The 62,687-nt window shown below is 42.6% G+C and overlaps 2 protein-coding genes and 1 pseudogene across 2 annotated transcripts; 1 reads left to right on the top strand and 2 right to left on the bottom strand.

Moving 5' to 3' along the window:
* Positions 1-12,270: 12,270 nt before the first annotated feature.
* LOC122625469 lies at positions 12,271-19,720 on the bottom strand (annotated as a pseudogene).
* Positions 19,721-22,777: 3,057 nt separating this feature from the next.
* Positions 22,778-23,338, top strand: LOC122625468. Its single transcript, XM_043805551.1, has one exon. It carries the CDS (start codon positions 22,778-22,780, stop codon positions 23,336-23,338), a length of 561 nt encoding a protein of 186 aa, XP_043661486.1.
* Positions 23,339-31,778: 8,440 nt separating this feature from the next.
* On the bottom strand, positions 31,779-35,177 carry LOC122625466. Its single transcript, XM_043805550.1, has 4 exons — positions 35,064-35,177; positions 33,749-35,001; positions 32,418-33,688; positions 31,779-31,816 (listed from the first exon to the last, which is right to left on the bottom strand). Exons 1-4 carry the CDS (start codon positions 35,175-35,177, stop codon positions 31,779-31,781), a joined length of 2,676 nt encoding a protein of 891 aa, XP_043661485.1.
* Between the last annotated feature and the right edge of the window lie 27,510 nt (positions 35,178-62,687).

The following is a 62,687-nucleotide window of genomic DNA, read 5'->3' as shown; positions in this document are numbered from 1 at the left end:
TTTACTTTTGTTGGAATTGGATACGAATCTATGGCTTTAACTTTTAGAGGGTTTGGTTTTATACCGTTAGGTGTAACGATATGACCAAGAAAATTAGCTTCTTTTTTTAAAAATTCGCATTTATCTAATTGCAATTTTAAATTGGCTTCAGCAAGTTTTGAAAAAACTAATTGTATTGAATTTAAATGCTCGGTAAGAGATGTTGAAAAAATTATAATATCATCCAGATACACTAAGCAGTGTTTGTTAAGCAACGGTCGAAGGATGTTATTCATGCACCTTTGAAAAGTAGCGGGTGCATTTCTAAGGCCAAATGGCATTCGAAGGTATTCGTAATGACCGCTTTTGGTGGAAAATGCAGTTTTAGATATTGATTCTGGGTCCATTTCGATTTGATGAAACCCTTTTGCCAAATCTATAGTTGTAAAATATTGACATTTTCCTAATTTACCAAGGATTTCGTCCATGTTCGGTATTGGGTATCTGTCGGGAATAGTTATTTCATTGATTTTTCTGTAATCAATTACTACTCTATATTTAATTTTGCCAGAAGCATCCGTTTTTTTTGGTACTACCCAGGTAGGACTATTGTATGGTGAACTACTTTCTCTAATTAAACCCTGATTAAGCATTTCCTGTACTTGGGTTTCGACTTCAATTTCGTGGGTTTGAGCAAGTGGGTATTGTTTTGAATAAATTGGGGAGTTGTGTGTTGTGTTTAATACGTGTTTAATGGTATTTGTAAATGTTAGCTTGTCTCCTTCTTTATATTGAAGACTTTTAAATTTATTTAATAAACCTTTCAACTTTAAGGTTTCCTCTTGATTTAAATGGTCTAATCGAAACAGTGAAAAATCTATTTTATTGATTGATTCCTGACCTGAATTTTTAATTGGTTCTGGTGTCTTTTGAATGTAAAAATTTTGGTTTCTTCCTGATTCTGAAGTAATTAATTTGTATGTTTTATCGAAAAGGGTAACTGTAGCATTTTTGTAATTTATAAATGATTGCGCATTTTTCAACAATTTTCTGCCAATTAACATATCGTAATTATTAGAAAAATTGTGTACATAAAATGGTTCATTTGTTTTAAAAATACTATTTTTGGGTAACATAACCAAATTGTTCAACGTAATTGAGCCATTTGATGTTACAACTTCACATCTAGTATTTTGAATAGGAAGACAAAATATATTTCTATTGATCATATTTATTGTGGATCCTGTATCTATAAGGCATTTGTAGGTGCAACCTTTGTATGCTATTTCTATGTATTCGTGTTGTCCGGGGCTGTTAACCGAAAATTTTCGTTTGGATTTTGTTCGTCAATAATTTGAACGGGTTGTACATATTTTTGGTCTTCATTAACGAACCCATGGTATTGATTGAGGTCATAATACTGCTGTTCATAATAATTTGGTTGAAACTGTTCGTATTCGTGTGCGTCTTGAAATCTCGATTTGTCAATCGACATTTTGGTTTGTTCGCTGTCCGATGGTCTTAGTCGTTTGGTAATTGGATAGTAAGTATTTTTAGATGTGGAGGGTTGTTGTAGTTGAGGGTTTGTGTTTCCTCTAAAATTTGCTGTTTGAGGATTTTGGGTTTTATTGGAATGTTTTGAAAAAGGGGTTTTGTGAATAATTGGTTGTGGGTTCATGTATGGGTTCGGTCCAAAATAATTAGGTGCGTGCCACATAGGTTGGTTGTTGGGTATCTGCTGGGTATAGGTGGGTCTAAATTGTTGCATGTATTGATTAAAATTAGGTTGGAAGGGTTGAGGATATTGTGGATGCCTTGGTCGATATTGAGTTTGGGTATTATTAGTATTAAATTTGTGTGTTTTAGAATTCTGATTAGGATTTGAGTTTTTATTTCGATTTTCAGGATTTTTATTCAGTTCAAAATTAATATGTTCTTCATAAATTCCCTCATTTTGTGCAATAGTAATTAAAGATCTTAAGTCTGCAATATCATGATGAACCAAAATAGTAAATAATTGTATTGGTAGTTTTCTTATTAGTATTTTGATAGAGTCTCTAATAGCCTGAACATAAATTAAAAAATCCGAATGGTTACCTTCTAGGTGTAATTTCGAAATCAGCAATTGACGTCGTCTTTCTGCTTCTTCGCAGAATGCTCTTAGGTTTCCTCTGTAAGGTGTCTCCCGGAAGTTCTCCAGTAGTTTGTAGTTCGGTGTTTGGGGTTTAAATTCTGCGATGAGTCTAGATTTGAGGGTGGGCCAATCTTCGATGTTCGGAAGCCCCAAAGATCTTGTTACTTGGCCGTCCAAGTTCCTTTCGATGGCTCCAAGTAGGATCCTCTGTTGTCGCACATCACTAGTTGGGTAGAGTGAAATTACGTAGTCCACTCTGCTGACAAAGGACTAGAGGGTTTCTGGATCTCCTTTGAATGGCATGACATCTTTTAGTTGCCGACGGGCTTCGGCAAGGTTGTTATCGCTTAGTACCACGATTTGGGGTGCGGCAATATTTGGTTGCGACATTGTTATTGTAAATTTTAATTTTGTTTAAGTACACAACAAAAAAAATATTTATTGGGTTTTATTTATTTTTTGTTTTGTTTTTACTTATTGAAGAGTAAAAGGTTGTATAAATTAAATTTAAATTTGTTTGTTGTAACTTTTTAAGTTTGTTTCAGTACACAAAAATAATATTTATTTGGTTTATTTTTATTTTTATTATTTTTGTTATTAATTATTTAAGAGTCAAAGTTTGTTTAAATTAAATTTATATTTGTTTGTTGTAACTTTTTAAGTTTGTTTCAGTACACAAAAATAATATTTATTTGGTTTATTTTTATTTTTATTGTTTTTGTTTTTAATTATTTAAGAGTCAAAGTTTGTTTAAATTAAATTTAAATTTGTTTATTGTATTGGTTTTAACTTCTAGTTGCCTTTGGACTTAATGGTTTTGTTTAGTTTTTGTTTCACTTCCACTTTGTTTTTTGGACAACCGAATTGGAATTATAATCCAAGTTGAAGAGATTTTGCGTATCGCGTTGGGATATTTTTCGAAAACCGGATTATAAAATTTAATTTATTTTCCAATCGAGGTTCTTTTTTTCGGATACTTTTTGTATCCTACCGACTGCGCCAGTAAAATGTTTTTAATTACACTGAGTCGAATTAATGTCTCGTCCCGCTGACTAAAGACAACGCTAAGAATATTAAATTAAAAGATCGAAGAAAAGTATTTTTCAAGACTTTATTTATTAGCTCTCAGCTTAAGACTGATTCAGGTGGTACAAAATATTTCTTATTAGGCCCTTAATTTACATTTATTCGGGATGGGAGCGAGCTCTCCCGCTTGTGGTAGTATGTGTTTGTATGTAGGGAGAGCGGCATCGCTTACTCCGGGTGCAGGTGTTTATATCGTGGGATCTGCATATTCAGCATATTCACATGTACTGGTTATGTGAATATGTCACTATATTAAATTGGGAATTCGTGGGATCTAATATTCAGCATATTCTTAAATGCTGGCTATGTGAATATGTCACTATATATAAGCAGAATATACTGGATTAAATTTTTTAGAGTAGAACCCTCTCGTTACCATATTTTCAATCTAAAGCAGGTAATGGAGAGATGATTAAAATTCTGATAGACACCGGATCCAATAAAAACTATATCCAACCTAGACTAGTAAAAAAACCAATTAAAAACAACCAACCCTTTGTCGTTAACTCTGTGGTCGGACAAGTTCTTATAACGCACCACACAATCGCCAATCCCTTCGACCTAAAAGATACTTTTATAAAATTTTATATGTTACCATTCTTAAAGACCTTCGATGCCATTATCGGAAATGATACACTGCGCGAAGTAAAAGCACAAATTAATATGCAAAAGGGATATATTTCAATACAGAATAAAAAAAGAATTAAAATAAAGCAGAAAAGCTCACGCGAAGTCAACAAACTAGATGTCCAAATAGAACACGCTACAGAAACTCAAAAGAAACATTTAAGAACTATTTGCTCTAAATTTAAAAATCTTTTTGGAGACCCGGACGAAAAACTGACATACACGACAAGAGTAGAAGCTACTATAAGAGGTAGACACTACCCGTACCCGGAGGCTCTCAGACCAGAAGTAGAAAAACAAATACAAGAGCTTCTGAATAATGGAGTTATTAGACCTTCACGATCTCCATACAATTCTCCATTATGGATTGTACCGAAAAAAATGGACGCTTCAGGAAAAAAAAAGCACAGAATGGTAAATGATTTCAGAAAATTAAACGCAGTTACCGTAGCGGACAGATACCCCATACCAGACATCAATAACGTACTTGCACAGCTAGGACAGAACAAACTTTTTTCAGTAATAGACCTTAAAAGCGGGTTCCACCAGATTCCACTTAGAGAATCTGATATCGAAAAAACGGCATTCTCAGTAAATCAGGGTAAATACGAATACACCAGACTACCATTTGGACTTAAAAATGCTCCTGCTATTTTTCAAAGAGCACTAGATGACATCCTTAGAGAGCATATAGGAATTAGGTGTTTCGTATACATTGACGATATTATAATTTTCAGTAAAAATGAAGAAAACCACCTGAGAGACATTGAGTTAATATTTAATGTTCTTGAAGAGGCAAACATGCGAATTCAGCTAGATAAGTGTGAATTTTTCAAAACAGAAAAAGAATTCTTAGGATTTTTAGTAGCCGACACTGGAATAAAAAAGAATCCCGAAAAAGTTAGAGCCTTCGTCGAATTTCCCGAGCCGCAAACTCTTAAAGATCTTCGTTCCTTCATTAAAGATTATGCGAAACTTGCAAAGCCCCTAACAGCCCTTTTAAGAGGGGAAGAGGGCCGAGGCCGTATTTCAAAAAACGCATCCAGCAGAACGCTAATCCAACTCGACGAAAACGCTAGGGAAGCATTCAATAAATTAAAACAAACTCTTGCCTCCGAAGAAGTCATGCTGGCTTATCCAGACTATAGTAAAGAATTTCAGTTGACCACCGATGCTTCGGATTATGCCATAGGAGCCGTATTAGCCCAGGAAGACAAACCAATAATGTTCATTTCTAGAACTTTGAGTAAGGCGGAAGAAAGTTATGCACAAAATAAAAAAGATTTGCTGGCCATAATTTGGTCAATTCAAACTCTTCGAAATTTGTTGTATGACCCAACCAAAATAAAAATATTCACAGACCACGAATCTCTTACACATCCAACTAACCCAAAAAGCCGTAACGACCAAATGAAAAGATGGAAAGCAATTTTAGAAGAATACAATCACGAACTTTTGCACAAACCTGGCAAGGCAAACGTGGTTGCCGATGCGTTGAGTAGACCTCCCTTGCAAACGCATGGAGAACTTAATGCAATGACAGAAACCGTGCACAGTAGTTTCAGCTCTCCCGAAAAATTAATACCTATGGCAGAAGAACCAATAAATGTGTTCAAAAATCAAATACTGCTATTCTTGGGAGAAAAATCCTACAAATTCGAAATTGTTTTCCCTACATACCACAGACACACTATTAAAGAACCAATTCAATTCTGAAAATTTGCTAAAAATTCTAAAAGAAAGACTAAACCCTTCCGTTATAAATGGAATCTATACCGACGAAGAAACCTTAGGCAAACTTCAAGAAGTGTACCCACTTTTTAATAATTTCAAGACCAAATACTCTAATAAAATAGTTACAGACCTGACAGATGAAAATGACCAAGAAAATGCAATTTTACTAGAACATAAGAGAGCACACCGCAATAGCAACGAGAACAAACAGCAATGGTTAGAAAAAGTATACTTTCCGCAAATGAAGGCTAAAATCATTAAAATAACAAAAGAATGTCAGACTTGCAAGGAACAGAAATACGAAAGGCACCCGAATAAGCACGAGCTACAAAACACACCAATTCCACAATACCCAGGGCAAATTATCCACGTCGACTTTTACCTCACTTGTAAACAAGTAGTCCTCACAGCAATAGATAAGTTTTCCAAATTCGCACAGGCGAAAATAGTCAATTAAATAGACATTAAACAACCCCTGAAAGAAACTTTAATGAATTTCGGTATCCCAGAAATAGTGATAATAGACAATGAAAAGTCCCTTGGATCAGGTCCCATAATGCGAATGCTGCAAGACCAGTTCAATATAAAGGTCTATAAAGCCCCACCCTACCACAGTTCAGCCAACGGTCAGATCGAACGCTTTCACTCAACTCTTTCAGAAATTATCAGATGCCAAAAACCTGAAAAATTACACAATTCATTAAACGACCTCATAGAAAGATCTGCTGTGAAATATATCATTTATCATGTCATCATGTCATATCATGTCATCATGTCATATCATGTCATAATATATTATTGACATAGAAGAATATGAAATGACCATTGATAAAATCAATCACACGGCATTAATGAAATTAAAAACTTACGACCCAATTCTACCATTCATAACAGAAGAAATCAGGATTGCAAAAAATTCAATTAATAGCTTAAAAGTTAGGAATATAAGGAAAAGACATATAGATTTAATAGGCAGTGCTTGGAAATGGCTGGCTGGATCACCGGATAGCAGAGATTTTGAAATAATTCAGGAAAAAATAAATCAGCTTTAACTAATAACAATAACCAGGTTATCCTTAATAGGCTTATCATTGATAAAATAAATAAAATTACCCTGGCCAATAGAAATCTAATAAACAGCTTAAAATACGAAGGAGACGCCCAAAGAGATACTAGCACCACTTTAATGTTTCAAATTCAGATGCTAAAAGAGGAAATTCTTAATCTTAATCAGGCCATACAGTGGGCAAAAGCAGACATTAGCAACCCCCAAATACTAGGAGATCAAGAGATCAATGAAGTCAAAAGAATTTTAGAACCAATTACCCTACACAAATTTTGAGGAAGCCATTCAAAGAGCACTAGATGACATCCTTAGAGAGCATATAGGAATTAGGTGTTTCGTATACATTGACGATATTATAATTTTCAGTAAAAATGAAGAAAACCACCTGAGAGACATTGAGTTAATATTTAATGTTCTTGAAGAGGCAAACATGCGAATTCAGCTAGATAAGTGTGAATTTTTCAAAACAGAAAAAGAATTCTTAGGATTTTTAGTAGCCGACACTGGAATAAAAAAGAATCCCGAAAAAGTTAGAGCCTTCGTCGAATTTCCCGAGCCGCAAACTCTTAAAGATCTTCGTTCCTTCATTAAAGATTATGCGAAACTTGCAAAGCCCCTAACAGCCCTTTTAAGAGGGGAAGAGGGCCGAGGCCGTATTTCAAAAAACGCATCCAGCAGAACGCTAATCCAACTCGACGAAAACGCTAGGGAAGCATTCAATAAATTAAAACAAACTCTTGCCTCCGAAGAAGTCATGCTGGCTTATCCAGACTATAGTAAAGAATTTCAGTTGACCACCGATGCTTCGGATTATGCCATAGGAGCCGTATTAGCCCAGGAAGACAAACCAATAATGTTCATTTCTAGAACTTTGAGTAAGGCGGAAGAAAGTTATGCACAAAATAAAAAAGATTTGCTGGCCATAATTTGGTCAATTCAAACTCTTCGAAATTTGTTGTATGACCCAACCAAAATAAAAATATTCACAGACCACGAATCTCTTACACATCCAACTAACCCAAAAAGCCGTAACGACCAAATGAAAAGATGGAAAGCAATTTTAGAAGAATACAATCACGAACTTTTGCACAAACCTGGCAAGGCAAACGTGGTTGCCGATGCGTTGAGTAGACCTCCCTTGCAAACGCATGGAGAACTTAATGCAATGACAGAAACCGTGCACAGTAGTTTCAGCTCTCCCGAAAAATTAATACCTATGGCAGAAGAACCAATAAATGTGTTCAAAAATCAAATACTGCTATTCTTGGGAGAAAAATCCTACAAATTCGAAATTGTTTTCCCTACATACCACAGACACACTATTAAAGAACCAACATTCAATTCTGAAAATTTGCTAAAAATTCTAAAAGAAAGACTAAACCCTTCCGTTATAAATGGAATCTATACCGACGAAGAAACCTTAGGCAAACTTCAAGAAGTGTACCCACTTTTTAATAATTTCAAGACCAAATACTCTAATAAAATAGTTACAGACCTGACAGATGAAAATGACCAAGAAAATGCAATTTTACTAGAACATAAGAGAGCACACCGCAATAGCAACGAGAACAAACAGCAATGGTTAGAAAAAGTATACTTTCCGCAAATGAAGGCTAAAATCATTAAAATAACAAAAGAATGTCAGACTTGCAAGGAACAGAAATACGAAAGGCACCCGAATAAGCACGAGCTACAAAACACACCAATTCCACAATACCCAGGGCAAATTATCCACGTCGACTTTTACCTCACTTGTAAACAAGTAGTCCTCACAGCAATAGATAAGTTTTCCAAATTCGCACAGGCGAAAATAGTCAATTAAATAGACATTAAACAACCCCTGAAAGAAACTTTAATGAATTTCGGTATCCCAGAAATAGTGATAATAGACAATGAAAAGTCCCTTGGATCAGGTCCCATAATGCGAATGCTGCAAGACCAGTTCAATATAAAGGTCTATAAAGCCCCACCCTACCACAGTTCAGCCAACGGTCAGATCGAACGCTTTCACTCAACTCTTTCAGAAATTATCAGATGCCAAAAACCTGAAAAATTACACAATTCATTAAACGACCTCATAGAAAGATCTGCTGTGAAATATATCATTTATCATGTCATCATGTCATATCATGTCATCATGTCATATCATGTCATAATATATTATTGACATAGAAGAATATGAAATGACCATTGATAAAATCAATCACACGGCATTAATGAAATTAAAAACTTACGACCCAATTCTACCATTCATAACAGAAGAAATCAGGATTGCAAAAAATTCAATTAATAGCTTAAAAGTTAGGAATATAAGGAAAAGACATATAGATTTAATAGGCAGTGCTTGGAAATGGCTGGCTGGATCACCGGATAGCAGAGATTTTGAAATAATTCAGGAAAAAATAAATCACCTTTAACTAATAACAATAACCAGGTTATCCTTAATAGGCTTATCATTGATAAAATAAATAAAATTACCCTGGCCAATAGAAATCTAATAAACAGCTTAAAATACGAAGGAGACGCCCAAAGAGATACTAGCACCACTTTAATGTTTCAAATTCAGATGCTAAAAGAGGAAATTCTTAATCTTAATCAGGCCATACAGTGGGCAAAAGCAGACATTAGCAACCCCCAAATACTAGGAGATCAAGAGATCAATGAAGTCAAAAGAATTTTAGAACCAATTACCCTACACAAATTTTGAGGAAGCCATGCACATAGCAGAGGTAAACATAGCAAGTCACGGACCAATGTTAATCTATATTGTAAAAATCCCTGTAACCGATACCAAGGTTTGTGAAAATATTTTAATTAAACCAATAAAAATTGGTCAATTTATCAACAAAATAGAAACCGAAAATGTAATTAGGTGTAAGGAAAAATTATTCGCAAAAATTGCAAAATGTAATAACTACAATGAAATAACGATTTGTAAACATAAAAAAATGATAGACATTAGTAACTCTTCATGCCTTCCAAACCTCCTAAAAAGTTGCCCTGCCACCTGCACTAGAATCAACAATCAACACATCCCTACCATCGATGAAATTGCACCCGGAGTTATACTACTAAATAAATTCAGCGGCGAGATATCAGTCTATGGAAAACGTCAACGCTTAATGGGTCATTTGTCATTAATTTCAGCAATACAACAATAGAAATTGATGACCAAGTCTTCACGAATAGGTACTCAGTACACCACCAACCTATGCCGGCAATTCTCCAAACTATAATGACCATTAAAAATCTGGAAGAGAAACTATCTCTAGAATTGGTCAAGGAGCTTAATGTCAACAATACCAAAACCTTGGAGCTGCTAAAAACAACCTCCCACACAGCCGATATATTGATGGGCTGTGTCATAATCACCGGAGTCGTTCTAATAACGATCCGCGTCTTGATTAGGAGGGTCGCAAAATTCCGTGTCAACCCAAACGCCGAAGACGAACAGATCAACGACCGCAACGAGTGGGGACACTCGATTTTAAAGGTGGAAGAGTTAACACCAGAGGAATTTAAAACCACAAGTAGCCAAAGCTTGCACGCGCATCCGGCCATGCAGCTGCAATAACAGAAAATTGCAAGATCAGCGTCTGGAGCGCTTCCCGCTGACGGCAACGAAAAGCACCGACGCGGGCAGAGGCAGCGACGGAGTTGACACCGACGCAGGCAGAGGCAGCGACGGAGTTGGCGGCATAAATATCACCAAAAATTGTAAACCCACTTCAGTTCTAATTTTTGTTCAAATAAAACCGGACCTCGAGTCCGAATTACCTTCTTGTGAAATAATAAAATAATGTTTTATTTAACTTATATTCCCCACCTCCCAAAATGTTGTGAGTAGTTTTTCCAGTGAATTATCGTACGCGTGGGAGATCTGCGTCAAAAAGGAGGAAATTCTGCTTTGTGCTGAGGCTGACACTGGCCCAGTTAGTACCCAGCCAAAAATGGTCTCTTGCCCCAAGGTAGAGCCACAGATGCTGGTGTTTGCTTCACTCAGAAGCACCGAAGGCAGAATGTCGGCTCCGATAAGGACATCTATTTGTGCGCTCTCATAGAATTTTGGATCCGCCAGTGGAAAATTGGGAAGATCCCAAAGGAAATTTTGCGGAATTGGGTAGGAAGGCAGATTTCCGGCTAGTTGAGGGAGGACATAGGCCGTCGTCTCCAACTGCAACGCGGGCCTAGTCGGATATCGGATGGTGAAACTGCAGAGCTTCTTGGACTGAGCGGATACCGTTTGGTTTAAGCCTGAGACTTGGGCTTGAACCACCTAGAATGGCAATCTGATTAGATTGAAAAGTCGCTCGGTTTTGAATGTTGCCTCTGATCCGGAGTCGATCAGGACGCGTGCCTTAAAGTTAGTGCCAAGATGGGAAATATTGATTACGGCAGTGCCAAGAAGGATAGCCCGTGGCGAAATAATTTTGAACACCGGCTTGCTCATTTGGAACGAAATTGGCCTGATTAGCAGAAATTGGCCTTGCAGGATTTGAAGGACTTGAATTGCTGGAAAAGGGGTTGTTTCGGTGCAACAACGTGTGATGCCGGCCACGGCAAGTAAAACAATTGTGCGTGCTTTTGCACTCACGAAGCTGATGTCCCTTTGCAAAGCAGTTTAAGCATAACTGCTTCCGTTTAATGTAGGCTGACCGGTCGTCAACCGACATTTGGAGAAAACATACACGGACAGGATGGTTTTCCTTGTTGCACAAGTCGCAACTTTTTGATTTTGGAGCCCCTTTCGTCTCATAGGAATTTAGTTTTCTAGAGGGCCCCGGTTTGAGACGCGACCGCGACGACGAGCTAACCTGCTCGTGCATGTGGAGCAGCGTGTGGTGGGATCGGTCGCACTTCTTGCAACGATCACCACTTCGGCAGTCTCCCGTGGAATGCTCGTGAGCGAGGCAATTGGCGCAGTATTTGTTAATGAGGACTGCTCGCAGACGCTTTTCAGCGCTGAGCTTTAGGAACCTAGCGCACTTCCGAAGAGGATGGATACCGCGGCAGACTCGGCAACGGTAGGATTGAGTACCTCGGGTACGTCTGCTCTCCAAGGCACGAGCACTGCGTTCGTTTCGTTGACGAGGGGCCATGCTGCGGGTAGTTGAATGGCGAAAGGAGATCGAAAACGAAATGAAAAAAATGGATGATTAGTGATGGTGAACTACAACTAAGGACGAGAGGCGCGCCTTTTTATTGTGGAGATTCGGAAGACTCCGTCGGCAAGAGCACCACTTTTGCCACTGGACGTTTACCAACTCCACGTGCAGTACGGATATTTACTACACGGACGTTGCCGTCGGCTCCTGGGAAGACAGACTCAATTCTGCCGAGCCGCCACTCATTAGAGGGTAAGTTGTCGTCCTTGATGACGACCATGTCATCGATGCGGAGATTTTTGGACTGGGCCTGCCATTTAGTGCGCTTGTGGAGTTCTTTGAGGTACTCTTCTTTCCACCGCACACGGAACTGCTGATGGAGAGCCTTCAAATGCGGCCACCGATTAAGAATGGAATTCGTTTCTCCCTTTACTTCGGGTTCCACCGTGGACATAAAGGGTCCCCCGACAAGGAAATCACCTGGCGTCAGAGCCAGCAAATCTGTAGGATCCTCAGACATAGGAGAGAGCGGCCTGGAGTTAAGGCACGCTTCTATTTTTGCAAGAGCGTGGAGAGCTCTTCGAATGTGTACTTTTGTGTGGCAGTGCATTTGTAAAATAGCGTCTTAAAACTTTTTACGCCTGCTTCCCAAAGGCCTCCCATATGGGGTGCCCCCGGAGGAATAAATTGCCATTGCATCTCTTGATGACTATAGGCATTCGTCACTGACTATTTTACGGCTTGAAGGAAATCGCGGGAAAGCAGGGTGGCAGCGCCAACAAAGGTTTTGCCATTGCCTGACTGGACTTGACGTGGACACCCTCTTCTGGATACAAAACGAGGGAAAGCGGCAAGAAACTTATCGGTCGTTAAGTCAGATGTAGGCTCTAAATGGATGGCCTTGGTGGAGAAACAAACAAAAACTAACACATACCCCTTTGTGATAGGACATGCTCTTCCCTTATAGTTCTTTATATCGAACGGACCGGCGTAATCCATGCCAGTATACGTGAATGGTCGGGAGAACGATGCTCTTTCTTTGGGCAGGACAACCATCAGTTAACTTTGCAACCGCTTTTTGTGGATCACACATACCTTGCACGAATTTACTACTGCTTTTATCAGGTTCTTAATTCTCGGAATCCAGTATTTCGACCGGATGAGGCGCACCATTAACTGGTTACCACCATGGAGAGTTATGCGATGTGTGAAATTCGCAAGGAGGCGAGAAAGCAGGCCGTTATACGGAAGAATCACTGGATGCCGTTCATTGTATTGAAGGCTTTCGGAAGCCGCCACACGGCCGCACGCCCCGATCAGTCCTTGCGGATCTAGAAACGGGTTCATGCTTAGGATGGAACTTGAACTTGGCACTGGACGCTTTTCACTTAGGCAGTGATATTCCACAGGGAATTCTCTGCGCTGAGTGTTCGAAAATAAGAACCGCTCAGCGGCGGCGATTTCAGTGGCCAGCAAATGCACATCAGATGGAGATGTCTGCTTCCTGCACCGCTGTATGAAGCGATGAACATAAGCAAGGACCCGTAGGGCTTTCTCAAGCTTGGAAAAACGTGCCAACAACCCTTCAGAAAGAGCTTTTGCGAGATGGACTTTAAGAGCACGCTTCTCCAGGTCGGTCACCGGAGCGTTGTCGACCTGAGTTGGCCATTGGTTGCGTGGATTTTGCAACCAAGTCGGCCCGTGCCACCATAACTGGCTATCGGCTAGATCTTGGAGGGAAACTCCTCTACTTGCCAGGTCTGCTGGATTATGCTCAGATTAAACATGAGACCAATTCTCTGTTTTTGTGGCCTGGGCGATCTTCGTCACCCTATTGGCTACAAATGTGGTCCACTGGCACGCTGGCTTGCTTAACCATGCAAGCACTATTGTGGAGTCCGTCCAGCAGTAAAGTTCGGAGTTGATCGTAGGCATCTGCGGAATGATGGCTGCAGCCATTTCGGAAAGCAATAACGCTCCGCACAGCTCCAGTCTTGGGAGCGAAACCGATTTGACTGGTGCTACCCGGGTTTTCGCGGTTAGGAGTTGCACCATAATGGTGCTGCCCACTTCTACGCGGACATTTATTGCCGCCCCATAAGCCTTTTGCGATGCATCGCAAAAGCCATGATGCTCGACCTTGAAATCTGGATGAAACGAGAGCCAGCGTGGAATGCGTATCTGCTCTAAAACCGAATAACTTAGGAGAAAATTAAGCCATCGCTGAGAAAGCTCATTTGGAATGTTTTCGTCCCGCCCAAGCTCCTGTAGCCAAATCTCCTGCAGGAAAATTTTAGCTCGAACGATAAACGGCGCTAACCAGCCCGCAGGGTCGAACAATTTGGCAATTTGGGACAGGACTTGGCGTTTTGTAAAGGACGTTTCAATAGCCAACTCTGGTGGAACGAAGAAGAATTCGTCGGAGGTTGCCATCCAGTGCATTCTGCATCGATCTCGAGAAAATAAGTATTTAATAGATGGTCGCTCTGAATGGCCGCTAAAACTTCCTTTTGGTTGGAGGTCCATTTCCTCAATGGAAATCCGGCGGAATTCAGAGCGTCTCGGAGCTCTTGCACCTTGAGCTGAGCTTCTTCCGTGGAGTCCGCTCCGGCTAGAACATCATCCACATACATGAAATTTCGAATGATATTGCTAGCTTTGGGATGGCTGAGTTCTACGTCAGCTGCTAGCTGCTGCAGTACTCGGATGGCCAGGAAAGGCGCGCAATTGACTCCAAAGGTTATTGTTTTCAATTCGAAATCTCTGAGTTCCCCTCTATTGTTTCGGAAAAGTATTCGTTGGAATGGAGTGTGCTTCGGATCTACCCAGATCTGCCGATACATTTTTTCGATATCGGCGCTAAACACGTATCGGAAATAGCGCCACTTCAGAATTTGAATGGTCAAGTCGGACTGTAAGACAGGGCCAGCATGAAGGATATCATTTAAACTGGTACCATTCGATGAAGGGCTTGAGGCATTGAATACTACACGGAGTTTAGTAGTTTCGCTCTCCGGTTTTAAGACGGCGTGATGTGGCATATAATAGGCGTTGCAATCATGGGTAGGAAGAACTTGTCGCAGGTGCTCTAAGTCGAGATATTCCTGGATCACCGAATCGTCTCGCGAGGCCTTAAAACCTCATCTCTTTTTAGACGCTGCTCATTTCTTAAAAACTGAGCCAACGCGAAAGACCTGGAATGCCCTAGCCCGGAACCGATATGTTCTGGGTCGCGAAAAGGCAGAGTAACGACATATTTGCCGCACTCGTTTCTCGTGGTCGTTTGAAGGAAATTCTTCTCGCACATGGAGTCGGACTGTTTTACCAACTTTGTTGGTATATTCTCCACCTCCCAAAATGTTGTGAGTAGTTTTTCCAGTGAATTATCGTACGCGTGGGAGATCTGCGTCAAAAAGGAGGAAATTCTGCTTTGTGCTGAGGCTGACACTTGCCCAGTTAGTACCCAGCCAAAAATGGTCTCTTGCCCCAAGAGAGAGCCACAGATGTTGGTTTCTGCTTCACTCAGAAGCACCGAAGGCAGAATGTCGGCTCCGATAAAGACATCTATACACAAATTCCGCCAGTGGAAAATCGGGAAGATCCCGAAGGATATTTTGCGGAATTGGGTAGGAAGGCAGAGGACATAGGCCGTCGTCTCCAACTGCAACGCGGGCCTAGTCGGAGATCGGATTGTGAAACTGCAGAGCTTCTTGGACTGACCTGCTACTGTTTGGTTTAAGCCTGAGACTTGGGCTTGAGCCACCTGGAATGACAATCTAATTAGATTGAACAGTCGCTCGGTTATGAATGTTGCCTCTGATCCGGATTCGATCAGAAAACGGAGACATACACGGACAGGATGGTTTTCCTTGTTGCACAAGTCGAAACTTTTCGATTTTGGAGCCCCTTTCGTCTCATAGGAATTTAGTTTTCTAGAGGGCCCACTTGAGTTCATCGCTTTGGAGAGCGACTGACTTGGTACGGACGGTCTCACATCATCGATGGCCCTTAGGGTTCGATGACGTTCTGTTAGGAAGGTGTTCAGCTCTATTCATGTCGGGATGTCGGCTTTCATATGGAGCGACTGCTCCCATAAGGAGAGAGTTATCTTCGGGAGCTTGGATAAACACAGATATACCAGCAGGCAGTCCCAGTTCTCAATGTTGATGCCTGACATTTCTAAGGCAGTCAAGAAACCTTGAACAATACTTACAGTACCTTCAAGGCCGCCCCAGATTCCTGTGGTATCGACTGCACATTAAAAAGGATTTTTAATTGACTGTATACCAACAATCGTTTATTTTCGAAACGTTCTGTTAGGTTGTCCCACGCAGAGCGGAGACCCTCGTTGGTGAGAGGCGAAATCGAAACGATGGCATGCGCGTCGCCACTTGTTTTGGCATTTAAATGGAATAACTTTTCAACCGGAGTCAGCCGTGGATTATTGATATAAATGGCTCTGAAAAGATCCCGGAAAGTTGGCCAGCGAAGATAGTCGCCTGCGAAAACTTCTGTATCGCATAGCAATAACTGTATTTAGCCCTGAGAATAGGCATGTTGCCTGCTGCCGCTTCGCCTGCTGACACAAGGCACTCTGAGCAAATGTCTAATTCCTTTTCAACCTTGTCCCATAGAGTTCGGACTTGGTCGCGACGGACGCTAAGCATCGTGACGGTTGGAGCTGCGGATTCCCGAGTGTTAATCTGAGCCTCAAATTCGCTAAAGCGGTCAGAACCCGAAATGAATTTGGCTAGCGCTTTTTCGGAGGCAGCCATATTTTTCGCTGTGCGCTGTACTGTGGCTTTGGATGGAGTAGCACAGTCGTCGGAAATCTGCGCAGGCGTTTTCACCGAAATGCTTGGAAATCTTGGACTCTTGGGCCCTTGTGGTAAAAAAATAGACCTGGGTTTGTCAGCGGACAATTTCTTCTTATCGTCCCGATGGGCATAATCGAAGAAATGCGAAATGGAAAGTAAGCGGTTTTGGAGCACGGTCACACTTTTGAAAATGTGGACAGATTCCTTAGACTGCACTTAATAAATTTAAGCTTGCCGCCGTGAACGGTATAAAGCAGCGGAAAAAGACCGTATAGGATGTAACGGTTGAGAAAGTGGTGTAAAATTTACGAAGTGGAAACGCCGTAGTTTCGACTAATTGGACAGCTGACTCGGAGTGAACAGCGAATTGTATAAATGACCGGTGATTTATGGTAATTAGGTCCACCTGAACCTGTTGGAACACTTGGAATTTGGAACACGGTGAAAAAAAATGGTTATTAGAACGTAGAAAATTTGATTTTATTGTTTACCACTGGAAACGCAGAAATTGGAATGGTGGAATTGGAATCTTTTCTCCGCGTTGTAAGTACTTCTAAAAACAAACACAAAATAATATCCAAGCAATACAGAAAAAACAAGAGAGAACGCTTTAGTCGAGTTCCCCGACTATCTGATACCCGTTACTCAGCTATTCAAAGTGCGAAGGAGAGTCTTCAGCACATACAGTTTTGGGCGGTTTTGTGGGCGTTAGAGTGGGCGTGGCAAAAAGTTTTTTGGCAAATCGATAGAAATTTACAAGACTAATACAAAAATGAAAAAATATCAAAACATTTTTCAAAAGTGTGCGCGTGGCATTAGAGTGGGCGTGGCTGCGTCTATGTCCCTGGAGTCTGTATGCTTAGTCTCAACTTTCTAGCTTTTGTAGTTCCTGAGATCTCGACGTTCATACGGACGGACAGACGGACATGGCCAAATCGACTCGGCTACTGATCCTGATCAAGAATATATATACTTTACATGGTCGGAAAAGCTTCCTTCTGCCTGTTACATACTTTTCAACGAATCTAGTATACCCTTTTACTCTACGAGTAACGGGTATAAATATTTGTCGGGTGAACGACTTATATTTGGCGGTCGTATTATTTATCTATGGATAAAAAAATTATTGTCTTGTAGTTTTTAAAATTTTTTTTGAAAATTTAAAAAAATAATTAAATAAATATTAAAAATTTATTTGTTAAAAAAGAAAAAGCCGCTTTTAATTTATTGCTCGGAAATTGATTTGGAAATTTATGGGAAAAGTTGATGGAAAACAAAACGCCTTTTCCGCGTCGGCACTTGGAAAAAATTTTATTTGTGGTTTGGATTTGCCGACGGGAAACAATTTACACTTTTGTATATGCTTAAAAGGAATGCAGATAATATGCGCAATGTCGGTAATATATGTGGATGTAATATATGCAATGTATATGTGATATATGTGGATGTAATATATGTAATGTATGTGGATGTTGCATATGTTGATGTTATTATACCCGTTACTCGTAGAGTAAAAGGGTATACTAGATTCGTTGAAAAGTATGTAACAGGCAGAAGGAAGCGTTTCCGACCATATAAAGTATATATATTCTTGATCAGGATCAGTAGCTGAGTCGATCTGGCCATGTCCGTCTGTCCGTCCGTCTGTCCGTCCGTCTGTCCGTCCGTCTGTCCGTCTGTCCGTCCGTCTGTCCGTATGAACGTCGAGATCTCAGGAACTACGAAAGCTAGAAAGTTGAGATAAAACATACGGACTCCAGGGACATAGACGCAGCGCAAGTTTGTCGATTAATGTTGCCACGCCCACTCTAACGACCACAAACCGCCCAAAACTGCCACGTCCACACTTTTGAAAATTGTTTTGATATTTTTTCATTTTTGTATTAGTGTTGTAAATTTCTAACGATTTGCCAAAAAACTTTTTGCCACGCCCACTATAACGCCCACAAACCGCCCAAAGCTGCCACACCCACACTTTTGAAAAATGTTTCGATATTTTTTCATTTTTGTATTAGTCTTGTAAATTTCTAACGATTTGCCAAAAAACTTTTTGCCACGCCCACTGTAACGCCCACAAACCGCCCAAAGCTGCCAAGCCCACACTTTTGAAAAATGTTTTGATATTTTTTCATTTTTGTATTAGTCTTGTAATATTCTATCGATTTGCCAAAAAACTTTTTGCCACGCCCACTCTAACGCCCTCAAACCGAAAAAAACTGTCAGTGTTGAAGATTCTCCTTCGCACTTCCACTAGCTGAGTAACGGGTATCAGATAGTCGGGGAACTCGACTATAGCGTTCTCTCTTGTTTATGTATGTAACTGCGGTAATGTTTAATTATTTTATTTGAATGCAGGGTATGTGTTTTTTTTTTTTGTATTCTTCGATAGCAATTGTATTAGTGGACTGCGGAGTTAAAGAAAAATGTGTTGCGAAAGAATTGCTTGGTTGACACAGTGAACGAACAGAATTTTTGCCACTTTTGGCAGAGCTTTGGACTTAGAAATGTTCACTGAACTTGGCACAAATTATTTTCACTTTTTCACATTTGGAATTTTGCACTTTTCGGACTGGATGAATATTTAAATATTATATATTCGGAAATTTGGACTTAGAAATTTTCACGAATGAGGGTGAAAGGAGTTCGGTGGGTAATATGGCGGCGCCCGTAGAAATGAATAAGTACTTTTCTTTAATTGCCTTTTGTCGGAGAAATCCGTTAGATTTGACAATATATCTTACAGCAAATTGAACGAAATTGGATTTTCGAACCTTTTGCTGCAGACCGGCAATTAAATGGAATGGAAATTTTGTACTTATCTTGTAATTTGTTCGCTGGTGGACAAACTTGAAAATCCAGGTGATCTGGCTCGAATGGATCAAAATGTTGGGTGTGATGGGGGTTGCTGTCCTGGAATTTTCCAAATCGGCTGAAATAGAAAACACTCGAAAGGGCGAAGGGCCTTATGACACTTACAGAGCACAATTCAAAGCTGTTTGACAGCCTTGAAGACTCCACGACTCCTCGACTCCAGTCGAGGCTTGGGATTGCCTCTTGGTGTTTATGATGTCCGCAAAGCTTCCCAAAACCACACTATTCTTGTGGGAGCAATCACAACAAGGCCGAATTTCCAACTTGGAATGAGATGGATGCGTTCCTAACCGAGCGCCATCGCACTCTGGAGGCCGTCGACGAAGTCCGGCCTAGCGTTTCGGGGCAATTTCCGCCGAGATCGGCAACTGCGAGCGCCCCACTGCGCAGGCTCAACTCATATGAGACCAGTGTGGCTTCCGCTCCCAAGGGGTGTGATCTCTGTTCCAGGGATAACCACTCTATTCGCTTATGTCCACGGTTCCTCGAAATGGATGTGAATCGCTCTGACTACATCAAAGGAAGGCAGATCTGCCTAAAGTGTTTCGCACGAGGGCACCAGCAACGGGATTGCACTAGTGCCCACAGCTGCTTCACATGCCACAGCCGGCATCACACCCTCCTGCACCCCTGTAAACCATTTGCGACCGCTCCAAGTTCGTGTGCGACAGCCAGGACTCGGGCCGCACCTATTCCACAAGGCAAGGGCGCCTCAGAGGATACCTCAGATGTGCAAGTATGCTTCGCTTCCGGTTCAAGAGCCGTTCTACTGGGCACTGCCCTTATCAACGTGTGCCATCCGGGGTGCAACTTCCAAGCGCGAGCCCTGATTGACCCTGAGTCCGAAGCAACCTTCATTACAGAACGGCTGTTCAACTTAATCAGGCTTCCTTTCAAGACTATCCAAGCCCAATTGTCTGGCCTAAACCAAACCCTGACCGGTAACCTCACTAAGGTGTGTAATTTTTCGATTCGATCGCCTTCCAGACCTGGGGTACAGTTAGAGACCTCAGCCTATGTTCTTTCGCACCTGTCCGGAAATCTGCCCTCGGTTCAAATCCCACAAGATCTTCTTAAGGATCTTCCGGACATCCCCCTTGCGGACCCTAAGTTCTTTGAGAGCTCCCAGATTGATGTCTTGATAGGAGCAGACATTCTTCCGTCTATTCTCCTCGGCAACTGCAAAATAAACTTTTTTGGATCTCTTTGCGGCCAGGAAACCATTTTTGGTTGGGTGTTGACAGGCCCAGTCTATTTGGAAGACCCCGGAGGGTGTCCGCCTTCTCCACGCGAGTTACCTGCGCCCTCGAGGACTCGCTGGACCAGCTCCTCACCAAATTCTGGGAGGTGGAGGAAGTGTCCATACAGACTGTCTCCAAGTCTGATTCGTTTTGCGAACATAATTTCGTAATTTCGTTCGTGGCAAGTATGTTGTGACGCTCCCCTTGCGCGACCCCGCGCACAAGGGTTCCGAGCTAGCATCTTCACGATCCTTTGCTCTGGCTCAGTTCCTTCGCAACGAGCAGCGGCTGAAAAGGGATCCCTTACTCAAAGCCCAGTATGACGCTGTGATCCAAGAATACCTTGACTTACGTCACATGGCCGAGGTTTCTACGACGTGCCGTTCCGCCACGTACTATCTTCCACATCATGCAGTTCTCAAACCCGAAAATACAACCACTAAAGTGCGGGTAGTTTTCAATGCTTCTAGCCCTTCCGCAAACGGACCTGTCTTAATGACATCCTTTACGCGGGTCCGGTCTTACAGTCCGACCAAACTATTCAAATCCTAAAGTGGTGATACTTTAAGTTCGTCTTTAATGCCGACATCGAGAAGATGTACCGGCAGATGGGTAGACCCCAAGCATACTCCTGTCCAGCGCATTCTGTTTCGCAATTCCGATGGGGAAATCGGCGACTACGAACTAAAGGCGGTCACCTTTGGGATCAATTGTGCTCCATTCCTGGCGATACGGGTCCTACAACAGCTCGCCGACGACGAAGAGTCGAGGTATCCGAAGGCGAGTCAGATTATCCGACATTTCATGTACGTCGACGACGTGCTCGCTGGTGCAGACTCAAAAACGGATGCGGAAGCAGCCATCCGAGAGTTTCAGGGTTCCTGGGCCCTGGGTTCAGCAGGGTTCCTACTTAGGAAGTAGACGTCCAATAGCAAGGCGATTTTGGCAGACATAAGTTTTTCTTCACTCCCTCAGAATTGACCTCGGGGTCGTCGTTCTCGAAGCGTCAAGTCCTTTCCCAAATTGCCAAGTTATTCGATCCAGCCTGCTGGCTAGCCCCCTTCATTGTTCTAGCAAAGATGTTTATGCAGGACATTTGGCTCCAGGATCTAGGCTGGGACGATGTCCTCCCTCAAGAATTCGGCGCTCGATCAGATCCGCATTCCCCGCTGGGTCGCATTCCGACCACACTTGAAGATAGAACATCATGGGTTCCATTTATGCCATTTATGTCCGAGTTGAGGTCGGGTCCACGGTAGCGGTGAACTTGCTTGTTGGACGGATACCACCATTGTTCTCGCCTGGTTGCACAGGCCAGCGTGACATTGGACAACATTCGTGGCTAATCGGGTCACAGGAATCACTCAGTTCACGGAGGTGGAGAAATGGGCAGATGGGAGAAATATCCGCTCCGAGCATAATCCGGCTGATCTCGCTAGCCAGGGTGTAGGGCTTCAATACCTCGCGGACAGTCGGCTGTGGTGGCATGGTCCTGCCTGGTTGCAAGGGCCGCGTTGCGAGTGGCCCACTCAAGGCAATGTCTCCCCCGAGACAGAACTCGAGAAGCGAGCAATCAAGGTCCATGTTGCGAAGGCCCCCCCCGGAAGATATTCTTGAGCGTTTTTTTCCTTCAACTAGGCGTTGCGAGTCCTCGCATACGTTCGTCGTTTTATACAGCGCGCGCGAAAGATTAAGGCTTCGTTTGAGAACCACTTGACGTCTACTGAGATAGCGTCAGCCGAACGTCTCCTAATTTCCGTCAGCAACGCAGGCATTTCACCCTTGAGATTGGCTGCTTAAGCCAATGCATCCAGTCCTCTTCAAAACTTGAACCCGTTTCTCGATTCTCAAGAGCTTACCCGGCTTGCTGCCGGGTTACAGCCTCCGACCTTCTCCAATATGACGAACGGCATCCGGTAATCCTTCCGTAAAGCTGCCATCTGTCTTGACTCCTCGTCCATTAAACTCATCGCATAACGCTGCACGGCGGTAATCAATTGATGATCCGTCTGCTCCGTTCCGAATTTTGAATTCCGAAGGTGAGGAATTTGGTCAAGTCCGTTATCAATTCGTGCAAGGTATGCGTCATTCACAAAAAGAAGTTGCAAACTCAACTCATGGGAAGGTTACCCAAGGAACGGACGTCCTTCTCGCGTCCCTTCACCCATACCGGTATGGACTATGCCGGACCCTTCGACATCAAAAACTACACCGGACGAGCCTGCATTATTACAAAGGGGTATGTGTTGGTGTTTGTGTGCTTCACCACTAAGGCCCGTTTTGTATTCCGAAGAGGATGCCCCCGTCAAGTTCAGTCGAACAATGGAAAGACATTTGTGGGTGCGGCGGCCCAACTCTCCCGCGATTTTGTCCAAGCACACAAAAGGCCTGTGACGGGTGCCTTTAGTCACCAGCCGCTGCTTTGGGAATTCATTCCTCCGGGGGACCCCCACATGGGAGGCTTGTGGGAGGCCGGCGTCAAGAGTTTCAAGACTCTGTTTTACAAGACTACGGCCACGCGTAAATACACATTCGAAGAGTTGTCCACGCTTTTGGCAAGGATCGAAGCGTGCTTGAATTCGCGTCCACTCGCGCCAATGTCCGAAGATTCCGCGGAACTGTTGGTACTTACGCCTGGACACTTTCTTGTTGGAAGGCCCCTTTCTCACAATGGTTGAACCCGAGATAAAGGGGGGGCAACACCTGAAGGCTCTCCTTCAGCAATTTCGTCTGCGATGGAAGGAAGAGTACATTAAAGAACTCCATAAGAGAAACAAGTGGCGAATCCCTACTAGAGTCCTCAGTGTCGGGGCTATGGTGGTTGTCAAGGAAGACAACCTTCCGTCCAATGAGTGGCGATTAGGCCGAATTGTCGCGGTGTTTCCAGGATCCGACGGCCATGTTCGTGTGTTCGACATCCGCACTGCGAGGGGGCTCATCAAACGTCCCATAGCAAAGGTCGTCCTTCTTCCGATGGAAGCAGCCGGCTGCCCTCAATAATCAGGAGCCTGTATACTCCAATGTTCCTCGTCACTGTGCTGTTTTGTAGATTGTTCCAATCCGTAGTTTTACCAGTACTGATTTCCGCTTCTCTCTCCGTCCTATTCCTCCAGTCATATTAAGCACGATGTCTCCACGTCCGCGCAGCGCCACCGCATTGGAAAGCAGATGTGCTCAAGGTACCATCTACGTTGGTAGTCTGCAGTGGGATCCATCCGTAACGGAAATGGCGCCGATTTATTCGCTGAAACGTGCGGGCAGGATCACCACACGCTGCTGCACCTCTTCGAACGCCAGACGCGTCAGAAGGCGCGCCGGTCGCAGAACCACAGCCCGCGGAGCTCTTCGCCTCTCGTCCGCCACTCCACGGTGGCCCCCGGCCGCTCCTCGACTCTCGTCCGCCGCTCCTCGTCGTTCTTCAGCCGCTCGTCGGCGTACGCCCGGCGCTATTCGTCGACTTTCAGCCACTCATCGGCCCCCGTCCGCCACACCACGGCGTTCCTCAGCCTCTCACGAGGATGCGTCCGTTGCGCCTAGGCAGTTCTCCGGACTCCCGTCGGAGTAGCGCGGCCTCCGCTCCGTCGCTGTCGTCCCGGTTGCAGCTACACAGTGTCAAACTGCTATCGACTGCTCTGGTGGGGATTAATACCGGAACTCAGGTCTTCGACACGGCGGCACTCATCGCGACGCGTCGCTGGCGACAGCGTTCAGACTGCCAACTATCAGAGCACTGTTTTTGGATGGGTCGTGTCCGGAGCCTGCCACCAGCCATAGCAAGGACCATGTTGCAACCCGGTTGATTGCAAGGGGGGGCGGAATGTTAATGTGAGGGGCCACTGTGCGCACAGAGCTTTCGCTCTCGTCCGCGCTCGCCCCTCTTGTCCGCGCTGACGCTCTCGCTCTCATCCGAGCACGCACTCTCCAAACTCCGCGGTCGGCCGCCGTCGATCACCCGAGCCCGCTTTAGCGAAGTAAAGTGGGTAAGATCGCCGCTCTAGTTTTAAGCTCGAACTTTAGTCTCATGAATGCAGCTGAATAAAGCAGAACTTATACCCACGACGCCCCCGCTTCTTTATTCTTCCTCTTCGACCCCTGGGTGATGTTTTTCGACTTCAGATCTGCGCCGAGGGATATATCGCCAACAGCCTGCCGCTTATTCTTGGAGGACGGATCGGCCCCCTACAATCATATATATGTCGGGTTATTGATGCCAGAAGCCTCGTCGTCCTTCCGTCCGTTCATATCGGCGTCACTCATAATGATTTTCAATAGTCAATTGGTAAAGCTACGCGCGTTTAACGAGTCCACTTGCGTCTACTTTGGCTTCTCAACGGTTAATGTGTCGTTTCGTACAGACTGCTTTTTGTCTTCTCAATTTTTTGACATTCCCTTTTCATTATGTCTCTTTCTCACTCTAATTCAAGTAGCGCAAGTGGCCACGTTCAGCAACAGCTTTATCGCTCTCATTCTAGGAGAGTCCCGTTTATAGATAATTCATCTACTCATCCTTACACATTGACAATGAATAGGAACACGCATAACAGCAGAAGGAACATGGAGAAGATGTAAATAGCGACTAAGCGCATACACATTATTTTCCCCCCGACACGGCCATTCTGACATTTACACGTCCTCGTGTAAGCTTTTGATACCGAGATACCAGGGTACCAAGATCACATCATCATCCCTTCTCAATACTATTCAATTTCAATTTTGAGTTTATTACATTTTATTACATTTCATTGTTGCTGAGATAACTTATTCTATTTTCAAATTCAGTTTCATCGATCAGTAATACATTAGTTTACAACTTATCTGAGCATTATCATTTACCGCTTACTAGTATCGATCTTCCGCCAGTTTACACACACTTGATTATTGATTCAATGCCAACTCATCGTCTCTCCTGGACGGATCTCGCTTGTTACAGATATCTCTTCGTCTCGCTAGACGGATAACTCTTTATTACTTATTCATCGTCTCACCTAGACGGAAAACTCACAATTCATCGTCTCACATAGACGGATAACTCGCAATTCTTCGTCTCACCTAGACGGATATCTCTCGTTCACAAAAGAACTCATTGGCGAGATTTTCTCTTCATTCAACTATTTCTTTATATTCTCGTTTAACTCATTAGGCATTTCCGTATCCGGCATTTTTCGTAAATCTTCATGACAATACTTGAACGATCGGTTACTCGTCAACGACTTTAGCGTATACCTGTCACCCTCTAATACTTCAGTTACCAAAAACGGACCTTTGAATTTCGGATCTAACTTGGTTTGGTGCCTTTCTTCATTTTTTAATAGCACATAGTCACCTACGTGGTATTTGTCAACGGCTGCCTTACTGCTATCAAATCTGGATTTGTCGTAAGACGCTAAGGAATTCATATTTTCTGTCGCCTGCGCTCTAACAGTTGCTAAATCTATTTCACATTCGGTCTCACATGAGGGAACTAACCCAAGGGGTCGAGCCTGTTTACCAATCAACATCTCCAACGGACTTGCCTCAGTGGCACGAGAAATTGTACAATTCAGTGCAAGCTGGACTTCGCCAAGTGCATCCTGCCACGATCGTTGACTTGATTCTACCACTGACAGCAAATTTTTCAGTACACTCATGACCCGTTCCACTTGCCCATTTGCGCGGCTCATTCCCGTAGCAATCAAGTGAAGTTGAACTTTCTGCGATGCGCAAAACTCTGAAAACTTGGAGCTAGCGAAACATCTGCCCTGGTCAGCGATAACGCGATCTGGTACTCCGAATAAGGATACGGAAGATTTCATAGCGTTGACACAGCTTTCGGCATCTATCTTTAAGGTGTGATATAGATAAACAAACTTTGTATAGGCATCGATCTGAACAATAAGATATTCCTTCATATCGCTCTTGCCACTTAATTTTCCCGTTATATCTATATGAATGGTGTGCCACGGTATACTTGTCTTCGGAATAGACTGAAGTTCCGCCTGAACCTTCCCAGACGATGATTTCACGGACCGACAAGTAATACAGTTTGAAACAAATTTCCGGACATACTTGTTCATTTTAGCGAACCAATAATACTGGTACACTTTATCGAGTGTCTTTTGCCATCCCAAATGCATTATTGACTCATGTACCTGGTTAATTACTGACCATTTGAAAGTTCCTCAGCCTCTCACGAGGATGCGTCCGTTGCGCCTAGGCAGTTCTCCGGACTCCCGTCCGAGTAGCGCGGCCTCCGCTCCGTCGCTGTCGTCCCGGTTGCAGCTACACAGTGTCAAACTGCTATCGACTGCTCTGGTGGGGATTAATACCGGAACTCAGGTCTTCGACACGGCGGCACTCATCGCGACGCGTCGCTGGCGACAGCGTTCAGACTGCCAACTATCAGAGCACTGTTTTTGGATGGGTCGTGTCCGGAGCCTGCCACCAGCCATAGCAAGGACCATGTTGCAACCCGGTTGATTGCAAGGGGGGGCGGAATGTTAATGTGAGGGGCCACTGTGCGCACAGAGCTTTCGCTCTCGTCCGCGCTCGCCCCTCTTGTCCGCGCTGACGCTCTCGCTCTCATCCGAGCACGCACTCTCCAAACTCCGCGGTCGGCCGCCGTCGATCACCCGAGCCCGCTTTAGCGAAGTAAAGTGGGTAAGATCGCCGCTCTAGTTTTAAGCTCGAACTTTAGTCTCATGAATGCAGCTGAATAAAGCAGAACTTATACCCACGACGCCCCCGCTTCTTTATTCTTCCTCTTCGACCCCTGGGTGATGTTTTTCGACTTCAGATCTGCGCCGAGGGATATATCGCCAACAGCCTGCCGCTTATTCTTGGAGGACGGATCGGCCCCCTACAATCATATATATGTCGGGTTATTGATGCCAGAAGCCTCGTCGTCCTTCCGTCCGTTCATATCGGCGTCACTCATAATGATTTTCAATAGTCAATTGGTAAAGCTGCGCGCGTTTAACGAGTCCACTTGCGTCTACTTTGGCTTCTCAACGGTTAATGTGTCGTTTCGTACAGACTGCTTTTTGTCTTCTCAATTTTTTGACATTCCCTTTTCATTATGTCTCTTTCTCACTCTAATTCAAGTAGCGCAAGTGGCCACGTTCAGCAACAGCTTTATCGCTCTCATTCTAGGAGAGTCCCGTTTATAGGTAATTCATCTACTCATCCTTACACATTGACAATGAATAGGAACACGCATAACAGCAGAAGGAACATGGAGAAGATGTAAATAGCGACTAAGCGCATACACATTATTTTCCCCCCGACACGGCCATTCTGACATTTACACGTCCTCGTGTAAGCTTTTGATACCGAGATACCAGGGTACCAAGATCACATCATCATCCCTTCTCAATACTATTCAATTTCAATTTTGAGTTTATTACATTTTATTACATTTCATTGTTGCTGAGATAACTTATTCTATTTTCAAATTCAGTTTCATCGATCAGTAATACATTAGTTTACAACTTATCTGAGCATTATCATTTACCGATTACTAGTATCGATCTTCCGCCAGTTTACACACACTTGAAAACTTGGAGCTAGCGAAACATCTGCCCTTGTCAGCGATAACGCGATCTGGTACTCCGAATAAGGATACGGAAGATTTCATAGCGTTGACACAGCTTTCGGCATCTATCTTTAAGGTGTGATATAGATAAACAAACTTTGTATAGGCATCGATCTGAACAATAAGATATTCCTTCATATCGCTCTTGCCACTTAATTTTCCCGTTATATCTATATGAATGGTGTGCCACGGTATACTTGTCTTCGGAATAGACTGAAGTTCCGCCTGAACCTTCCCAGACGATGATTTCACGGACCGACAAGTAATACAGTTTGAAACAAATTTCCGGACATACTTGTTCATTTTAGCGAACCAATAATACTGGTACACTTTATCGAGTGTCTTTTGCCATCCCAAATGCATTATTGACTCATGTACCTGGTTAATTACTGACCATTTGAAAGCTCTGGGTACAACTGGTAAATAACTTGTTCTACCTAGTCTTTGGATATAATACGCCTTTTCGCAGATCATACGTTTTGGCTAGGTTTTCGGCCAACTCATCTGACTCCAACTTGTCTAATCGTTGCTCAGCAAGAAGCCAAGTACTTGAAATTTCGGACAGATTTACTCGTTTTTCAGGAATCTTGTTCATTGACAGAATGTGTTCGGATGGTAAAGGATTTCTTGATAGGAAATCGACGTGAGCCATACGCTTACCCTCTCTATATTGAATTTCAAAATTAAACGATTGTAAGTAGGCCCACCAGCGGTGAACTCTGGGTGTTAAATCTACTTTTGTGCGAGAAGCTTTTAACGAATTGCAGTCGGTATAGACAACGAACTCACGACCAATTAGGTAATGGCGAAAATGTTTAACGGCTTTTACTACTGCCAAGGTTTCAAGCTCGTAAGAGTGATAAATAGATTCAACAGAGGTAGTTGTTTTGTTGAAGTACTCGATTACATGGGGTTTACCTTCTATACGGTGTAAAAGTATCGCTCCATATCCACAGGCACTTGCATCAGTGTGCAACTCTATAGGATATTGCGGGTCGAAAATTACCAGAACAGGCTCATTTGTGAGGATCGTCACAACTTTGAGTCTGATCTCTTCTAGCTCAGCACTCCACGTAATCTTGCCGTTACCGGACGAAAGTGAATACAAAGGTTTCATAAGTTGAGAGAATCCAGGAACGAATTTGCGAAAGTACGATGAATTGTCTAACGCCAGAGACAGTTTGAGGAGGAGGCAAAGAGCTTAATGATGCTATCTTTCGCACATTCGGGCGAATCTCCCCAGCTCGCACTTCATAACCCAAATACTGGACCATTGTTTTAAGAAAACTACATTTACCAAGATTAAAGGTAAAACCAGCCTTTGTAAGAACATCCAAAACAGTTGTAAGCCTTTCCAAAGCCAATTCCTTGGTTGGCGATACTACCATTATATCGTCCATGTAAACTATTACAAAAGAATTAGCAAGGTCACCAAGTGCATTTATGACTGCGCGCTGGAAAACAAATGGCGCATTTTTGAGGCCAAAAGGCATTGTAAGAAATTCAAATTGACCATCTGGGGTCACAAATGCAGTATATTCCACGGATTCAGGGTGAATCGGGATTTGGTGGAAGCCACTCGCCATATCTAAGCATGTGAAATATTTTGCTCCGCGAAGTCTAGCAATTTGATCGCTAATAAGCGGTAAGGGGTATTTATCCGAAATCGTGTTTGAATTCAGCTCTCTAAAATCGACGCCATTCTTCTTTTTGACGAGCAACATGGGGCTAGCAAAGGGAGAACAACTTGGGCGAACAATATTACACCTTATCAATTCGCTCACTTGCATACGCACTACTTCTCTTTCTTCGGGACTAAGTCTGTAAGGTCGGCGCTGGACAGTTTTAGTTGGATCAATTAAACGGATTTTCATTTCACCTGTATTTACTCGGGTATGAGGTATCCCATTGGTAAATGAAGTCGAGTGTTTTTCAAGTAGTTCGATTAATTTAGCTTTCTCATTGTCGACTAATTCGGTGTAGATATCGAACAAGGTAAACGATCGCTCAGCAACGGAACAATTATTAACAGTTTTTGATTTTACTACTTTAAAATTATCGGATGTCAAAATTACATAAAAGCCTTGTTTGAGTATCTCTCGCCCTATCAGAATATCACTCCTCAATTGCTCATTCGGGACTACATGAAATAATATTTCCATAATGTTTTCGTTTATAATAACCTCACTCAAGATTTGCAATGTACTGCATACACTACCACCACCAATACCTTTTATCATTACAATATTGTTTATACGTTTACCAGATAACTTATTACTAATGTCGTCTTTAATAAGGGAGCACTCTGCACCGGAATCGAAGCAAATTGGGTAGATCTCACCTCGTTGATGCAAATTTCCCTTTGGTTCAGCCACACAACATTGGTTAACAGTCTTCTGTTGAGTAACATCTTGCTTGACTGCACTTCCGTTTTTCGGGCACTGGTTGGAGAAATGTCCCAATTGGCCGCACCGATTGCACGTGACATTTGATTTTTCACGCTGCGGTTTCGTCTCTCTATCTTGTCGCATTTTACTTCGGCATTCAGCAATTCGATGTCCCGGCTTTGAACAGAAGTGACATACAACTGGCGATGCCTTATGGTTCTTCTGGTTAGGTCCAAGGTTGTCATCTCGAGCATGTCGCTTCTTGTCGAACGTAAACGCACATTTACGTGCGCACATTGGATGTGAAGAGAACGCGTTGCAAACGACTGTCAATGTTTGCCATATGCGCCAGAACAGTTGTAAAGGCAATTTCTTCTATTCCCATATTTCCCCACTTCGTAGTCAGCGTCGTCACCAACCGACTCCCATATACCGCGTAACATTCGGCGCCACTCGGGCGGCTGTTGAGTAAATTCAAAAACGTAGCGGCCGGCGTCTCTTCGGTTTCAAAGCGCTGCAGAAATAATTCCTGAAACTCTCGCCAAGTCATACCATGGTACGATATTTGTGTGAGCCACTGAGATGCACTTCCTTCCATACAGTCGCTAAGTGCCATGATCAATTTACTTCCTTGAAGGGGTTGCTCAGACAGAATTATATCGGTTGTTGAACACCACTTTGCTGCCTCAACGCATGCAGCTTCAGGGTTAAATTTGGGTAGCTTAACTTCATAGCTAGGTTGCCGGCGTCACTTGCATGATTTTTACGAGTTCAGCCAAATTCCGATTTTGCATTTCGACCACTGCACGCCACTGCTCCTCAGAAAATGCAGGATGGGGCACAGATCCCACTTCTAATGTCGGGTTATTGATGCCAGAAGCCTCGTCGTCCTTCCGTCCGTTCATATCGGCGTCACTCATAATGATTTTCAATAGTCAATTGGTAAAGCTGCGCGCGTTTAACGAGTCCACTTGCGTCTACTTTGGCTTCTCAACGGTTAATGTGTCGTTTCGTACAGACTGCTTTTTGTCTTCTCAATTTTTTTACATTCCCTTTTCATTATGTCTCTTTCTCACTCTAATTCAAGTAGCGCAAGTGGCCACGTTCAGCAACAGCTTTATCGCTCTCATTCTAGGAGAGTCCCGTTTATAGATAATTCATCTACTCATCCTCACACATTGACAATGAATAGGAACACACTTAACAGCAGAAGGAACATGGAGAAGATGTAAATAGCGACTAAGCGCATACACATTATTTTCCCCCCGACATATATATATTACCTCCACAAATCCACATTCACTTATATTGTCCGCCGCTAAACTGCTGTTTTTTTGTTTCCCTTCAGAATTTCCAAATTATTGAGTTATATAAATTATAAACAGCATAAATTTCATGTGCAGAAACTGCACCTATTAAAATAACTAAATATACATTGTTCATAAATAAACCCGCCAGTGTTACTGTTTAATTTGATTTATTGGTTAATTTCAGACACTTAATATTAATTGGTTCGACACCGATGCGTACGTTTTCTTGCAGATCAAAAATGTGACTAACTTAAGCTTTGGCTGTACTCACGCCATACGATTAAACTAGCATAAGACGTAAACAAGTTACAGTTAGAAGGGAGTCAGAAGTTTGGAAAAGTACTGGGCAAGCTCGCGGACAATTACAGCGGTGCGATGCTTACATTGATTCCGCTGATAAGCTCCGCTGAAGCTGCAGACAAATGATAATGTAAACAAAGATAAAGGGTGACTTGTTCGCGCATACAGGGTGTCTCGTTCCCAAACATACCGGCCCCCCTGAACGGTTGTTCATTGGCAAAGAATCCTGCTAGTTCCTCATCTTTGGCTTGTTGAATGGCCAGACGTCTCATGTCATCCAAAGTTTGCTTGCCTCCATGAAATGTAGTTCCGTTGTCCGAATACAGGTCAGTAGGCTTCGCTCGGCGGGCAATGAATCGTTGAAAGGCTGCGATGAAAGCCTGTGTAGTTAGCTCACTAACAATCTCGATGTGAAGTGCCTTTGTAGTGAGGCACACGAAAATAGAAAACCATGCCTTTCCGATGCGTGGAGTTCTTCCTTTTGATTCCTTGATTGCGATCGGTCCAGCGTAGTCCAGCCCTGTGTGTTGAAAGCAGCGGCTAGCTTGAACTCGAGGAATTGGTAGCTCTCCCATGATCTGGTTGCTTGTGCCCTTTCGTTGAAGAAAACAGGACTTGCATTGGAAGACTGCCTTTCTGACGAGATTGCGGGCTCCCAGAATCCAGTACTGTTGACAAAGATTGGTGAACGTTGCATCAACTCCAGTGTGCAGATAGGAGACATGAAAATGTCGAACCAGCAGTCCAGCTAGTGGTGTATCTTTAGGTATCAGAATCGGGTGCTTGGCGTTGTAGTTGAGTGTAGATTGCTCGATTCTCCCACCGACTCGCATTACTCCATAATCATCCAGAAACGGAGAAAACCGGATAAGATGCGATTTAGCGTTAAGCTGGCGTCGATTCTCTAGCTGCGCATATTCTCTGGCAAAGGATTTTTGTTGCACATGTCGAATAAGTCGGCGCTGTGCGTCCAGCAACTCTTCAGACGTAAGAAATGGTGCCGAATTCCTATGATGAGATCGAAGAGTGTGAATAAATCGATGACAGTAGCTAGATACCCTTATAAGACGCGTCCAGGTTGAGAATTTGTGGATGAGTAACTCGTGTATACTTTCATCAGGAAAGTTATGTAGAGTCGTGGGCTTTATGGCTCGTTCTTCGGTGTTGACATCGAAACTTGAAGATACGCTGAACTTGCTAGTAGAAGGTGGCCACTCGGAGGTAGGTGAGGCCAGCCAGGACGGACCTTTCCACCACAGTCTATGCTCCAGAAGCTTTGACGGATGAAGTCCTCGGGAAGCACAATCAGCAGGATTGTCTTCCGTGCGAACATGGTTCCAGCAGCTACGGGGAAAGTCGCTCAATATCTCAGAAGTTCGGTTGCAGACGTAGGTGTTCCACCGTCGAGGGGGAGCTGAAAGCCAGTGTAGCACAATTTCTGAATCTGTCCAGCAGCTCGTGCTGAAAAGAGGAATTGTTAGTGATGTTTTGACAATAGAAAGCAATCGAGATAGAAGTAACGCAGCGTTTAGCTTCAAACGTGGAATTGATACGGGCTTGATCGGGGCCACCCGTGTTTTGGCGGCAACCAGAGTTACTTGAAAGCTGCATCCAACTGCAACTCGAGCGTAAACTACCGCACCGAAGGCGTGCGAGGATGCGTCGGCGAATCCGTGTAGTTGAACATCTCGAAATGGTGACGCAATATACCGTGGTACTTGGCATTGCGTAAGTGCTGGCAAATCCTCTACTAAGGCTCTCCAGCGCGTACGTAGACTTTCAGGAATGGGGTCGTCCCACTGCAGGACACTTGTCCAGCTTTCTTTAAAGATTAGCTTGAGTAGAACTGTGACCGGCGCTACCAGTCCAAGCGGATCATAAATTCTTGATAGCTGAGACAAGAGTTCTCTTTTCGTCGGAGAAATGGTCGCATCGCATCCCTTTAGGTTGAGATACAGAACGTCCTTCCCAGGGTTCCATTGGATACCAAGAACTTTGACAGGTGAATCCGCAGCTGATTTGTTGAGGAGCTGGATAGGTTCAAAACATCTATCTTCCTCTGGTAATGATTTCAGAAGACGCCAACTATTAGAACTCCATTTGCGTAGCTTGAATTTTCCCTTATCCAAGAGGGCTATAAGCTCGTCCTTGAGAATCATAAGCTCCTCGAATGTGTTGGCGCCTGTAGGGATATCGTCCACATAGGCATCGTGCAAAAGAGCGTGAGCTGCTGCAGGGTATTCATGGCCATGGTCGTCGGCAAGTTGCTTTAGAACTCGAACAGCCAGAAATGGTGACGGTGCCAATCCGTAGGTAACCGTCAGCAGGCGAAAATGAAGCGGAGGTTCATTCTCAGTCTGGCGCCAAACAATGCGCTGAAAATTGGTGTGTGGCTTAAAGATTTTAATGCCTCGAAACATCTTTTCGACATCTGCGCATAAAACATATCGGTGCTGCCGGAAGCGTAGACAAACGCCAAGAAGATTGCGTTGAATCGGTGGACCAATATGTAGTCTGTCATTGAGCGATACTCCAGAGCTGTCCTTTCCTGATCCATCAAAAACTACACGACATTTGGTAGTCAGACTGTCCAGTTTGATGACAGCGTGGTGCGGCAAATAGAAGCAGGTGTCTGGGGACTCCTCAACCTGACCCGAGGTCAGTTGTTCCATATGTGCACGTTGCAAGTAGTCGTCCAGGGAAGCTTCGTACTGCTGCTTCAATTCTGGATACCGACGAAATTTGCGTTCCAGCGAGAAGAAGCGATTGATGGCCTGTGCAAGGTCGAATCAATAGGCGGTGCCTTCTCCTTGGAGGGATACTCGACGACGTACACCCCGTCCGTCGAGCGCTTGTGTGTGGCAGCAAAATGACGCTCTGTGGGATCGCTGGCGTCCAGGAGAGCCTGGTTAGGCTGAATGCTGTCCATCTCCATGAATGAACGAACCATCGTGTCTAGATCCGCGTGATGAGTAACCGCAGAAGTAGGGTGATCATCGAATGCAGAGTAAGAGCCTGCAAGAATCCAACCAAATACAGTATTGAGAGCGATAGGAAAGTCGTTACCAAAGTGTTTCCGATCTCCTGTGTATAGAGACCGAAGTTGATCCGATCCAACAATGACATCGATTGCTCCAGGTGTGCAGAACGTTGGGTCTGCCAAAGGAAGCTCGCAGATTTGCCTCCACGTAGAGGATGAGGTGTCAATAACTTAGGCAGGAAGTGATGAAGTCAGCGAGTTGAGAATGAACGAGACCAATTCGACAGTTTGGCCCGAATGACGAGAGCGCAGCTTGATATGTGCGCGTCCTCGGGTAACGCCCGCGCTGTTGGCGGCGAGACCGAGAATAGAAATCCGTGCGTGCGTTCGACGCACGCCTATTCGCTGAACAAATGATTCCGATGCCAAAGTTATTGTAGATCCAGTGTCCAGGAGCAGCCTGCAGGTTGTAGTGTTTCCCCAGGCGTCGATGACGTCAGCAAGGATGGTTGGCAACAGAGTCTGAGAACCAGCCGCCGGAATATTCTCCAGAGTATGATGCGTTAAGTTGTTTTCCGCGGGAGTCTCGCTTCCCAAGCGATGACTCTCTCGAGCTAGCGGTTGATTGTGGCCAATTGTAGATCCCGCATGTGAGACTGCTGGTCGATCGCGGCTGTCAACACTTGCTGTGTCAATGTTGTTGCCATTTTGAATTGGCTGCGACGAGCCATGAACCAAAGTATGATGCTTGCGGCGGCAGATCCGACAAGTATGCCTCGATGTACAGTTGCCCACCATATGAGCCGGGCTGAGGCAATTGAAACAGAGCTTTCTTGATTTGAGGAAGTCTCGGCGAGATGCAATGTGGACACTTAAACAGTTGGTGATTCTGCTGGCACGATGTGCACTTTGGCTTTTCCCGTCTTGGATGCGTGTCTGCGTGGTGCGTTGTAGCTGCGCGTCGAGCTTGGGTTGATCGAGTTAAGTTAAAAGCCTCCAACGTATCGCAGCGTGATGTGAGAAATTTCAGGAATCGGTTGATGGTCACACCTTTTTCTTCGGATTCTGCGCACTGAGCCCAGGCTTGGCGGGTATCGCTATCTAATTTTGAAAGTAAAATGAAAATTAGCCAGGGATCCCTCTCTTCGCAATTATGAGCTCGTAGACCACGAATAACTTCGTCTGCACCATCGGCAATTTTCCGCACTGTGCCGATATTTGAATTTATAGCACTCGGAAGGCTCATGAAACTGTTTAAGAACGATCGAATAATTAGCGATTGTTTGTTATATCGCTGTTCCAGCCGATCCCATGCTTCCCGATAGTTGTCATTAGTAACTGGAATATGTTTAACTAATGCAAGCGCGTCTCCGGCAAGGTACGATTTTAAATAATGAAATCGTTGGCAATCCGTCAAGCTCGAATTGGAAGCAATCGATCCAATAAACATGTCCGAAAAATGTTTCCAGTCCTCATAATTTCCAGAAAAAGTCGGAAGTTTAATTCGCTCGAACTGAAAATCGACATGACTTCTCTGGGATGTGTCTGCGGCTTGAACTGTGGCATCAACACTGTTTGAGGTGACATCCCGTCTCAACTCCTCCAAAGTATTGCTGAGAATAGCGTGTGTAGCATAATGTTTGTGCTCATATGCGTCAAAATCCTCGTCAGGGTTCTCCCAATCGGCTTCCGATTTAAATGCATACAGCTCTTCCGAGAGCCGTACGAACCGCAACTAATTTTCCTGCAGTTGCGCCAGGCGGACAACTATTGTTTGCACTGAATGAATGTCATCAACAAATTTTAAGGCATTATTATGCGCACGAGTAATTTGGCTTTTGCAGAAGCCCCGTTGTTGAATCACACTCCGCATGGTGGTCGAAAGAAGGGAACGATTATACGATGTAGGAATCTATAGATCACCGTTTGCCAAAAGGCCAATAATCAAAATCAAATGCCCGAAAGAAACGCAGTTCCGATATCCTTGCAGATCAAAAATGTGACTAACTTAAGCTTTGGCTGTACTCACGCCATACGATTAAACTAGCATAAGACGTAAACAAGTTACCGTTAGAAGGGAGTTAGAAGTTTGGAAAAGTACTGGGCAAGCTCGCGGACAATTACAGCGGTGCGATGCTTACATTGATTCCGCTGATAAGCTCCGCTGAAGCTGCAGACAAATGATAATGTAAACAAAGATAAAGGGTGACTTGTTCGCGCATACAGGGTGTCTCGTTCCCAAACATACATAATACAATACACAAATTATATTAAATTTATATAAATAAAAGTTAATTTTCCAATTCCGATTTTTGCACGATTTCCACCGGGTCTATTGTCCATGCAGTGTTTGGTCTTTCTTGTTCTCTTCCATTTTTTTTTTGGGCGCGCAGGCCACTTAGCCTTAGAACCCTAACTAAATCCACACTCTCCGCTAACCCCTCGCGCTAAGCCAGCAGCCAAGTCTGCTAGTCCAAAAGGCAGAGCCGCGATATCCACTCCGAAAGGAAGGAACCTTCCACGGAGCAGTTCGAAGACAACTCCAAGAGTCATCATTTCCCGACCATTGACGAACGCGTCATGCAAGTTTTCACTAGCGAAAAAATACTTCTGCAGTTGGGACTGAATTCCTAAGGGTAACTCGATCTAGCACCAAAAAGAAGGAATCCTCAAAACAGGCATCGGCCGTAGGCGCAGCGTTACACAAATTCATTGCCGTCAGCGATAGCATACTCCTTTTCGAAGCCAAGATCAACACTTTATATCAATCCTCTCCGTCCCTAAATACTTTGCAAGTCCGTCTGCGACAAGTGCGCGCCCTATGGGACAAAGTGGAAAGAGCGTACGAAACATGCTCGGACCTCATTGCCCTGGAAAGATTCATCGACACATTGCCTCTTCCCCAGGCCAAATATGACTACTGCTACTCAGAATACGAGTCATGCGCAGCACAAATTTGCAAAACTATTGACAGAGCAACGCCTCAAGCCGCGCAAGAACCCCCCAGCCACTAATTTCGTCCAGTTGCCGCTTGCCTCCTTGCGATACGGAAGTCTTCGAAGGCGATTACCTCCGATGGCCCACTTTTCAGGACCTATTCACGGCAGTTTATATAAACAACCCCAAGCTGACACCGGTCTAGAAGCTGTTTTATCTCCTCACAAAAATAAGCGGCGATCGTATCGAAATCGTATTACTACGTATTACTAAACGTATTACTACGTAAGAAGCGCTTAAAGATCGCAGCTCTGTCTAAATTGTTACGCGAGAGGCCATCAGCTACGTGACTGCACCATACGTTGCTGCATCGCAGCCCCCCAAATGCAAGTTCCTCAACCTCATCGCCCCCTACACAGCAATCTCGTCCTTCGAGACCCTCCAGCAGAAATGCATCGGCAAGCACTTCAGAGGTGCAAACCAATTTCACTTCCAGCACTTCAGCCGTTCTACTGAGCACGGCAATCATTGCCTGGTCTCCGCTGGGCAGAGCCTACAATTTTTGAGTCATTTTGGTCAAGAAACTCTTTTCGGGTGCGTGCTAACGAGGCCGATTTCCACTGGTAATCCAAAACGGGTCGCATCCTTCATGACTCAGGTGCACTAGATAGGCGACCCTGATTCGCTCGACAAGCTTCACAGAAAGTTCTGGAAGGTAGAGGATCTACCAGTCAAGATGGTAAAAGAGTCTGATTCATATTGCGAAAAGAACTTCATCCAAAATAGAACAAAAGACGCAAGCGGGAGGTACGTGTGACCCTCCCCTTCTGTGACGACGAGAATTCCGGACCCAATTTAGGATATTCGAGGTCCATTGCGTTAGCTTAGTTTCTTAGAAACGAGAATCGTTTAAAAAGAGACCTTCCCCTAAAAGAGCAATATGCTCCAGGAGTATCTGGCTCTGGGTCATATGAAAAAAGTTCCGTCGACTCATAATTCTCCGACTTATTATGTTCCTCATCATGCGGTAGTTAAGCCCGAAAGCACCGATATAAAGCTTGGCGTTGTATTTAACGCTTTAATATTCTTGATATCCTTCATGCCGGTCCAGTCCTATACTCCGATCTAACGATCCAGATCCTGAAGTGACGGTATTTTCAATACGACTTCAGTGCGGACATTACAAAAATGTTTCGTCAGATCTGGGTCGACCCAAAGCAGGGTCGAATTCAAAGAATTCTGTTCCGAAATAAGGAAAAATATATACGAGACTTGCCAACAGTGAACTTCGGGGTCAACGGCGCCCCTTTCCTTGCCATTCGAGTACTGCAACAGCTGGCAGAGGACGTCCAAGTGCCATTTCGAAAAGCCAGCACATGTACGTCGACGACGTTCTGGCAAAAATGTTCATGCACGAGATTTGGTTGCAGGACCTAGAGCATCACGGATTCTGTGACGGCTATCTACATCCGCGTCGAGGCATATGTTCGACGATTCCTTGAGCGCTGCCGCAAGGGCTGGATCCCGCCCAATTCACGGCCCACTAGGGACGAAATCCGAGGCAGAAAGAACTCGGATCTACATTGCGCAGCACTAAGCATACGGCCAAGAGCAGAAGCATACAGTGTCCAGTCCGTTACTGAATCTGTTTCCATTTATGGACCAACACGTCCTTTTAATGGCATGCGGCCGCCTCCCAATAAATTGCAATTTCCGACCAGGAATTTCCAAGTCGACTTCCAAGGCGGCTCCGCAGAATCGTTTCTGCCTTCCCTGGAGCCGATGACCGCATTCAAGTCGCACATACGTACGTCTCGCGGCACAATAACGCGCCCTGTCCACAAGGTCATTCTCCTACTTGCGAAGGACAAAGAGTCCTCCGTTCCTAGAAATTAGGGATGTTCCCCCATTCTGGGGTCCCAGGTGTAGTCTGCCCATACTAACCCTATCAAACGCTAAGCGACGGCGTAAGGGCCAAAGTCGACGATATTCGTCTCGCGGACGACCGCTTTCACCGGCCTGCATCCATCTCCCTCGTGTTGGGGTTACACGTCTATGCGAAGCATATCCAACCGGGGTTCCTAACACTCGAGGATGGGTTGCCCGTCGCTCTGCATACGGTGTTCGGATGGACCGTCTCTGGAGCATGCCTGGAGTGCGGACCCTGATCCTGCTACCGATCCGGGCGATGATACCTTTGCCTACGTCTTCTTCCAGTCGGCAAATTCCCCACTTCGCGGTCCCGCGGCACTCTTTTGTTTAATTTAAGATTAGTATTAATCCGACCATTGAAGTAAAATAAAGTGAAGTGTATAAACGACGCGACGTCGACAGCGACCAGCGCACCCTGCATAGTCGACCTTATCCGCCCACTCCAGTTCACCCGTTACTCGTAGAGTAGAAGGGTATACTAGATTCGTTGAAAATTATGTAACATGCAGAAGGAAGCGTTTCCGAACATATAAAGTATATATATTCTTTATCAGGATCAATAGCCGAGTCGATTTGAGATTAAGCATGCAGACTCCATAGACTAAGACGAAGCGCAAGTTTGTTGACCCATGTTGCCAGAAACTGCCACGGCCACACTTCTGAAAAATTCTTTGCTATTTTTTAAATTTTTTATTAGTTTTGTAAACTTTTATCGATTTTTAAAAAAAGTTTTTACCAAGCCCAATCTAACGCCCACAAACACCTCAAAACTGCAACGCCCAAACTTTTAAAAATGTTTTGATATTTTTTCACATATTTGTTAGTATTGTAAATTTGTCTCGTTTTGCCAAAAAACTTGTTGCCCCGCCTACCATACCGCCCACAAACCGCTAAAAACTGTCAATGTTGAAATTTCTCCTGCGCCTTTCCACTAGCTAAGTAACGGGTATCAGATAGTCGCGCAATTATGTTTGAACATCCTGATAGTATGCTCCTGATAGATAAACTATAAGAGGCTTAAGCATAGTTTTTGTCGTCTAATTAAGGGTCTTATTAAATGCAGTATTAGTCATCGTAGATATACTAAACGAGATGCAAATCTTGATCAGCTGCACTAGGGAAGATTTGGGAAAAATTAGTTATCGCATATGAGGTGATTTTCAGCTGATCATAATTTCCGATTTCCGATTTCCGATGGCCTAGACCCAGGATCGAGTTTCCGTTCTAGTTTTTTTCCAATCGAACCGTCGTAGCGGCAGGTCGTAAACATATCGTCTCCGAGCTAGAATTTTTTTTTAATGAAATTTTTAGCCTGCGGGCGTGGAAAAAAAATACGAAAATAAAGAAAGCAAGTGAGTTTTCCCCATCGCTATAACGATTCGCGGTTTAAATTATTTCCCAGGCGGAAATAATATTTGAAAATCTTTTCCTGGCGCAGTCATCGAGCAGCAGCGCCACCCTCCCAGTCCCCAAGGGTCGACCGGGGTATGCTAAAGTTAGTAAATTTTGGGGAAAAGTGATTAGCTTAGCTTACGCAAAGGCTCTAACTTTTAAACGTTTTTTAAACGTTTATATTGTTGTACGCTCATCTTCGTGTCCACGACTTTCTGTCTAGGGCCTCGGTGTTCGGTTATGTTTTCACAAAGTTTTTGTGTTCTGCGAGCGTCCCGATCAATGTTATCCTCGGCGCCGTTGAAAGTACGCCAATTTCTGCTCTCGTTGTTGTAGAGTCTTATGTGATGGGTAAATCTGCTTGAGCTTCAGGACATTTACGGGTATGACGAGTTCTCGGTCTGGCCTGGCGGACTCCGTGGAAAACCCGTGTGTTTATCATCGTTACCTGAATTCCGTCAAATACGACAAGTAACCTTATGGAATCGAGACGTGCATGGATTCTTGTGCGCAGGGTGTTGGCGGTACAAATCCATTCCGTATGCACACACATAGCAAACGATATCGTGCAAAGAGTTTCTGAACCCAGGCGATATTCAGTTGGACTCTCTGCTGTCTCCCGGCTGAAGCACTCATTATACCCTTGTTTTCTCTCCATCAATTCTGTGACCTTCATTAAGTCACTCTCAGTTGTGGAAAAACCACGTTTGATTTCCCTGGTGAGCGAATAGTAATCAAAATCGTAATCTTCAGCTCGATCCTCCATTAGTTGCCAATATCATTTGCTTGCTGCGCCGACCAGCAGACTATGAATTTCTCTGAAAACTTGCTGTCGACTTATTTCATATAATTCTGGTAACCTTTCCATACAGAATAAAAGACTTTCAACGGTCATACCGCGGTCGGTTCCTTCGAATTTTAAATTCCATTTATCTAACCGAACCCCCTTTGGTACTGGAGGTTGAAATGTTAGACTTCGATCTAATTCGGGGTGAAATTGGTGACTGGTCTCCGCTGCTACGCATAGTTGAGGTATCTGCTGTGGAGTGGCCCTTCGTCTGGGCTCCCGCAATCGATGCATCTGGCTGTTAAACCACTCTTGCGACACTTGTTCTGGTGTCGGATCTTGATGCCTCAGAAAGCTAGTACTTTCGGACTTCACAACCTGCTGCTATTTGACCGATAAGTTTGGAACCCCTAACAGTTTTCTCATTTCCCTGGACCCGAGCCTCACAAACGACCTGGCTACTTGGCCTAGTACGTCGGCAGCGTCGACCAAAGAAACTAAAATCGTCCCCCGCCCAAAATTAGTCATGGAAAGCCGTAAAGACTCCAGCCTCTTAAACGACCTGGCTCCTCAGCCTAGTACTTTGGCACCGTCGACTTTACGTTTTGCCGCACCCTCTCTAGTGCTGGATCGACAAACAAACGATATATCCGCACCGCACCGCTAAATGTGTTACCATTATATCTGCGATCTCTCTTTGGACTCGAAAAACCTGGCTAATTGGCCTAATACGTTAAAAACGCGGGCCAAAAGCACACACAAATTATATTTACGTTAATTAAAAAAAAGGTCAATCGGCACCTAGTTGGTTGATACTATAACAAGGAAATCTCCCACATTTTTGATTTATGGAATTTTAAAAATTAATTTTTCTAATGGCAAAACAAAGGACCTACGATTTACATACCTCCATTCTGAGCCATTTACGCGCGTTCTCGGTTGCAAAAGTCGAAGACTTTATTTTAGGCTAAGTTACAAACGAATTAATAAGCATGCTCTGATTCCCCTTAAGTCTAATATTCTATAAATAGTCAAACACTATTCCATAATAAATACGAAAAATCCTTTCGTTGGGCGGGATAAGGATTAGGGATAAGGATTAGGGCCGAGGGAGGGGCATCCGATGTTCAGGTACCAGGTTGCCAGCGTAAGCCTCTCACACGTCCAACATAACGAGAATAAATATTTGCAGTGCCTTTAAAAAATAATTACATTCGTTCGTCAGTCAGCAGTCCTCACTACCCCACAAGCTTAGCTGTCGCCACATTCCCTCTCCTTCACGGGCCCGTATGCTAAATGGATCGTCGCGAGCCGCGCAGTACGTTCCGCTTTTGTCAAGGCTGTCCGTCATACGTTATGTCATCATTTCTGACCTACTCTACTTCTTGCGTCAGCACCCATTTTAAAAATGTTTACCTACTCATTTTGTTGTAGTTAAATTATTAGCAATAAAGGCATAGATATTGATTAATATGTTGTTTGCTAGTGCCATGTGTAATACAAAAATTAAAAACTATGAGAAGTTGACTACAATTATTTAGCGGGGAGTATCGAAATCACCACCGGACAACGGTGCACACGTCAACAAAAATTGTTGGCTATTTACGACTACAAACGTCGCTCTGGGGGCTCATTTCTTTGCATATCAAAAACAAGGCGGATACTAGCCGCAGAAAAGTTATTATACCCGTTACTCGTAGAGTAAAAGGGTATACTAGACTCGTTGAAAAGTATGTAACAGGCAGTATAAAGTACATATATATATATACCTGATACCCTTCGGTTACCATTATTACCCACATATATCTCGGGTTAACGTTGTCGTTTTCGTTATTATACCCGTTACTCGTAGAGTAAAAGGGTATACTAGATTCGTTGAAAAGTATGTAACAGGCAGAAGGAAGCGTTTCCGACCATATAAAGTATATATATTCTTGATCAATAGCCGAATCGATCTGGCCATGTCCGTCTGTCCGTCCGTCTGTCCGTCCGTATGAACGTCGAGATTTCAGGAACTACAAAAGCTAGAAAGTTCAGATTAAGCATACAGACTCCAGAGACATAGAAGCAGCGCAAGTTTGTCGATTCATGTTGCCACGCCCACTCTAACGCCCACAAACCGCCCAAAACTGTCACGCCCACATTTTTTAAAAATGTGTTGATATTTTTTCATTTTTGTATTAGTCTTGTAAATTTCTATCGATTTGCCAAAAAACTTTTTGCCACGCCCACTTTAACGCCCACAAACCGCACAAAGCTGCCACGCCCACATTTTTAAAAAATGTTTTGATATTTTTTCATTTATTAATTAGTCTTGAAAATTTCTATTGATTTGCCAAAAAACTTTTTGCCACGCCCACTCTAACGCCCACAAACCGCCAACAACTGTCAGTGCTGAAATTTCTCCTTCGCACTTCCACTAGCTGAGTAACGGGTATCAGATAGTCGGGGAACTCGACTATAGCGTTCTCTCTTGTTATACCCGTTACTCGTAGAGTAAAAGGGTATACTAGATTCGTTGAAAAGTATGTAACAGGCAGAAGGAAGCGTTTCCGACTATGTAAAGTATATATATTCTTGATCAGGATCAGTAGCCGAGTCGATCTGGCCATGTCCGTCTGTCCGTCCGTCTGTCCGTCTGTCCGTCTGTCCGTCCGTCTGTCCGTCTGTCCGTATGAACGTCGAGATCTCAGGAACTACGAAAGCTAGAAAGTTGAGATTAAACATACGGACTCCAGGGACATAGACGCAGCGCAAGTTTGTCGATTCATGTTGCCACGCCCACTCTAACGCCCGCAAACCGCCCAAAACTGCCACGTCCACACTTTTGAAAATTGTTTTGATATTTTTTCATTTTTGTATTAGTGTTGTAAATTTCTAACGGATTGCCAAAAAAACTTTTTGCCACGCCCACTCTAACGCCCACAAACCGCCCAAAGCTTCCACGCCCACACTTTTAAAAAATGTTTCGATATTTTTTCATTTTTGTATTAGTCTTGTAAATTTCTATCGATTTGCCAAAAAACTTTTTGCCACGCCCACTTTAACGCCCACAAACCGCACAAAGCTGCTACGCCCACATTTTTAAAAAATGTTTTGATATTTTTTCATTTATTATTTAGTCTTGAAATTTTCTATTGATTTGCCAAAAAACTTTTTGCCACGCCCACTCTAACGCCCACAAACCGCCAACAACTGTCAGTGCTGAAATTTCTCCTTCGCACTTCCACTAGCTGAGTAACGGGTATCAGATAGTCGGGGAACTCGACTATAGCGTTCTCTCTTGTTATACCCGTTACTCGTAGAGTAAAAGGGTATACTAGATTCGTTGAAAAGTATGTAACAGGCAGAAGGAAGCGTTTCCGACTATGTAAAGTATATATATTCTTGATCAGGATCAGTAGCCGAGTCGATCTGGCCATGTCCGTCTGTCCGTCCGTCTGTCCGTCTGTCCGTATGAACGTCGAGATCTCAGGAACTACGAAAGCTAGAAAGTTGAGATTAAACATACGGACTCCAGGGACATAGACGCAGCGCAAGTTTGTCGATTCATGTTGCCACGCCCACTCTAACGCCCACAAACCGCCCAAAACTGCCACGTCCACACTTTTGAAAATTGTTTTGATATTTTTTCATTTTTGTATTAGTGTTGTAAATTTCTAACGGATTGCCAAAAAAACTTTTTGCCACGCCCACTCTAACGCCCACAAACCGCCCAAAGCTGCCACGCCCACACTTTTAAAAAATGTTTCGATATTTTTTCATTTTTGTATTAGTCTTGTAAATTTCTAACGATTTGCCAAAAAACTTTTTGCCACGCCCACTGTAACGCCCACAAACCGCCCAAAGCTGCCACGCCCACACTTTTGAAAAATGTTTCGATATTTTTTCATTTTTATATTAGTCTTGTAAATTTCTAACGATTTGCCAAAAAACTTTTTGCCACGCCCTCTGTAACGCCCACAAACCGCTCAAAGCTGCCACGCCCACACTTTTGAAAAATGTTTTGATATTTTTTCATTTTTGTATTAGTTTTGTAATATTCTATCGATTTGCCAAAAAACTTTTTGCCACGCCCACTCTAACGCCCTCAAACCGACAAAAACTGTCAGTGTTGAAGATTCTCCTTCGCACTTCCACTAGCTGAGTAACGGGTATCAGATAGTCGGGGAATTCGACTAAGGCGTTCTCTCTTGTTTTTAATTATTTTCTAGATTTTAACTACTAACGTTGAAAAACCTCTATGATGATTGTAAATGGCGAATATTAACGTTTGCACTGTTCAGCCGTTCGTCTCAGACTCCCCGTTCGTAAGTCTATTTGACAGGCTTTTCCTTTCACTTTCTCGCAGTGCGCACGAATACACGCACGACAATCGTAAATTCTAGAACCCCATAGGCAACTCTACCTATTAACGACAACCCTATTAACGATTGTGCGGGTATTTCAAATAAACCATTTAATCTCCGACACGGCCATTCTGACAAATTACACGTCCTCGTGTAACATAATTACAATTTAAATTATATTTGATTCAATATCCTAACAGAACAAACTAATTTCTTAAGATTTATCGTAATTTTTACAATTTTTAGTATGCTGGTTACATATCTTCGTCAGTTATTAACACTTTTTCATAATGTTCAACCTCATGTTCTTTTTTATATGTCAGCTATAATAAGAGCTTTAGGGCCAGGGCCATTAACAATCGACTACAGAATATCACAACACCTTCCGCCAACTACTATCTCACTACAGTATACAAGCTATCAAGCTGCTCTTCCGTCTATATCAACGAATTCGCTTTGCGGCTTAACCTCGATCTTCAGCTAATTTGATACACCTGCCCATATAGCATTATTTTGAAACTATCGTTACATTAGGTCCTCTTGATTTAAGCATGGTTCCGTCAGGAGCCCCACACGCCATGTGACAACCATAATTGTCCACTTGTGCTTGCTCAATGACGCAGGTATCTTAAGTCTCAAAACCATATCGCCAAACACCAAATAATACAGACGCTTTGCATCAGCCAGGTTATTTCCACTTCAACTCCCAAACAACACCTGCTGTGTTCTTCCGCTATTCTCATCCTGACACAGCATATCGCACAGATATCTTGCCACAATCTTAACAAGAATCAAGCGGATTTTCAACTCATTCGGAACATAACCATCTGGCATCCGTCGTAAATCCTCACGGCAATATTTATATGATCGGTTATTATGCAATGATTTCCATGTATACCGATCTTCATCTAAAACTTCACTGATCCTAAATGGTCCCTTAATCTTCGGATTTAATTTAGTTTGATGACGTTCTTCATTTTTTAATAAAACAAAATCTCAAATTTTATGTCTTACAACTGCTGCCTTATTTTTGTCAAATCTATATTTATCATTACTAGCCTGAATATTTATATTCACTACTGCCCTGTCTCTAACATTTTCTTTAGCTACCTCTATCTCCGTGCCGTACGGTGGCACCAAGCCCAGGGGACGGGTCTTTTTACCAATCAGCATTTCTAGAGGGCTTGCGTTGGTGGCACTTAGTCTTATCGAGAATCTTTTTCCAACCTAAATGCATCGAAATGTATGAGGCACTACTGGCAGACAACGAGTCCTTCCATTCCTCTGTATCTTACGAAACAAGACCCCTTTTCTAAGCTCATAAGTCTGGGCAATATCATCTGTGAAATCTTTTCTTTTCAGTTTATTAACAATATCAGAAATTTCAGAATCCTGACGTTGCTCAGCTGCGAGCCAATCACTTGAGATTTCTGCTAAGGTTACACCTTTTTCTAGGATTTTAGTCTTTTGAACTGGTGTTGCATCAGGCACGGGATTCCTGGATAAAAAGTCGACATGCGCCATGCGCTTTCCTTCCCTTCTGGCGGGGCCCCTTGATCGCGGGGCCCGGGCAGATTTAAAATTGCGGCTGCCGGTGTCTCCTTCACTTCAAAGCGTTGTAAAAACAACTCACGGAACTGTTCCCAAGTAATGCCAGTGTAGCAGATTTGGGTCAGCCATGACGAAGTACTTCCCTGCATGCAGTTACTTAGCTCTTCTTTGTTTGTTCTTTCATAACGATATTTGCAGTTGCGCACCATTGAGTTGCATCAGCGCCAGCCACATGCGGATTAAATTTCGGAAGCACCACTTGATTTTGCGGACGCGCCGAAGACTGCATGACTTTGCACATCTCCAAAAATTTCGATTTTGCATTTCCAAGGCAATACGCAATTGGTCAGCAGAAAGTGAAGCAGTTGGCACAGATCCCACTTCTGATGTCGGGTTAACGTTGCCGTTTTCGTTATTGTTCATTATTTTTTCGATTTTAGATGGCGTATATTCATGTTTGCATTGTTCAGCCGTTCATAAGTCTATTTGACAGGCATTCGGCTTTTCCTTTCAATTTCTCGCAGTGCGCACGAGTACACGCACGACAATCGTAAATTCTATAACTGTAACTTTTACCCCATAGGCAACTCTACCTATTAACGACCACCCTATTAACGATTGTGCGGGTATTTTAAATAAATCATTTTATCTCCGACATATACATATATTTACAGAACGTATGAAACACAAAATACGGGAACGGTGTTACGTCAAACTTACTTCACTTTAATCCTGAGCAATAAGATCTCGACGCGTTGGATTCTGGGTGCTGATGGAATTACACATATGTCGGAAAGGGAAATGTTATTTTGAAATGGTCATCTGCCTAAGAGACTTATCGAAAGGACGGGTTGTATTTGATTGTTATATCTTGATACACATTGAGATCGTGTGTGGCCCAGGTAAAGTTGCGGTGTAAGCAATCGAAAAGCGAATATACAAGAACTTACACAGGCTGCGTCAATAACTGAGAAAGTAAATCAGGGACTCGCTTAATAATCAAAGCAATAATCTGGTAGTCGCCGATATCAGAAGTGGGATAGCACTTTCACCTAGTAAACATGGAAAATCAACTGCGCATCTTGATAGAACAACGAACCCAAAGTTTCCTGGAGTTGGCAAAAACATTGCAAGTGTCGGCACAAAATGGCGTCGTCACGTTGCCAAAATTTAACGCCGACATTCCAGGCGCTGACGCTACTCAATGGTGTGCTACAGCACCAACTAATTTAACTAATTTAATTTTGGCACTAACTAAATCGCTGGAAGTAAGCGCTTCCCTATGGCTTTCTGAAGTGTGATATGCAGGCGTGTCGTGGTTGGAATTCAAACAGATATTGCAACAACGCTATGCAAAATCTGAGACGCTAGCCGCCATGCTTTTGCAGCTACTAAACAGTTGCCCCAACCACAGTGAATGCCTTGCGGTATATGCTAGTCGCATGGTGACGTCACTCGTCAACAAGTGGAAGGGATTGGATATGGAAAGGATTGCTGTGTCTGTGGTCTTGGGACATTTGGCCAACTTTGATCGTCGTCTGCAAAGAATTTCCTACACTTCAGAAATCAAAAATTGACGTGACTTACAGGCCGAGTTGCAGGTTTTGGCTGCACATCAGCAAATAAATAAAATTCATTCTGAAGTTAAACCTAAAAGAACCAAGACGTATTCTAATTTAAACTCCACAAAAACCTAAACGGACCTACATCTTAACTGGCGCAGTCGGTACACCTCAGGCCGAAGGACGAGTCAACTAGGACTTGAGAAGACCGAGGAAAGGAAGGATTAAGAGACCCAAGGATGATAAGGAGAATACTAATATTAATATCGATGTAAGGAGGGCATGTGAGTAGAGTGAAGTATGTGCAATGGAGGTGGCGATAATAAGAATCGCAAGTAAAATAATAAATTTCCAGGCAATGGGAAGTAAAAGAAACAAGTACAAATAACAAATAATACGAATAAGAATAAATAAATCGAGAGATAACGATGAGTGAAACATGTATATAAACCCAAATTTGGGGAGTTAAAAAATAAAATTAAAAATCCAAAGTAATGAGAACAGTAAAACAAAGACAAATAATAAATGAATAATAAGTAAGAAATGGAAACAAGAAACAACAACGAGTGAGGAAATATATTAAATCAATTAATTAAAAGAAGTGAGGGGAAAAGGTATGCATGAGACGAACTTGATGCAAGAAACGAACGAACGGTTGCGGTTCGATGGCAACCACCCGAATGTGCACCGAACTTCTACGACAACCGCCGAGTTCGCTCGGTATGACAGCGGCCGACGCTCGTTTACTCGGCCCTACCGCTTCGGCACATCGAACCGTCGACACCCGACGCAGTTCGATGTTGATCGGTCGTCTGATCGAACCGGCCGTGGAGACATTCGGTTCGGGCGAATATTTTCCTTTATCGTGCCACGAGATCGAACCTTTGCATACAAATTCAGGGACGAATTGAGAGGCGCTGGGGCGCTCAATGATATTAAGAAATTAAAGAATTCGGCTCGTTCGCATGTATTAGGCGGCTGCCTAGCATGAGGGCGGGACCAAGGATTACGAATAGGGTGCAGCCATTCACATGTATTTGGCGGCGCACTGCAACGCGCAGAGGGGCTGCCTAGCGTAGGGATGGTAATGCAAAGGTATATTTAAACAACAAAGAATGAAATGAAATTAAATAAAGATGAAATTTAGCGACTCGATCATCCACATGTATTGGGCGGCGCACTGTAACACACAGGGCGGCTGCCTAGCGTAGGGATGGTTAGGAGTGAATTATGCATAGGGCTACGAGCCAGGGGAAACACCGGGTTACATCGACTGTCCGCACTTAGTTCCGAGGCTGTATCGCACAGCCAAGGGGCTAGCTTCAGCATGTAAGGTGTTAGGTAAAGAATACACGATACCGTGGCATAGACCTTCCCCAATCGGTTGTGAAGCTGTATCGCACAGCTGAACAACTGGCTTCGGCATGCAGGTGTTGATAAACGGGATAAATAAATTGAATAAATTAAATAAAGTGAATAAATTAAATTAATTAAATAAATCACATAAAGTAAATAAATGAATAAATCAAATGTATTAAATAAATTAAATAAATTAGATAAATTAAATAAACTAAATAAAGTAAAATAACAAATACATAAAGGAAAAGAGTACAATAAATAAAGTAAACAAGAAAATAACGTGAATAAATAATTACAAAAATGAGCGACACGTATTATGAAACCCCATTTTGCTGAATTAAATCTGGAATGTCATGTTTCTTATGATGAATTAATTACAGAACTCCATTGCGCACACGGAAACTCAAGGAGCCAAATACACAAGACACCTTAACAATACACTTAACCAGATACACAGAGTTCGTCACCACAACACACTGCTTATTAATAGATAAGAAACAATATTAGAATAAGTACACAGCGATTAGCGCAAACACACTGCTTATGAACGGATAAAAAACCATATTGCAATAAGTACACAACTCCTTTTGCGATCGCAAACAAACATCTCGTAGTAGTGACAAGGCAGGATACAGAGTTAGGTAAACGGCGAATTATAATACCAAACGCGAATACAGTTAACGAGTAAATACACTTAACGGAGAGTAGCTATGTCAAATCCAACAGACAGACAGGAGGCTGGAACGCCAGCAGTAAGCGTATTGGAAGCCATCAAGGTAATAAACCTATTGGAAATAATCCCAAAATATGATGGTGAAAGTGGAAAGCTAGAAGGTTTCATAGCGGCAGTGGAACAAGTACTAGGCCTGATTAGGGGAGAAGAAAGATCCAATATAGGGGTTATAGCGCTCCGAGCAGTCCGGAGCAAGATAATAGGAGCAGCAGATAAAGTCCTGGATTTGGACGAGTCGGAGTTAAATTGGGATCAGATTAAAATAGTATTGATCTCACACTTTAAAGACAAAAGATCAGAGCAGGACCTGATAATGGAGCTGACCCATATCAAGGAGAAGAAACTGGACGTAGAAGCCCTTTACAATAGGGTTATGACCCTGAAGAAGGCCTTGGTGAGTCTAACCAAGACATGCGAGAATAGCATATTGTTGAGAGGAGAAAAGATTAAATGGTACGAGGAGATGGCGCTAAACGCCTTTATTTCGGCCTTAAAGGGACCGATAGGAGTAACCATGAGGAACATGGGGGTCCCGAATATAGCCAAGGCTGTTTGTTCACAGTACCAGTGGGGAGGGAACAATCCCCCTCCGTTCCCAATGCCATTCCCCATGCCGAATACGAACGGATGGCCGGGATTTGGGTTTCCATACCCAATGATGGGTAACCCGTTCAGGACAGAAAACTTTAATCAAGGGGATTCTGTAGGGTACCAGAGACCATATCGGAATTACCAAAACAGGAATTCCAGATGGAATCAAGGTCAAACAAACAGAGATAGACAATGGAACAGGTACAACAATAATAACTATAGCAACAATGGCTACAACAGTAACAATGGCAGGGGGCAACTAGCAATTGAAGCGCAAACAAACGCGGAAGGCAGTGGCCAATCGAGGATGTCCAGGTACTCTAACAATTCTAATAATTCAGGACAATCCAGACAATCATACAATTCAAATAATTAAAAGCGATCATATAATTCAAACAACACTTCCGAGAGGAACGATAATAGAACTTCGGTAGGTGGACAACTCCACAACATTCAGGAAGATGAGGCAAATTTTTCACAACCAGCCTCGAACAACCCACAGGATATTTAGGAACAAGGAAAGTTCATTCGACTCTGCCTTATATTTTGGTTAAAATTACACAAGGAAAAACAATAAAGTTATTAATTGATACAGGATCCACTTTTTCATTTATTCGACCCGAATTAGCACATCCGAAATACGTAAGGAAACTCAGAGACCCAATAGCCATTAAGACCATAACGCAGGCGCATGAGGTCGAGAGAGAGGAAATTTTACCAACATTCACTGAATTAGGAGGAGTCGGTAAATTAAGAATGCTTCTCTTTAAATTTCATCAGTTCTTTGAAGGACTGATCGGAATAGATATGTTACAACAGCTGAAGGCAGTTATTGATATACGGAACGGATGGTTTAACATAGCAAATGGGAAACAAAAAATTCACTTTGCGACATATAGACCATCGGAACTGTATACAATAGAGGCCGAATCAAAAAGAGTTATATCTATTCCGGTGCAACTGCATTCATATTAATCAGAACAATAATAAAAAAGGACGTAGAAATTTCAGAGGGTCTTTACAAGGCAGAGTCGGGACAAAGTTTGGTAGAGGTTACAAATTATGCAGAGACAGATCAGGAATTGTTTTTAGAGGAACCAGTAAATGTTGTAGAATTCAAAACCACACAACATTTTGAACTAAACAATATAGAAGGGGCAAGGACCTTCGACAGCTCAGTGGATAGAGTGCCAATGGACAAAATCAGAACAGAGCACTTAAATAAAGAGGAGCTCAGGGAACTAAGTAGAATTTGTAGGAAATATCATGAGATAAGAACAAGGGACAATATTCCCATCTATGCTAGACCGTATAGGTATGCGTTTAAGGAAAGACAGGAGGTGAGGAGGCAACTAGACAAGTTGCTCGACCAGAACATAATCAGACATAGCCATTCACCCTGGAGTGCACCAACTAAGAAGAAAGATGCCTCAGGGGAAGGGAAATGGCGAATGGTAGTTGATTATAGGAAATTGAATGAAAAGGTGATAAAGGATAGGTATCCACTACCGAAATTAAGTGACGTATTGGACAATTTAGGAAGAGCTAAATACTTCTCGACGTCGGATTTAGCGAGTGGATATCACCAGATCGAAGTTCAGGAATCAGACATTCCAAAGACGGCTTTTTCCACAGAGGGAGGTCACTTCGAGTATGTTCGAATGCCGTTTGGCTTAAACAACGCTCCTGCGACCTTCCAGAGGTTAATGAATAACATCATTGGGGAATTGTTGGGCAAATGTTGCCTCATATACATGGACGACATCATGGTGTTTTCAGCATCATTGCAGGAACACATTACTGACTTGGAAAAGGTATTTAAAAAGCTCACGGGAGCCAATTTTAAATTACAATTGGACAAGACAGAGTTCCTAAGGACAGAGGTAGAATATTTAGGACATGTAGTAACCCCGCAGGGAATAAAACCGAACCCGGAAAAGATTGAAGCAATAAAAAAATGCACTATCCCGAAAACTAGGAAGCAAATTAAGTCTTTCCTAGGGTTGTTAGGATACTACAGGAAATTTATTAAAGATTTCGCAGCGATAACAAAACCGCTGACGAAACAGCTAAAAGGGAAAAGTCAGTGCAAATAGACGAAGGGTATGTTGAAGCATTTGAAGTGTGTAAAACCCTCCTTTGAATTGATCCGATTTTACAATTTCCCGATTTTGAAAAGCCGTTCATCCTGACCACGGATGCCAGCAATTATGCTATTGGATCTGTGTTATCGCAGGGAACCCTGGGAGCAGACAGGCCAATAGCATACGCAAGTAGGACCCTACCAACATCGGAAACAAATTATGCTACCATAGAAAAAGAAATGCTTGCCATAATTTGGTCAATAAAGCATTTCAGACATTATTTGTTTGGTACCAAATTCAAGATAGTGACGGATCATAGACCATTAACCTGGTTAATGAGTATTAAAGAACCCGACTCTAAACTTGTGAGGTGGAGACTTCAGATGTTTGAGTACGACTACGAAATAGTGTACAAGAAAGGGTCTTTGAACGTAGTGGCAGACGCGTTAAGTAGAGTTCAACCGGAGCTTAACGTGCTAGAAAACGCCTCAGAAATGGCAATACACTCTGCAGAAGAAGATTTACAGATAGGTTTTCCGATTTCGGAAAAGCCACTGAATGAATACAACATCCAGGTGGTGATAGAAAAATGAGAAACGTCCAAAGTAACTAAGCAAGTCCCATTTAGAAACAAAATGCGGATAAGTTGGACGGAGAAGAACTTCGACGAGGAAACAATTGGCCGTAAACTCAAGGAAATCCTGAAACCAAAGAGAACGGTAGCATTATTAATACCGGAAGAGTTCGTTTTAACCATCCAGGAAGTGTATTGCAAGTATTTTGCGTACAGAAGGTTGTACAGGGCAATAAGATGTACAATCCTACTACCGGACGTAAAAGAGAGTCGAAAGACTGCACTCCACGATTACGGAAATATACCGTTTAATATTGGAAAATAAGAAAGAAAAGAGATTGGAGCTTAAACATGAAGAGACTCTGAGTGAAGCGTTTATAACGTACAATAACGCCATTCACTCAGCAACAAAGCTGACCCCTCAGAAACTATTTACGGGCAGAACGCATGAATTCCTGAATAACGTGTCATTCAATAATGAACACGATTATTTACAGAAAATCAATGCGTTCCAGGCCAAAATATACCCAATGATTAAACAACGAGTACATGATCAAAAAGTTAGAAGAATTGAGGCAGCGAACACAGATAGGCAGGAACCGGATCCAATTCAAGTGGGGAATACTATATTTAGGAAAGAGAACAGAAGAGATAAACTAACTTCCAGGTTCTCAAAACACAAGGTGGTGGAAGACAATGTTCTAACCATAACAACAGCGAAACCACAAAAAATACACCAGGGAAAAATCCGGCGAATTTATAAACCGAACGATTAACAATATTTACAGGTGGGCAACTGCCACGGCCAAAGAGAGCAGGCTCGAAATAATACCCTTGAAAGGGAACGAACCGTTGGCTCAGATCCAAATGGGACCAGCAAGAGTGATGCAAACGCACCAAACCTTTGTTCATATTGTTAAGTTACAGGAGTATAGAGAAATAGCAGAGGGAATAGAACGGACACTTAAAGAAATTGCAGATGATCTCGAAACTAGAGACTTAGTTCAATCACTACAGAAGAAACTACAGATGGTAAAAACTAGATTAGAAAGTATATGGCCCAAGCATAGAAGAACAAGGGTACTGATCAATGGATTAGGATCAGTGGTCAAAGCGATAACAGGAAACTTAGACGCCGATGACGCAGAAAGGTTAGAAGAAGAAATAAGGAAAATGAAGGAAGAAGAGGAAACATTGAGGGAAAACTTAAACTCACAGGAAAAAGTAAGCAGGAAAGTCAATTTCATGTTTAAGAATTTGACGAATTACATTAACGAAGAACAGAGTAGGGTAAACCGGTTTATTAACAACTATAATAACGGCATAAGCAAGTCGTTTATTGAGGAGGACAAGAGGATGTATAGATTAGAATATATCGGGAGAATTGCGCTTACGATAGACATGTTAGGATTGAATCTGAACTGAAGTTAGGGGTGATTTCTAGATTCTTATTCGACAAAAAAGAAACGGACAGGTGTGTCCGCGAATTAGAGAAGCAAGGGATACAACTATTGTCAGAAGAACATATGTATGAATTTTTGGAGCTAAGCGCGATAATGAACAATACAGACATTTTATTTTTAATAAGATTGCCGTTACTTAAGGAAGAAATATTTTCATTCATAAGATTAATACCACTTCCCATGAACAACACAGAATTTGTGATAACTCCAAATTATGTGGTGGTTCATGGGAATGAAATACACTATTATAAGGAAAAATGTCAGCTAATAAGGAACATTTATATATGCAAAAACGATAATATTATAAGGCAAATCAATTCAAAATGTGTTACTAGACTGCTAAGTGGAAAGGAAGCGGAATGTGAGACAAAGGACGTCGGATTAGTCTCAACGATCTTCGAACCGGAGGCCGGATACATAGCAATCTTCAACGGAAGAAACGTCAAACTCCAAACAGATTGTGGAGTCGACAGAACATTGAATGGATCAGTTCTGATAAAATTCACCCATTGCAAGGCAATGGTGAACAATGTGCAGTATGAAGCGATGGAGAGGCTTGGCATAGCGGAATTGAAGTTAGACATACCGCTGATAGAAACGATTACGAAGAACAGGACAACCCAGGAGTTGGGAATGCACGAGCTAAAGATGGAGGGTCTGGAAACAAAAGTACAGATCAACAAGATACGGTGGGGAACCACTATCCATACAACAACGACTTACACGATGCTTGGTGTACTGTTAATAATAGTATTCGTCGTGGCCTATTTCCCGAAGAAGACGACCATTTTTACACCAGAGAATACGCCACATGCCACCTTCACTCCCACCATCGCTTCACCCGTTTCAGCAACGATATCCCCGCTATGGTCGGTAGTTCAGTCTGAGGGGGGAGGAGTTACCGCTTCAGCATTTACCCTCGGCGGTCTCCCGCCGAAACCCCCTCGACAACCGGAGGTTTAGGCGACACTTTTATATCGGCCACCGAAACGCTGATCCACACAAACTACAGAACCGCATCCGCTCCCATTTCCATTTACTGTCACATCAGCAAATTCCAATTGTATCAAACATAGCTGTACCGAATATGAAGCAAAGAAATAAAATTCATTCTGAATTTAAACCTAAAAGAACCAAGACGTATTCTAATTTAAACTCCACAAAAACCTAAACGAACCTACATCTTAACTCGCGCACACCATTTTGGTAATGAGGAGTCTGGAGCAAAGCGAGCTAAGTTTGCCTCATTGAAGTGCCATCATTGTGGCAAGATGGGGCACAAAATTATCGACTGCCGAAACAGGAAGCAGAGCGCTGGTATGCCGAGACAAGATCACCGAGGGAGCCAATCATCTCAGCAACATGCTAAAGGCGGTATAATTTGCAACTGTTGCCAGGAGCAGGGTCATATAGCCTCACAATGCCCGAAGAATATGACAGGTTGTGGATCTGGATTGCGGAATGAGAAGAGAGCTGAGCTGTGCGTGGTGGGTGAACCGAAGACAAGTAACAGCATACTTGTGAGGTGAGAGCTTTCCAATTGCTCTTGATTCTGGATCAGAGTGCTCTTTGGTTAAGGGTTTGGTTAAAGGTTAAGCGGTACAAAAATCAATAATGTAGTAAGCTTGAAAGGCATCGGAAATGCCAATGTTTGTAGCACAATGCAAATTGACAATGTTATTCTTGTTAGCGGTAATAGTTTAAACGTACTATTTCATGTAGTACCAGATGAATGTATGACAACTAATATTGTACTTGATGAGAAGTTCTAGCTCAGGGATATGCTGCTGTATTGTCCTGTAAAGGAGTAGAAATAATTAAGTGTGCAACAAAAACTTTAAATAATTGCTCTACATTTATAGACAACTCATTTAAAATGTTAGAATGCAATGTAACTGGTAAAGATAAAAATAAAATAATAACATTTTCAAAATCCTACTCAGGGTCTTTCATAAAGGGAACGCCTCAGACACGTGTCAATTCTGTTGAAATAATAATTAGATTAATCGATAAGACTAAAACAGTACAGAGAAGACTATATAGATTGAGTCCCAGTACGAAATGTAGTTCGTAGCAAAGTTCGAGAATTATTAGATTGCAAAGTTATCAGACCGAGTAGCTCCCCTTTTGAGAGCCCTGTTCTATTGGTGAAGAAGAAGAAGGCTTTGTGTGAACTATAGGGAATTAAATTCAAATACAGTCGCTGACAAGTTTCCGTTGCCTTTAATATCAGATCTTTAGTTGCTTGGACATGGCAGGTGGATATTATCAAGTTCCTATGCATCCGAACTCTGTCGAATATACGGCAATCGTCACCCACTCACAGTATGAGTTTCTATCGATGCCATTTGGACTCAAGAATGCGCCGTCAGTTTTCCAAAGAGCAGACATACAGGCATTAGGTGAGATCGCTTATACGTACGTCATTGTGTAAATGGATGACATAATGATCGTAGCTCCAACCAAAGAATCGGCACTTAAGAGATTAAAGATGGTTTTGAATATTTTGTCGGGATTTACATTTAATGTTGAAAAGTGCTTCTTTTTTAAAACTTCAGTTCAATATTTAGGATTTGAAGTACGGCGGGTGAGATAAGTCCAAATACACGCAAATTCAACATTACAGTTGATTGACAGTTCATTGGGTTAGCATCGTATTTCCAACAGTTTGTTCCTGGATTTTCACAGCAGATGAAGCCTTTATATTTTCTTACTTCCGAGAAAAATAAGTTTAAGTAGAAAATAGAACACGAGGAGATTCGTAGAAAAATTATTCACATTCTTACTAATAAGCCAGTTTTGGTTATCTTTGACCCGCAGTATCCGATAGAATTGCACAATTGGATATGGTGCTATTCTTTTATATAGAATGGAAAATAAACCGTATTTAGTGGAATACTACAGTAAGACAACAAGTTTATGCGAATTTAAATATACCTCATATGAGTAAGAAACTCTTGCGGTGGTTAATGCTGTTAAGCATTTCCGTCACTATTTACATGGCAGAACGTTTGTATTATACACCGATTGTAATTCGTTAAAATCTTTACGAAATAAGATTGAATTGTTGCCTAGAGTCTTTCGCTTGTGGGCTTATTTACAGACATTCGATTTCGATATACAATATACAGAAGGCAAGCGTATGGCCCATGCTGATTTCTTTTCCAGAAATCCACTTCCTCTGGAAAACTCTCCTGAATATGCAAAGGTTGTTGAAAAGCGAATCGAATTAACAGAAGTATCTGAAGATTGGATTTGTGTTGCGCAACAGAAAGATCAAGATATTGTAGAAATTACTTCCCAGTTGATTAATGATGAATTTCCACTCAATTTGTCTAGGACATATGAGTTGAGAGCTGGAGTTTTGTATAGAGTCATACAAAGAAATGGCAATACCCTTTGTTTGTCAGTAGTGCCTCGTGGATTTAGACGGTCGGTTATTAACCAAGTGCATGAATCCATAATGCATCTGAGTTGAGAGAAAACGCTTGACAAAGTATACGACCACTTTGAGGGCATGGACAAATACTTTCGAAAATTTGTTAAAAATTGCATAACATGCAGAGTTTCCAAATCATCTTCTGGGAAAGTACAAATGGAATTACATCCAATTCCCAAAGTAAACATTCCATGTCATACTATTCACATAGACATATCAGGCAAGCTTAGTGGTAAAAGCAACCGTAAAAAATATGTTATTGTGCAGATTGATACATTCACCAAGTATATATACCTCTATCACACTTACACGTTAAGTGGAGAGACTTGTGTAATGGCGTTGAAATCATCAATATCCTTGTTCGGAGTCCCTATTCGAATCGTGGCTGATCAGGGAAGAAGTTTCACAGGCGTTCGTTGAATTTTGCTCTTCACAAAAGATAAAACTACATTTGATAGCGACTGCAGCCAGCCGAGGTAATGGTCAGGTTGAGAGGGTTATGAATACTTGAAGAATTTATTAAGAGCTGTTGAAACAAGTTCAAGATCGTGACAAGAGGCATTGGGTGACGTACAATTAGCTATTAATTGTACTATTAACAAGATAACCAAATCAAGTCTCATAGAGTTATTAATGAAAAAAGTTGTTCGTTGCTAAGGCCTTGTTCCCTTTCAAGATTCAGAAACAGAAATAGATCTGACTAAGATAAGAACCCAAACTTTAGACAATATAGAAAAATCCGGAAAGTATGAAAAGGATAGATTTGATAAAGGCAGAGCGAAAGTAGTCAAATTAAGTGTTGGAGATTTTGTGTTGCTTAATAATAGAGAGAGAAACCAAACTAATTTAGATGCTAAATATAGAGGTCCATTTGAGATTATTGAGGTATTAGAGAACGACATATATATTTTAAAAAGTATGAAAAATAATAGAAGATATAAGTCTGCACATGAAAGGTTAAGAAGACTGCCAAATGAAAACGAGAAAAGAAAATGAGAATAACATGAGAAAAAAGAATGCAAAATTTTGAGTAGAATTAAGAAATGTTAAAAGAAATATGAAAAGAATAGTTTGATTTAAAACATGAAAAGTTAATAGAAATAATTGAAGAAGAATTTAAATTGAATGATGAATAAAATAGTTAAAAATTAATAGTACTAAGATGAATAACGAAGTAGTAAGAAGAATACTAAAGATTAAGTTAATAGAAAATAAAGTTGTAGTGTTAATACTCTTACCCTATAATAAGTTGATTGTCACATTAAAATTAGAACTGAAGCTCGAATACAGTGTGTGAATTTCTGATTTGTTTTAGAGCGTAGCCCATACACGAAGGCGTCTAATTTATCAGAATGGCCATGTCGGAGAGGGAAATGTTATTTTGAAATGGGCGCCTTATCGATAGTCATCTGCCTAAGAGACTTATCGAAAGAACGGGTTGTATTTGATTGTTAGACCTTGTTACACATTCAGATCGAGTGTGGCCCTGATTATGTTGCGGTGTAAGCAATCGAAAAACGAATATACAAGAACTTACACACGCAGCGTCAAGAATTAAGAAAATATATCAGGGACTCGCTTAATAATCAAAGTAATAATCTGGTAGTCGCCGATACATACATATATTCGGCCACTATCCGATTCTCAGATTACTTGAGATCCGCACTTGTTTTGGAAGTCACTGCTGTTACTTTGTCTTTTCTGGTATTCACCATTCTTTGTTTAATTGTTTTGCCAGCTTTTATTTAATGCTCGGCTGAAGGTATGCTAGTTTTAATTAGCGGATTGTTGTTGTCACTACACCGCTCATATCTGCTGAGCGGACTCCGTATTTCGCGCTGTACACTATTGGTGGTGCTGGATACAATCCTTTCCAGTGTATGGTGATGGTCACGACGCCGCTCCTCTCAACACTTTGTTATAGACCAATGTCATTGGCTCTTAAGACAGCCTTCAGACGAGTATGACAACGCCCCAGAATAGACTCTCGAGAATGGCTTCCCGAGAATTGAACACTTTATCGAGGGGCTTAGGGACACTTATAATACCGGCTTAGAGCTATTTCTGGACTACTCCGGTCATCGCTGAACTGATTATCGGACACTTGTTTATTGTCGAACTGCATTTTCTTTGTTGCGTTTCGTCTGACTCAACGAGATGGTTTTACCCCTTTCCATGCTCTAGATTCTAGCTGGTGGTATAAATGAATCTTCAAAGTCTTATGTTCTTACAAAAATGGTGTACATACGTAACAATTTCAACATATTTTGCAAAACTGAGAGAGTGGCAACCTTGATCAATTTGTAGGTGTTAGAGTGGGCGTGGCAAAAAATTTTCTGCAAATCGATTGAAATTTACAAGGCTAATAAAAACAAGAGAGAACGCTAACATCGAGTTCCCCGACTATCTGATACTCGTTACCCAGCTAGTGAAAGTGCGCAGGAGGCTCTTTAACACTGACAGTTTTTGGCGGTTTGTGGGCGTTAGAGTGGGTATGGCAAAAAGTTTTCTATAGATCGATAAAAATTTACATTACTTACAAAAAAATGAAAAAATATCAAAACATCTTACAAAAGTGTGGGCGAAAAAATTGTTTTCATATCGAGAGAAATTTACAAGACTAACAAAACTTTGAAAAAATATCAAAACAATTTATAAAAGTGTGGGTGGGTTTAAAATTTTGGGCGGCTTGTGGACGTTGGAGTGGGCTTGTGCTGCGTCTATTGG

The sequence above is a fragment of the Drosophila teissieri genome, unplaced genomic scaffold (genome assembly GCF_016746235.2).
Source record: "Drosophila teissieri strain GT53w unplaced genomic scaffold, Prin_Dtei_1.1 Segkk10_quiver_pilon_scaf, whole genome shotgun sequence".
Taxonomy (NCBI): Eukaryota; Metazoa; Arthropoda; class Insecta; order Diptera; family Drosophilidae; genus Drosophila; species Drosophila teissieri.
This window is presented reverse-complemented; position numbering and strand designations above follow the sequence as displayed.

Bases quoted from the DNA above. Each gene is read 5' to 3' on its own strand.
- LOC122625468 (XM_043805551.1), top strand. From the start codon at position 22,778: ATGGGAAGGTTACCCAAGGAACGGACGTCCTTCTCGCGTCCCTTCACC.
- LOC122625466 (XM_043805550.1), bottom strand. From the start codon at position 35,177: ATGGTTCGTTCATTCATGGAGATGGACAGCATTCAGCCTAACCAGGCT. The intron at 35,002-35,063 runs GTGTACGTCGTC...GACCTTGCACAG, and splicing joins ACAAGCGCTCGACGGACGGG to GCCATCAATCGCTTCTTCTC. The intron at 31,817-32,417 runs GTATGTTTGGGA...TCTGCTGTTAAG, and splicing joins ACAACCGTTCAGGGGGGCCG to TGTGTTCCTATTCATTGTCA.